General features: G+C 42.6%; 1 protein-coding gene across 6 annotated transcripts; it reads left to right on the plus strand.

Annotated features, from left to right (window-relative positions):
* The first annotated feature begins 9,432 nt into the window (after positions 1–9,432).
* pik3r1 (phosphoinositide-3-kinase, regulatory subunit 1 (alpha)) lies at positions 9,433–41,724 on the plus strand. Of its 6 annotated transcripts, XM_061262283.1 has the most exons (16): positions 9,433–9,721; positions 11,474–12,185; positions 25,982–26,077; positions 26,215–26,289; positions 26,580–26,711; positions 27,873–28,074; positions 28,296–28,378; positions 35,642–35,748; positions 36,486–36,580; positions 36,687–36,867; positions 36,991–37,116; positions 37,238–37,380; positions 37,497–37,673; positions 37,791–37,865; positions 37,968–38,138; positions 38,295–41,724. In XM_061262283.1, the coding sequence occupies exons 2-16, from the start codon at positions 11,855–11,857 to the stop codon at positions 38,479–38,481; spliced, it is 2,181 nt and encodes a 726-aa protein (XP_061118267.1). In that variant the 5' UTR covers positions 9,433–9,721; positions 11,474–11,854; the 3' UTR covers positions 38,482–41,724. The 6 variants fall into 6 exon arrangements, with proteins under 6 accessions (XP_061118267.1, XP_061118269.1, XP_061118272.1 ...); XM_061262285.1 differs by lacking the exons at positions 9,433–9,721; positions 11,474–12,185; positions 25,982–26,077; ... (2 more) ...; positions 27,873–28,074; positions 28,296–28,378 and adding an exon at positions 32,049–32,439; XM_061262288.1 differs by lacking the exons at positions 9,433–9,721; positions 11,474–12,185; positions 25,982–26,077; ... (2 more) ...; positions 27,873–28,074; positions 28,296–28,378 and adding an exon at positions 33,277–33,831.
* The last annotated feature ends 30,365 nt before the right edge of the window (positions 41,725–72,089 follow it).

Here is a 72,089-nt window from a genome sequence, read left to right on the forward strand (position 1 = left end):
ATTCATGCACTGCAGAAACTGAAAATGACTACTTTTGCACAGATAATACCATACAGCTAGGTTTCTAAACCCTCAAAATTACAAAAATCTGGTCTACGCTAAAGCAGAGCAATATTTCTGCCTGCAATATTCCATGTTAAACATAAGTATACAGCAAATTACAGTACAAGACCATTAAATGTGGAATGATCCGTGTCTCAGTGAGAGCCAAGAATAAGTCTTACGGACACTGCTCAACTACAAGATTCAGAGCAGAGGGTGTGTGGACCAGGTTGGACAGGTTACGGCTATAGCATGGTGTTGCCTCCTAATGCATGCGGAGAAGACATTCTCTCTAACCCATATTCTGAGATGTCAAGGGTAGATACCTGGTTGTCATAAGAAAAGAAGCAAAGCTACAAGCAAAACAATGGGATGACTAGTAATGAAAGGACAGAGAAGGAAATTAATGAATGATAAAATAATTAAATCAATGATGTATACTGTATATTGTGGCCTTCCATATTGTCCTTCCTTGGTGGACTCCCATGGGTGAATTCCCCGCTTGCCAGACTATGTCTTCATCTGGCAAGGGTATGAAAGATGAGACCACTAACAACAGCCACTAACCGGCTGTTTACTTCCCAATATGCTAAACTATGCCTACTACTGCATCCATGGTGTATAATCAGTGGAAAGTCCCAGCACTTGAGGAAGCTAAAATGCACACAGTCCCAATCTCACATTGGTATATAAAATGCAGCCAGTTATGGTCAGAACAAACAGTGGAACACAGTATAGCTACTACTGCCAGTATTAAATCACAAGCTTGGTGCTTTGAAAGCCTCACAATTGCAATGGCAATGTACATTAGGCTAGAATGTGGACATTTTCTCTTATTCACTTCTGGTTTAAGCCACATCTACTTATGATTTTCTATTGGAAAATACAGTACATACAGATTATTTTGTTGGTTGAACATGGTGGGAGGGCAGTAAAAAAAATGTTTGAGTGTGTGAGTAAAGAGAAAGGGAACAACATTATAGAGTGGAATGTCTGTGAGGGCCCCCTCCGCCTTTGTCTGAATGAAGCCTTGGAAAGAGTTACACGCTCATTACTATACAGGAATGTGTCAGTGTAAAATTCAGAGCCGAGACCTCCCTCCCTGTCCTTCACCATCAGGTTTCAGGTGATGTGTCATTTTCTATTGCTTACACAATTACAGTATTTTACATTTTATTCTAAAATGGCTTGTTTTTTAACATAATTTAGATAACAGCAGACAAAACATAGTTTGAAACCCACTTTGTGGGTGTGTTTATCATCAGCGGTTGCTGCCTGATAGGGTTAACTGCTTATGGTGAAGTGCTGTTGAGCGTTTCCTTCACCCAATAAGTTTGAGTGCAAGTGAACAAATCTCCTTATATAAAGTCCCTGGGGCCAAGCATTAAAATGAACCAGTGAGTGTATGTTGCTATAAAGAATAATGTTGAGGTCCAGTGGTAACAACAAAAGGTTTCTCAAATTTCAGTGCAAGGAGCTCACGGTGCTTTTACAGTGTAACAGTAAACTTAATAGGTAATGTATTTAATCTCAGAAGAAAAATTCTGTATCTAGAAGCTGCCATGGAGCATTATTCAGGAAAATAAAGAAGCTATGAGCTGGTCAAACAGAACAGAAACAGACAAAAAATGAAATGGCTGTGATGCAATAACATTTCACTTGAACTCAATCCGTTAAAAATCAAATGACAATGTATCATTGTCCTTGCTGTGCTGTACTGAAAGCTGTTCAATGGGCAGCAGCATGTATAGGAGGTTTGCAAAAAGGAGCTAAGTAAGCACAGGTTAAGTAATTTAGAAGTATGTTGGAATAAGAGGCTGCAATACTGATCCATGTTGTTTTTCTGTTGGGTACTCCTATCTGTGCGGAACTTGTGGCAGAGGCCTGTTCTCTGATAAGACAGTCACTTGGGTCCCCAGCTGTGGTTAGCACAGAGATTTCATTAACGCTAGCTCAGTAACACAATACTGTATTGTATATTCTAGGAGCTGACGCAGATTCTATATTGTTGTCGTCAAGTCGTCAAGTCCATTCGTGATTAAAGTTACTGATTGATGTTTATTTATAGTCTAATACCATGGGACTACCTGATATACAAGTGCAGCTGGAGGGACTGTTGTGTGGCTGGCTTCGACCGAAATATCTGGTTAGTGAGCCGGCAGGCACACAGAAATTTATAGCATGTGTATATATTCCATATTCCCTCACCATCAGCAGCAAGCTTTTAGTAGCACCAACTCTCTCTGCCTCCCCATGTCACGTGCACACACACAGACACGGGCACACGCACGGAATGCAGGCGGCTTTGATGTAAAAGAGTAGGAGAATATGTATGATTATCTATGGCTTTGTCATGCATTATTACTCAAGAACATCATTTGCCACACAGGGCAGAACATCTTTGGTTTTACAAATTTAATGAAAAAGGTCACTCTTGTCATCTTCATATTCATATATTATATTATATAATCTATCATGTTCTACAACATATTCTACAACAGGGCAAGAATACACTATAACAAGCAAGGGTTTACACGAAATGAGTAGCTTCTTCTCTCAAAAGTGTCTCAGAATCCTTATCACATATTAAATATATAAACTGTAGAATGGATTTATTGGGAGCAATAACTCTGAATGCAGTATTTCATTGTTCAACTTTATAGTAGCTTCATAGTAACTTCCAAGAGCTAGCCTATGGTATATCTATATCTAGATTGTATTTCTTAAAAAAGAGAATTTCAAGCTCTTGCTAACATAATTAGATAAGATACGTCTGACATTTTCCACATTAAAAGAGATAACTCTATCCAGACAGCCATTAAGGTACTGTTGTGACACACTTGCATGAAGGGGTTTCAAAAAAGGATTGACAAATCAACAAACAAACAAACAAAAAGACAACAGATAATTGTAAAACATTTTAAAAACATTGCCTGCTGTTTGAAAAAGAGTGGCCAAGGTGTATGAAAACACAAAATCTCCCCCAAAAAAAGGACCCTAAAACTTGTCCTTGCAGTACATAACATACAATATACCTTAAAAGCCTTGAGGTACTTTCGCATGTATCCAACCAGACAAGTCACCCATGTCCCAGCGTCCCAGATGTGGATGGAACTTGACGTGGGGCCAGCTAATGGGATTTTCAGTTGCAGGATCTGATTCCCTTATAAAATCCCTTCTGACATGCACGGGGAGCACAGTTTTCTCTGGGAGAATGGAATTAACTCAATTTCCTCTGAAGGTCCACACCGCTCAGACTTTCACACAGCCACTTTGTGATGTGCCATAGAAAAGCCTATAAGCTCAGATCAGCTGCCTGCCCCTGAATCTCTGCAGAGGTTTAGTCTCCATGAAAGGCGTTGTGTCATTTCACACTCAAAAATATACGCATGCTATATACAGGCCTGGATTTCTGACCCGTTTTCATTCCGTCCATTTCAGGAGTCGATATGTGGAGTCAGACAAGTTTATGTTTGCCTGTAGAAGCTCCCGCCATTTGGTTTCTGTTATTCTGATCGATATCCCTTTCTTTATTCAAATTCTGTTCTATGACAACACCCCCTCCATGTTTACCATGCTAAGAACATACTTTCCATCATTGTATACATGCTTTATGGTATTCAATAATATGTCACTCACGGAAACATATATTTCCTTATAAAGTAGACCATAGATTTGCATCATTACTATGCCCTGTTTGATATTTTATACTGCTGAGTAATCCTTTGTTTTTTATTCAATTAATTTAACGGAGAAAAACATTTACATTCCTGCATGAAGTGCTACTTTCTGCCATGTTGTATTTTGGATATCAGATAACACATGCCTCTTTTTAAAACTCAGAGGGCTGGATTTAGTTTTGTCATGGATTCCACATGCAATTTTAATCGTTAGGGCATGTTTTTATTTGACACAAAACAGTTTAGCATGTTCAGCAATCACTAAAACTAACCTGCTTTTTTCAAACCGTGCTTGGGAAAATAACAGCATTTCACTTGCATTGTAAATGTAAGTCAGTGTTTAAGATGAATGTCCAGACCGTAATTCCTCCCTAAATATTATGTATGCATGTCCATTTTCCTCATTGCTGGCCATGTAATATCACTGCTATGGTTGAAGTTAGGATCTCTCGTGAAAAATGTTGACAAAACATATGACGCCATAACCAAGTCTCTGTTCTAAAGCCCCAGGACATGCAAGCTCATTCCATAAAAAATAGTACATTTTTACATGCTGTCCCAGAGTAACAGTAAATTTAAAATAATTGGCTATTGCACAAATACATGCAGACCTTCTTTTTAGTACACAAGCTCGTCTCTGCTCACTCAGAAGATAAATTAAATAAATGTCCATAAATTGAAATCAGAGAAAGAATGCAGGCCATTTGTCAAATGGAAAACTTAGAAACTGGAGCATAGGTCATTGGCGTGGCTATCAGATTTCTCTTGGTACAGTGCTGGTAAGAGCAGAACGACTGAATGAGCAAAACTCTTAATGACATGTCAGCTTCCCTCCATCAGGAATGGCCACAGAAGCAAGCAGGCAAAGCTAAGAGCCAAGAGGTGCCTTTCGGACAAAAGGCTCTGACAGCTTCTTTCATTGTTCTAGTTTGACAGGAATTTTCTGAGATTATGTATCACTGAGTCCGTCATACACTCTACAGTGGTTACAGCAATGATGTTAACCACAAAAACCCATTATCAAAATAGGCTACATGTGCTTTGTTCTTGGATGTTTGTCTTAACATACTTCAATCAACTGAATAAAGCCAGTGGACTGGCTATTATAAAGCTCCACTTTTGATACACAAACACACACAAATTATAGTCATTGAGCACTTTATTAAGTACACCTGTACACCAGTTTGTTAATGCAAAGAATTAATAAGCCATTCATGGGGCCGCAACTAAATGCATAAAAGCATGCTGTCATTGTGAAGAGGTTCAGCTATTTTCAGACCAAATGGACTGATTGTTGGTGCCATTTTCTTGCACAACAGGCTCTAGAGTTTGCAGAGAATATGGCAAAAAACAAGAAGCATCTAGTGAGCAGCAGTTCTGCGGGCAAAAATGTCTCGTTAACAAGAGAGGTCAGTGGAGAAGGGCCAGACTGGTCGAAGGAAGGTGACAGTAATACAAATAACCACACATTACAACAGTGGTATGCAGAAGTGCATCTCTGAACACTTCAAACTTCTTAAGTGGATAGGCTACAGCAGCAGAAGACTAATAATTCTAATAAATACCTAATAAAGTGCTCACTAGACATGCACTAGAAATGCCCAATCTGCCCCATTTGCTGCTTGAATATGTGAAAGCAAAAAGACACATATGACACCCTGCAGCACATCTCTACTGTATATTAACAGAAATGTGTCTCCAATCGTTGAAAACTTATTCTGGCAGTCAATGTAGCTGTACCTGAGCTCACATTTACAAAGGTCTGATATACAAAGGCCAGTTGATAAGCCCTATTCAGAATACCCATTCACTGTTCACTCACATGTTTATGAAAGTGAATTTTAGACTTTGCACTAATCCACATTCATCCACATTCTGCACCCCTTTGACAAAGACAATCACTTAACTGTGCAACATTTTGTCCACAGACTTTTGCATGGTCTGGCAAATTTATCAGCCTTCTGCCACAGTAAAACCATTGCAACTGGTCTAACAATGCTTGAGCATAACTTAATGGTTTATTTAAAAAATGGCAGATGGGTCACCCCTGCCTGATTCACTATTTAATCGAGGGATGAATGTAGGGATTATATGGTCTAGTGGTTCAAACATTCGTTTTCATCACCAGGGATAGAACTCCAAATCCCATCTCTGCCTTTCAATTAGTTTTAAACCCAATTTTCTATCCCTCCCACTGTATTTTGAATTTCCATGAATCAAAGTTTGTCTGCTTGTATGCAACAAGAAATCAAACAATGAATGACCTGGCCATGCACTAAAAAACACTTAAAATCAAACACCATATACAGTATTCCTGAATATATATATTCATTAATTCATATATTCCATCGATAATGTATTCCATTGTAAACATTAATATATATATATATATATATATATATATATATATATATATATATATATATATATATATATTAACCATTACCATAGAAAAGTGTTGCAACAATAAATTAATGATGCTTCAGCTAATGACTTCATATATGTTTTTATTGACTATAGGAGTATATGTGTATTAAATAACTGGGTATTAAGCATGGTACATTGACCAAAATAGTGCTGTGAAACTAGCACCGCAGTAGCATCACTATAACATAGGCCTTCTCGGCTGCCACAGACTCTTCCCTTGCCGATGTTATCACCCTTTCCCATTCTGCTGCACGTCCGGCTTCTGAAAGGTATCGCTCTTTGATTTCTGAATGCTGCAGCGCTTGAAGTGCTAGGTTCTATGCACAGCTGCCCACAGCTCCTTTAAACTGTATTCTTTCCAGGGGATTTCTGCTGGGTAAGTACCCCCCCCCCCCCCCACGCCCTCCCCTGCCCACATAATTAGGCCACCCACAATCATAGTCATGTGCCTTGGATTCTGCATTCTACTGGAATCCCCTATACTCCATATTGAATACCACCATACAGAATGTTATTGAGATTAACCAGTGATTCCTTCTTTCAATGCCACAATTGAGTCAGTACCATTTAAATTGCACCTGGGAAATTCTATTGCTATAGTTACTGTTGAAATAGTAATTACATTTGAAAAGTGGAACATCATCAAGGGCTTTGGCAAACTTACACTGGTATAAGTATTTAAAAACATAAACAGTTATATGACTCTTTAAACTGGGAGTGAAGAGAATGTTTTTTTTTATTTGCTTTTTTGTGCAAAATCAAACCTTCGATGTATTGTACAGTTCACTGTACACTGTGCACCCAATGTGTAAATATCTAACAAAGAACTTCTATCCTGAAGTGGATAACAAAGGTAGATAATAAATGTATACATAAATTACATAATACATAAATGTATTATGTAACCGGAACAAAGTTTCATGAGATCTTGTTTTTATGTAGCATTTTAGAATGTTTTCTATTATACGGCTTTCATCCTTTTGCATTTCTTTTCTGAGATTTGTGTTAAATGTTGAGTTCTGCATAACTTTTTGAAAAATGTTTTTCTGAGGTGATGTAATGTTTTTCTTTTTCCAAAAGAATGTTTGCCATCAACATGTGGATGCAACGGATACATTAGCAGTTATTTTTATTGCGGTCATAAGTTCAGTGAAGGTGTGTCTTGCATAATGCCCAGAGTTCATTGACCCCCAACAGATATCTTGCGGCATTTACACACTCTCTCATCCAGATTGACTTTCCACACACAACAAATTTATGCAGCAGGGCATTTCGAAATGAAACAACAACAACAATAATGTATTAAACATACAGGGGCAGTATAATAATAATAACAACAATAACAACAACAACAACAACAACAATAATAATAATAATAAATAAATAAATAAAATAAAAATGTTTTATTATTATTGTTATTATGTTTCTTGTACTCAGTATGCTTTGTCATTCATTTTTAGCAGCACATTTCTTAAGAAATTCTAATTCCTATGCATCATTACAAATGTGATGAATGCAAAAACCCTAAATGAGAAAGGAAAAATAATAATTTCTGTGCAGTGCAACAATCAAGTTCTGTGCAGTGCTTTGTTTTGCAACATGATCGAATCTGGGTCTTTTCAGATCAACAGAGCAATCATTATTTAACAAATTATATTGTCCATGTCATTCTATTTCTCATCCTTAATTCTTTGAAAATCCAATAATAGAAGATTCATAAAATGTGACTCAATTAAAATGGTTTGATCTACATCGAAAGGAACACACTTTCATTCTTTTACACCCTTCAGGATGTGTACAGTGACATTATTGGAAGCTCCCTCTCTAGGTTCAGAAGCCTGGTGGAGGCTCAAATATAAACACTGGGTAGATAAAAGGTCTGCAGGTTTGGGTGAACCATGTAGTGTGGACAGTCATATAAGACTTTGAAGTAGTTCTGAGAGGGAGGATAGGTGAATCATTGCTTGTATGTCCTTGAGCATAGTGTGTGTGTGTGTGTGTGTGTGTGTGTGTGTGTGTGTGTGTGTGTGTGTGTGTATATATACAATATATAAGCTAAATGGTATACATTACACACACACAATCACACAAGAACCATACTCAAGGGCACAATAGCAATAATTCATCTTACCTTCCGAGGTCAGAACTCACACACACACACACACATACATAAACAAAATTATGGATCCTGTAATTTGCCTGAGACCCACTATTTGACATTTGACAAACAATCAAGTACTGAAGGTGTCTCCAGAAACAGTGCTTGCACTACTGTATAAATGACTAAATGTATATGATATGAGTTTAAAGTGATGTTTTCGGGTGACAGGGAAGCTCACCCTGATAAAGCACTATAGTGTGCTGGATTTGCCCATGGTCTGGTGATTAATCTTGACCATGCCAGTGCAAACTGTGGCTCCACTGAGAAGCTCATAATTGGCCATAGTGTGGCCCTGGGGGAGAAGGATTTCATTTGTCCTCCTCTGGTCAGCCTATCTATAATATCTCTGATGTGTCCTCTTCTCTGCATGAACCTGACTGGTGGACTTTCTGTAGGAGTAAAAATAAGCTGTGGCTGACAGCATGTGTTGATATAAACCAAACCTTAATAATGGAAGTTTGTTGCCTTTGAAGAAGAAAAGGTGTGTGTTTCCGAGTAACCTCCTTTGTACCTCACAAAAGAAATTCAAGACCCAACCGTGTCTGTTATGCATCTCTATATTTTGAGTTGTGACTGAGAAATTACCTACACAAGAATGCATTCAAATGTGGTAAGATGTGTATGCCCTGATCATGAAGGCTATATCAGGCTTCTACTACTGTTGGGTGATAGGCTTCTCTAATGGTCAGAGTATTAAGCAGAATTCATTGAACTTCTAAGTTTTCAAGAAAAATGGATTAATTATTTGATATTCATATGGCGAGCTCTGTATAGGCTGAACCACGATAATCTATGCTACAGCTTGCAAACAGAAATGCTATAGTTCTGTGTACCCTTTCATGAAATTTTCATACATTACTATGTGATGGAACACGACAGCATTCCGCACGCAGAATATAGCAGTCTACATGCAAGTGTTATATAACTCTTTCGAGCGTTCCACATGCTTGCGTGCAAGCGAACAGTCCAGTTAGTAGCTATGACCAGTCACGGTGAGTCGCCTGACAAGTCGACATGGGGAGGGCGGAGTTTTGTGATGAAGCCGTGGCGGACGTACCTTGAGGTGGGAGTTGACGCAATTTGATTGACGTGGCTCTGTACTAGTGCGTGTGCAGGGGGGAGTTGAGACTTGGGTTTCTCTGCAGACAGGCTCGCCCGAGCGGAGTGTCGCTGAAGATAGTGGCTATACGAGGAGTATCGAAGAGCGTTCGAAGCAGAAACTTACTTTTTTTTTCTTTAAGAAATGACCTAAATCCTCTCGGGTTAGAAGTTACCTTGAAGACTTGCCGATCGGCATTTGAATTGCCACCGTCGCATATTTGATTTGTCTGTTTTAAGTGTGGCTAGCTTACAACCGGGATCATTTTACGGGAAGGAAGGAACATTCCGTTCTCGGGCCCCTTTCGTACAAGTGAGTTGCAATGTGGTTTCTGTGTTTCTGCCGCAGCTGGACATACCTAGCTAGTTAATAAATGTAGCATATATATATAAAAAGTCTATTTTAATCTAACCTAACATGAGATAATTGATTAACCTTATGCTACTATTTCTTGTGCTAATATGCTGCAAGTTAACGTTAGCTGACGTTTGTTAACGGTAATGTTAAGTTAGACTTCGGTTGATCACTGATACTGTCCTAACGTTAGAACTAACGTTAATGTACTGTAAGTTAAATGGTAGCTCGCTATAATACTTAATAGCCAACTCGCTAGTCTTGCTTGTCTAGTGTTACTTTAAGGAATACCTTAGTCTAGCCAACTTGCATGTTAAATCATGCTTCACATCCATAAAGTTGTAGTTAAGTTTGCTAACTAGCTAGACTGGCGAGATTGAAAGCAAGCAGATAGCAGGATAACTGTTAGCCTAAGATATAACGTTTTATTCTAACGTTAGCTAGTAATTTCTTACTAGCTACATATAGGCTATTGACGTTAGTCAGCTTGATATATAGAGGGGCACAATAAGCACATTTTGTCTGTCAGATTCCATGCTAGCTAACTAGCCAGCCGCTGGAACTTAACGTTAATGCTTTTTTTACATGAATGTTGCTGCTAGCTAATGTTAACTCATGAAACGTGCCAGCTAGCTAATTTACGTGATGTAACTTGCTGTCTGATGCAAGCACTCATTCATACGACGACATCGTTAACTTGGCTAAGGCCACTCGTTAGCTAGCTAAAGCTTCCGTGCAGTTGGCAAGTTTTTGTTAGCTAGCTAACTGACTACCAGCCCTCAACGGGTTGCAGATTTAAGTTGGATTATTAGAAATCTATATATAGCTCGTATAGTCTAACATAAATCAATATTAACATGAAGTTGCAAGAATTGTGCTAGATTTTGCGTAACGTTAGATTTATTGTGGATTTGGCAGGTTAGCGAGTCTGGTGATAGCGCTATCAAAAGTTAGCATACTTTCCTGCTGTTGGATTGTTGATGCTGGTTAGCTGTATAGCTAGCTAGATTTAACTTTACTAACTTAACGTTAGGTTAACTTAGCTTAACGTTAAATGGATCAGTGTTAACTAGCTACATGACAACTTTTAGCGACTTATTGGTTAATGTTATTAACCAATAATTACTTTATAATTACCATACTGTTGTGTATCGCATCATAATTGCAAATTATTAATTTGAAGTATAGATTTTTCTGATTCATGCTAGGTATATAAATGACAGCAGCAGGCAGCTTATTTGTCTCAGTAAAAGTGATTTCAGAGATTCTCGGCAAATTTGAAAAAATGTGCGCTGCAAACTTCAGTGGTCAGCATTACGGACGGTAGCTAGCTATCAATTATGCTGCTGGTACAAAAATAATTTCTGGAGTTCCCCGAATTCTATTTATTTATTTTTGGATAAGACTCAATAAAGGTAGGGGAGGCATCCAATCGTACATTATGTTACTGATCCTTTGCATGCAATTTACTTCTCAGAAATGGGGCCTGTAGAAAAGGGACAATGGAGTGTTATTTGCTTACCAGAGTAACATGTATGCTTTTACATATGACCCATATGGCTGTATATTTACCAAGCGGGGTTATGCAAACATGTAACCGCATGGTCACACGCAGTAACCTACACCTGTACACCCTGAAGCAATACTGTCACCCCTGGTAAGCTGTCTCACGTATGCAATGTGTAGTAAATTGCTTCTGTTTTTTTCCAGGTCAGGGATGAGTTCTCCAGACTACCATAGCTGGCTCTAGACAGATGGGAAAAATTTATCAGCAGCACCATAAAGGTGCAACCCATTGCAGAACTTTTACTCCAACCTACATCAACTGATGAAGTGACCACAATCTGCCAAAAAAGTCTGCAGAGAGCGAGCAGGAGGACTTTCAGTTTTTCTATGAAAACATACAAAAAAAGATTTGCATGTGGAGGTATTTTTGTGTGTATGTGTGTGAACAAGAGTATTTGAAATCATATCTGTGTAACAGGGTTTGTTTGGGGGGGGGAGGGATTTGGCTCAGTAAATGATCAGTGCTGGACACGTTTATCATTGTGGTACTTCTGGAATATTTATCACTAACGCAAAGCCAACAAGATGAGTGCAGAGGGATACCAGTACAGAGCGCTTTATGACTACAAGAAGGAGAGGGAAGAGGACATTGATTTGCACATTGGCGACATACTGGTCGTGAGCAAGGGGGCACTACTGGCACTGGGGTACAGTGATGGGTTTGAGGAGAAGCCTGAGGACATAGGCTGGCTGCCTGGCTTCAATGAAACCACACAAGAGAAGGGTGACTTCCCTGGAACCTACGTTGAGTTCATTGGGAAGAAGAAAATATCGCCCCCAACACCAAAACCACGGCCGCCAAGACCCCTGCCTATTGCTCCTGGCGCCTCAAAAGCTGACTCGGACACAGAGCAAGGTGAGTCGATGGCGAGCGGCCTGTATCACTGTGAAGGCAACTTTCAGCTGCCTATATTTTTGTTATTTGTTGTTTAAATTAAACGGTCTGCCTGCATTTCAAACCTTTTAATAACCTTTCCATCCAGAGCATCAAGCAGCTACGTTATGATGGTTTCACTATTGTAATATCTTGCTCAAATGGACGTTATTCACTCTTGTGCTGCTGAAGAATCAACCACAAATCCTGTGGTTGTAGCTTCACAATTTGCATCAAATTATTCATAACCAGTTGGCCGACTTCTCTTGTTAATAGATTTTGCGCAACAAGCTCTTGTATTAACAACCATGATATTCGTGCTGTGGAGGGTGTACTGTATTTGAAACTTTATGATTGTGATGTTAAGGATCTGTTTCACCACTGCAGTGGCAGAATGTCTCATGTTCATATGACCAAGATTGGGGGTTACCCATAAATGAGAACTTTGTCGTAACCAAATGGCTTTTTCTTGGCAGCATTGCCAGTTTCAGATAATTTAATAACCAGAAAGGCGTGCTTTAAAACCAATATGTCCTTTGCTTTACTGCTGTTTACCTCTACCTAGAGTCACATAAATGGACCACAGCCAATTCTCATTTTAATATAATTAATTACATTTCAAAGAAACGTTTCATTTCACCCTCGTCCCCTCAAATTAATGTTTCTGGTGGATGCAGTAATACAATAGAGGTGTGAAATACTCTTTCACTTATTGATTCAGGTTTTGTGACCTTTAGACTGCAGGATTAAGTCGTTCCGTGGTATTCATTTTTATAATAGCAATTTAGTTATTCATTTGAATCCCATTTGAATTGGAATTTATAAAGCATATATAAAATATAATGTAAAAGTTCAAGTAAGTACAGATGCACAATATGCAATTCCTGTTAACTTAAGTATAAGTCTAAGCTTATGCTATGTCACAAACTTTATTTATGCAATGCCCATTTTAATAATTGTTTCTGCACTTTTGACCACTTTTTTAACCACTTTTGAATCAACCTATGGTGGAGTTACAGTTGGCATGAAGTGGCTCCACCATGGAAAAAAAATGGATAGTAGCTGCTTGATACTGTGAATGGTGGCACTTTGAAGATGTTTACAATAGTGCAGCTAGGTGAAATGTAGCATGGTCCATCCTTTATCGAGCTGGATTTGTGTAATAATTCTAGTCTAGATTTATTGAATTTCAGTATGCCAAATTCAGGAAAATGCTATATTCCCTGTATTCCCTATATTTTTTCAAAATTCCTAGAATTGTGTTTTATAAGGTGCCTAACAAAAAGTGGTCACAGTCACACATCATCTCTATGGGTTCTACAGCTTTACTGGTTTTGTTCCACCTGGTATTGTTTATTTTGGCAGATGCTGCTGTTCAAAAATGTCTTTCAATTGGTTCTACATCTTCAAAGACTATGGCCACAGAAATGTCTGTGCTGGTGGGTCGCTAACTAAATCATCAGTCAACTTCCTGTTCACTCTCACACCCACCCGGTTGCCATGAAACTAGGGAACTGGGGATCACATTTCAGTAATTTGGAATGCAATAAGGGAAGCGACAGTGGAGTTTTCTTTTCATGAACAGTTTTGCAGGCTTTTTTGTCTGTGGATGATAAAGTATGCTTTATATATTCGGTGAATCCTTGAAAAGCACTTTTATTCCACTTTCAATTTTATTATTACCCGAAAATGAGTTCTTGTGCAGTGTTCTAATCGGGGTATTCGTTCTTAATACACATCACAGATCATGTGACTCATCTGTTGGAGGGCAGCAACAGTTTTTTCCCCCCCAAAGTGTTTGAAACCAGCTACAGTAAATATAAATACCATGTAAAACTGTTTGGAAAAACTGATCAATGACTTCATTTAAAATGTTGACATGTTTGTTTGGACTAGAAAATTGAGTCCTAGATTTATAGAAATCTTAGCTAGCTAACGTTACAAGGACTGATCATTATTTTTTGCACGCTCATAGCTAGCCAATTGCAAAATGAAAAAATGCATGATTGTGCTTACCTTTACAGCAACTGTAGCAATATTGCTGTTTACATTTTTCACCGGTATGTGAAAGTGGTTGTAAGCTTGGAGACTTTTATAGCTCTTCAAATCATCTGCAGAATAAGGAGAAGAACTTGGAGTAGAAATCATCTTCTGCATAGTGAAATTAACTTCCAACAAGTTTCCATGACTGATATGTCAGCGTTTGTACTGAGAGACTAAAGTATTTATTTCTTAAGCTACATTATTCGTTGGCTACATGTTGTTTTTGAGGTGTGTAAAACAGCACCTACTGTATGTGCTGGTGTCCTCAAGAGTAAACGTGTCCTTTACCGTCGGCCTCTGGATGCTTCTTTGAAGACATTTGGCTATCTATCTTCCTATCTATTTCTCAAACCTCAGCTACGTTTATTGAGTGCAGATTATGCATAATAATTAGGCACTGGCCGGATGGGGACAGTGAGCTCTCGCGTTTCGATATACTGGGACATTCGTCAACATCTGACATCCATTGTCAACAAGATCTTTTTAATATTTTTCTTTGGCTTCACCCTCCAGTGTCTTCTTTTATCATTTCTAAATTGAAGGCATCTATTCCAGGAATAGCTTGATGCCAATATAAACAGGTTTCTGCTAGTTCCAACGGCCATTTGTCCTCCAATATGCAGAGAATTTTGTTGTCAAGGAAATTGTCATGTGATTAAGAAAGAAGAATAGGGAGAATTGTTCTAGTTGCATTGACATCACTGAACACAACTTAAGAGCCACACAGTGGTGTTTCCCACGTCTTCCATGAAAAGTAACAAAAAAGCAGTTTGTGTTGAGTTTTCACAATTTAGCGTTACCTGGCTGTGTTTTCTCTGGGCTCACGAAAGAGTAAAGAACCCATGCTCCATAACTGCAGCCTTTGCTAGTGGTAGCCTACTCCGGCCCATGCTGAATGCTAACCAGGCCCAGAGGACAATGCAGCTGGCCCGGTTCCAGGGCATGGTGCATTGTGGTCCGAGAGCACCCGGCACCAGCCTGACATTACACAAGGTCTACTGTTCCTCTTTGTCCCAGCCGCATAAAAAGCAGATAAAATTCCTCTTCTTCTCAGACACAAAGGATTTTGCATCCGTCATGATATTTTATGCCGACTAATCTACATGTGACGTAAAGGGGCTAAAACTGAACTGAGTAGGCCTCGGGACATTAATAGGGAGATTATTCTTGCCTTGCTGGGAATTCCCTACCCCCACTCTAATGCTTTCTTTATGCTGCCCTGTAGCATTTGATCTAGGTCTATGCACTTTAGTTAAATTCACTGTACTGTCAAGTATTGGAAATGTTATTTATCTGTATGTTAAACAGTTGTGGATGAGCTGAAGGGGCATGAATCCTGTCAGTGATTTGTATGTATTTCTTTTTTAGATATTGGAACTGCACATTCCCAACTGTAGTTGAAATGTAACGAGCAGTGTACTAATTTGTTGAGACAGTCGTTGGTTGTTGCTGGTTGTGCAGCTATGGGTTGCGCTCAACATGGGACCTGATGGTGGATGTTGGATATATAAATTAAAAATAATAAAACTACGAGCAGCTCTCATTCACGCTCTCAACGGGCAAAAAGTCCAAACCACCACCACTGTTTAGGCTTTGGGACATGCCAAGCTGTTAATGGTATGGTTTCCAAGAAAGCCACCCTTTGTTCTGGACCTGGAGATCATGTAAAGCCAATGTATTGGGAGCAAAAAACAAAAACACGCACCACGTCCGACAAATGGCAATTGATTTTAAATTGTCTGGACGGGTATTGTAGAACCCATCAACAGGTTTTCAGGGGTGAGGTGCAGAAAAGTTCTGGGAAACGTCTCCTGGCTGAACAGCTCGGATCACTTGATTTCCCTGCCGGCTCTTTGGCGGTGTAATTGTTAAATTCCCAGAATCGGGATGGGGCTTTGGCAGGGGCGAGCAGGAGCAGGCGCAGGCGCAGAGGCGGTGAGAGGCTCTGCCGGGAGAAGAAAAGGGCCTGTGTTCCCTCTGGAGAGAGGCTGCAGGCCCGCTGGCGGGGGTGGAGGGGGGTGGAGCTGGGAGCTGGGAGCCTTGTTGCTTCAGAGCCTTGGCCTGTGTGATTTATTGCAGCAGCCAATGAAGGATCTGGCAGATCTCTCCCTCCCTCTTTTGCTCTTTCCCCCTCTAGCCCTCTCTCCCTTACTCTCTCATGCTCTGCCTTGCACTGTCTTTCTTTCTCTGACTCTCTCTCTCTCTCTCTCTCCCCCTCCCCCCCTTCTGAAGTATTTTTTAATATTTTAATAATGTTCCTGGGACTGCCTCTGGGTGGAGGAGAGAAGGGGGAGGTTTGGGTGGGGGGGTTTGGGAGGGGGGGTATGAGAGCAGAAGGGGGGGGTATGGGAGGTTTGGGGGGGGGTTATGGGAGGTTTGGGGGGGGTTATGGGAGGTTTGGGAGGGGGGGTATGGGAGGTTTGGGAGGGGGGGTATGGGAGGTTTGGGAGGGGGGGTATGGGAGGTTTGGGAGGGGGGGGGTATTGGACATTTGGGAGGGGGGGTATGGGAGGTTTGGGAGGGGGGTATGAGAGCAGAAGGGGGGGGGGGGTATGGGAGGTTTGGGGGGGGGGGGGCACGGGGGCCCTCTGAGCCACAGGGGTTTGACTTCAGAGCAGCAGATGTGGAGAGAGCCGGGAGGAATTCCTGCTCGTTTTTCAGCTCCCAGGCTTTTAAACGGCGCTCCGTTCAGCGCCGGGGCCTCTCGCCCTGGCCCACCTGCACCCCGCCTGGGCGCCGCGCCCTCCACATCGCCACGTGTCCGCACCAAGGCCGTCCGCACTGGAGAGCGACTGCGAAACTCAGACCTCCGACAGCAATGAGAGCCGCCGCTTTAAACGGCTGTGCATCACTACAGTAGAGCCATTGTCCATTTTTTGTTTAAAGGCAAACTATGTGGCAAACGCTAACGTGCCAAGGGACACGGAGAGCCTGCCGTCAGTTGGGCGCTGAAGGCCTCGAAGCACGGGCAGGGTGGAGGAGACGCACGCTCGGGTGCAGTCCTCCGTTAGCGCTGGCCGTGCGAGCCCACGGGCCGCGGGAGAGGCCTCTGTACGCAGCGCAGCCGGGGCTTTGTTGACACTGGCGCGCATTGTAATCTGCTGTTGAATGGAAACACGGGAGCGTAAGCCATTAGCTTTGCTAACGGTACACTTTCAGTGTGCACTTTGAGCTCTGCGCGGGTTATGAAACCTCCTGCGCTCCAGCGGATTTGCACAAACACACGGCCGCTCTCGCCTCCTGCTTCACGCTAAGCTCGCTTTAAGCTGCCGCGTGTTTACTTTATCTTCTATTGTAAATGAACTGCAGGTAACGAAATACCCTCAGTAATACTTTCTGTCCAGTGCAAGAAGTGTTTTCAGATGTAATGCGGTCTGTGCTATATGCACACACACTATGTATGTGTATATGTCAGTGTGCTAATACACACGGCATGATCTACGTTATGACCTCAATCCTTTAATCATTAACCATTCAGTTGGTTGATTGTGTTCAAGGCACACAACCCCAAATGCTACTTTCTGAGCCAATGTTCTTCAACGTGATGGGTGGTTTAAAAATAAGTGTCAGACATTAATCATAGTCACATTTTTATTTTCTACAACTGCTTAAGTTTCTTAGAAGGACTAGTCTACATGCTGTGGCTTGTGCAAGGAGATTTAATCTTCTTCCATCAAAGTTATTTTTAATTCCTCCTTTGTGTGCTGGCACGCATTACAGGAACATTATTATCATTTTTTTGATCGCCACCCTGCTGATGCTTGTACATGTACAGCAAGTTCCTCTTTCGACCTGTTCTTTCTCCAGTTTTGGTCAATGTGGAAGGTTGAAGCCTGGCAGTTTAGTTTTGCATTTCCTTCTTATGGCATGCTTGACTAAAAGATGCCTCCTCATTCTCTGGCAATAAATCCCCAAACTAGGGACAAAGGTTACAACAGGGCTTGAAATTGCAACCGTGTCGATTTTAACACCAGTTGACTTTCAGGTTTTATAAAATTTCTATTCAACCTTCTAAATAGCCTACTTTTCAAGTCGAGCTGTAGTGTTATTTTTATCTTCGCTGGCAAAACTGGAACACTTAATATGACACTGAATATGACACTGAATAAACGACATGAAGTGAGAGCGAGAGAGAACATGTTGCATAGCTAGAGTTTGAGAATGTCCTCTCTTCCTGGGCCTCTTCAGCTCAGGCTAACATCTGCTGCATTGAGCAGTTTTCTGAAGCGGACTGGTTGCCTGGCTTCCCAAAGAATGCCTGCTTCAGGCAGCTGGGGGCTTCATGTTCGGATCTGGTTTTAGCAGTATGCTGGAAGAAGAGTGCCCTCAGTAACAGGAAAGGAAGTGTAATAAAAGAAAAAATAAATGTGTTGAGCCTGTAGAAAGTAGGAGCTTGTCTGAAAGCAGCGGTTTTGGTTGGTGTGGGCTGCAGTTTTAGTGGCAGTGGTTTTAGGTGCTTGGCACAGACTGTTGTGGATGGGTGGGGTGGTTGTGCTAAGTGGACTGATTCAGCATTGTGATGAATCGGTACAATCGTTGTACTTAGTGCTGATGGCGTTAACTTGGGGGCACAATGCGGCTGAACAATAAATAGCCTTTCTGAGTGCCACATGAATGGTGGCTTTATGCCGTCCTCCGCCGCGGCTCCCAAGCCCATGCGGAAAATGAGGTCAGCAGAGCCGGGCCCCTGCCGGATCGCAGAGGGCCCCCCCCCCCCCCCCCCCCACGTTAGGGGCCCCATCGCCTTCAACTTCATTCTGTCTGGAAAGGAGGCACAGTCCACCGCAGCCGCGCACATTTCAAAGCCATTTTGGAATGTGCGATTGGCGAAAATGAATGTCAGATTGCTGGAAGCGGGAGTGTGAAGGAGGCAGCCGCAGGAGTCGCTCTTCACACGAGGCCCTGGCCGTCTCCCACCCCTGCGTTGGGTCAAGATGGAAGGGGGGAGGGCGGAGCGCGCAGTACAAGAAGGCAGGGCACTTTCTGGCAAAGAGATCACAGACCGCAAATTAGATCCGATTCATGATTTGACACAGTCCAGTTCTGTGAGATTTTCCTTTCATACGGGAAATGACTGTGCAGTGTGCCTGCAAGGCCCTTTTCAAGTTCTCTTCTTGCTTATTTCCTATGTTGTATTTTTGAGCAGAGGAAATGGCATTGAAAGGAAATGCAACCATTGCAGTGTTGCAGTTTTAATGCACCTTTTGAGGACAATGCTCTCAACGGCAGTACAGAAAACACTTGTTCCAGTGCAGTGTTTGTCATTTTAGCAGTATGTCAACAATAGCCAAATGTGAATAGCATGCCTCTGCAAATCTAATTTAATTTGGAATACCAGGCCTGTGGTTCCTCATCAGAGGTCTCTCTTTCTTCATATTAGGCTAGGCTGCAGTTCAGAAACTGCAACCAGAACTGCTGTACTTTGCTGACGAGGCTTGCAGTTCATTCAGGGTTCATTGTGGGGGTTTGCACCCCTGTTTACTTGTGGAGGAACTACACACTGGGTTCAGTGTACTATTTACAATTTATTTATTTAGCAGATGCCTTTAACACAAGCGACTGACAAAAGTGTATTGCTGTGTGTTGGATTCGTTACTTTTGAAATGATAAAAATGGTAATAATGAGTAGAAAACCTTGCTGCTTATGGAGTGTTTCGCTGATTAATGTGTTTAATTAGCGCAGCAGTGAATGCATTGCCTTGTTTATTTGCTTAAGAGACTGCCGGATCCAAGACTACATCCATCACCCATTTACACTGCCAGATTACTCGAGCAGCCCCAGCCTATCGCCCCCCCCCCCCCCCCCCAGGGGCACAGCCACAGCATCTTTTCCGGGATTCAAACCCGCAAACCCCCTCGCAGGAGCGCAGCTGACAGTCACCCTGGACCCACCGGCGGACCGGCCCCGCCCTGCGGTGGCCTCGGCGCGTCCCCTCCTGTGATTAACTCCTGCGTCACATACGGGGAAAGGCTTTGAACGGAGGTGGTTTGGAGACTTAAAGACGTGCGCTCCCCATTCATTTATAATGAGCAAGAGGGCAAGTCCGGGTTACTCATTACCACTCCCGTATGACATGTGGACCCCTCTAATTAGGAAGCAGCCAGTGTAAAAGCACACACGCACACTACATCACTGTGTGTGTATAAGACCGGTTTCTCTCTACAAGCCTGAGTACACTACATCACTGTGTGTGTATAAGACCGGTTTCTCTCTACAAGCCTGAGTACACTGCATCACACTGTGTGTGTGTGTGTGTGTGTGTGTGTGTACAAGACCGGTTTCTCTCTAAAAGCCTGAGTACACTGCATCACTGTGTGTGTACAAGACCGGTTTCTCTCTACAAGCCTGAGTACACTGCATCACAGTGTGTGTATAAGACCGGTTTCTCTCTACAAGCCTGAGTACACTGCATCACTGTGTGTGTATAAGACCGGTTTCTCTCTACAAGCCTGAGTACACTGCATCACTGTGTGTGTATAAGAACGGTTTCTCTCTGCACTTAAATCCATAAGGAGCTGACAGCTGTGCATGTTTACACTAGCTGCTATTTGAAGTGTGATAGACCCCTTTTTCTTATTGGAGGCAACAAAAGAAATATAAGGAAATATTTACACGTTGTATGGAGTCTCTTCTTAAGCTCCCCTGAAAAGAGAAAAAGTAAGAAAATATAGCAGCTCCGTCTATTCCAGTAATTGGCGTTTTTTTTATTAGCTTGCGTGCGTGAGAGCGCACACATGTGCGTTTCATTACTGATCGCCTCAAGAGACTAAAGTTTAAATTGGCAAATCTTCTTACTGGAGGCAAAGCATGTCTGCCCAGTGGATTAGCAACATGTTGCAGGAAAAGACATTTCAGATATGCGCTGGAAAACCGAGAGCTGCAGAGGGAAAATGAAGAAAAAGGAAAAAGGGATTTTATGCGGGCCATAAGCCGGCATATTGAAGGTGAAGCTCGCTTGCGTAATCGCAGATGGGCCTGCGCAGTTCCTCTTTCGATCCGGTGGTCCGGAAGGTTCTGGCAGTCTCTCTTGCGCTCCTTTTTTTTTCTTCTTTTTTTTTCTTCCCTCATTCTTTTTTCCTTCTTTTTCTCTTCATTCCGTTCTTTGTCTTGCTCGAGAACGCTGGATCGATCCGGGCCCATGTGACCGGGCGGAGGGACTTGGCCGACTTCAGGCGCCGCTGAAGGGCCTCCCGCCCTAATTATCTAAATAGAGTCATTTGTTGTCCAGAGCGGAACGGCGAATGGATCGGGAATCGATTTCCCCGCGGGGCGGATAACCGCTCGGACCCGCGCGCGAGCTGGACATTACGCGCCGCGTGCGAGGCTCTCCGCTCTACGGGCACAGCGGACACAGTAATTAACCACAGCGAAACGGATCTGCAGCACAGAGCCTGTGAGTGCACAACGCTGTGCAGGAGGCATCATGGAGCACCCAGCAGTTGCACAACGCCGATACACACCCATTAACGCACACATTTCCCCCCCCACAGCCCCCGGTGGCCATTAGCCGTAATCACGAGATTACCGTCGCCTAATCACAGGACGGTGGTAATGTAGCGGAGCAGGGGTTGTTTCTTAGCCTCTCTCTACAGTACATGTTTTTAAGCGCTCCTCTGGGCCCACACTCATTAAAAATTGAGGACATCTCTGAAGCAGGCACTGTTCAGACGTCCAGGGGCTTGTTTGTGCAGTAAGCAGAAAAGGAGGAGGGGGGAAAACCCCAGTGTGGCTCATGCTAATGTGGCTCATGCTAATACTCATCTGTATGGATGGAAATGACTACTGACCCTCCACTGAACTGCACGCGGTACACCATCTCAAACACACACACACACACACACGCCAGCACCATCACACACACACACACACACACACACACAAACGCCAGCACCATCTCACACACACACACACACACGCCAGCACTAACACACACACACACGCGCCAGCACCATGACACACACACACACGCCAGCACCATCACACACACTAACACACACACACACGCGCCAGCACCATGACACACACACACACACACACACGCCTGCACCATTACACACACACACACACACACGCGCCAGCACCATGACACACACACACACACGCCTACACACACACACACACACACACGGGCAGCACACTATAATTTCACACCCGGATTTCTATACCGCTTCCTTCTCTTGGGTGTGACCAGCATATAAAGGCAGATTTGCTGCTTTCACATTCCACATTTCACATTTCCACATTCATCTTTTTGCCTCCCTCATATAGAAGGTGAACTAACATTTTGCTGTTAAAGGGGGGGGGGGAAGGGCCTCGCTTAAGGACCTAACAGTTTTCCAGATCTTATCATGGCTACACTGGGGCTTGAACCACCAACCTTCCAGGTCCCAGTCATGTATCTTAGCCACAGGCTGCAAATAAGGCTGTTCTTTACAGAAACCCAATATTATGAAATGGCTACTATCTATGTGAGGACATCATGTATGACAATAGGTTATGTAAGGTTATGATATTTGTCCATCTTGTTCAGGGTGCACTGTGGAGGATACTCTGTTTCATACTTCCACCCCACACCACCACAATAAATATGACACCATGGCAACTGTGCTGAAATATCGTGGGGAGTTCACCGTGTTGGAAGGCATTGATGCTATGCACCATTCGGCCAACAGAGGGCGACAGTCTCTCTTCACCACTGCAAAAGCAGCTCAAACTCCATTTTAACATGGCAAACTTCTGCCTTTGACAAGACACTCGAACCAGACTGCCTTTCTGGGGAACGCTGGCACTGTCTAATGCCTGGCCCGGCAGTCTGCTTATCGGCAGCACTTTGACGGGCTACAGCCAGCAGTCGATGTGTGACTTTTATTTGACTAAAGGTTTAACAGCCCTCATGCCCTACAGCGGGAGCTCTGAGGCTAGCGTGCGCGATTCTGTTTTGTTTCTGCTTCGTTTGCTCTTGCAGGATCTTGTTCTGAAAGAAGGAGGGAGGGTGTCGAGCGTTCTGGGTTATCGAGCACACAGAAAACACTTTCTCAAACCCCTCCCCCCCCCCCCCCCCCCCCTCAGAACAAGCTCTTAGACATGTAGCGGTCTTGGTAAATGAAGGTTAGGAGAGGTGGCTCCTATTTTTACTTGGCTGGCCCTATCTTTAGCGTGGCCCGTGCCCCGGCCACAGTCTGAAGTTCAGCCGGTTCAGGCGGAGGGTCTGACCAGCGCGGGCGTGGAGGCCCCACTCTTAGCGGCACGGCACGGAGAGCGCCGGCCAACTTCAAGGGGCAGGGGCCGGCATGCTCAGACGTGCCCTGTGGGGGCCCCCCCTCTGTTCTCCAGTGCATTCTTACTGGGAGGGGGCGGGAGTGGAGCCACACGACGGCACAGCCACAGCTGAAGCGGCTCTGATCCCGTTCTGCTCCACTTAGTGGTTTGCTCGTTTCTTATGGAGATGAGAGAGGGGTGATATTTCTTCCCTGAAAACGCACCCTGACTTGAAAACAATGTACTTGTCCGAATTTAAACTTGTTGGCCAGACACGTATTTTTGGAGTGGCTCACCCAAAGTCTGCACCATATTGCAGTTCATTGGAAGCACATCTGACGGGAGGTGGAGACTGAAGGAATACTTACCCAATTAACACCTGATAAAATGAACACTTCTGATAGGCTACTGTTTACAGAACACCTTTACTACAGTAAAATAATTGATGTGATTTTGAGCTCTGCGTGAACAGGATAGGACGTGCAGGCATATGAGTCTTGAGAACCCAGACGTAAGTGAACGGCCGTGCTCACTGTGGTTTCTGACTGCAGCAAGCTTCACTGTAACTGGGCCAGACTCAGCAGATATTCCTGTCAGAGCGGTGGCTACAGGAGGGCGGGGGGGGGGGCGGAGACGGTCCCGGGCACAGTGACCGGGAGGCGCCCGTGAGCCTCTGGGGTTAACGATGCCCGGGCCGTGACAGGAATCCTCCCTTTGTCCACCCGATCCGACCAGTGGCACGACGTTTCAAGGAAACGGTTACCCGATCGGCCAAAACATTTCTGCCATTTTTTATTTTTTTTTCTTCTGAGCGTCATTCAATCCAGGCCCGCCGGTGCCAGAACTATCGGGTCTCCTGAGCTACTGGGAAGCAACTGAACCCCACTCCACTGTGTGTCAGTCAGGCAAGCGCTGGCCCACGTAAATAAACGCCCGGCTCCTGGAACCCGGCTCTTTTTAAAGGTACTGCGATATATCGAGTGCACCAGATATGCAGAGCACGACGGCTCCTCCCAGCTCACAGCAGACTACAAAGACCCGGTTCCTCCAGCTGTGTGTGCAACGTGAGATTTTTAACAGCCCTATGGGCTGTTGCTTCGCAGGGGAGGGGAGTTGGGTTGCCGTGTGTTACTAGGGAAGAATGCAAAAGCGGTTGGAGGAGATCTGAACCTGATTAGGTGGCGGCCTGTTCCGTGGCACTTAAATTGAAGGTATCCGCAAAGCCGGGAGGCCGTGCTCGTTCCTACAGCAGGCTTTTCTGCCAGCGACTGTATTCTCCCTTTGTTTTTAACAGCAGCTCCCTGCTGTCTTTTGGTCCCTCTGAGCTGCGTAAAGGTGAATGTACTTGATGAGTTCCAAGTTGCGACTGGTGTTTCTCAGAACTAGGGGACAGGCTGTGGCAGTCAGACAGCAGTGTAGGATGTCTCTGTGCTAAAGGGTAAACTTCCACCGGTATGGCATCCCCTCCACCCACCCCGGGGTCCGCTTTCAGCCCCAATCTTGGACACCCTTCCAATTTCACTCCCAATACTTTCCAGCAAACGATTTTCCCCTTTGAAACATTGGCTTCGGCTGTCATGGGTGACCGAGAAGGAACGTCTGCGACTGTGGAAAACCTGAGATATGTACCCCCCCCCCCCACCCTTTCAGACGTCCTCAGCATGCTGCCCAACCTGTTCACCATGTTCACAAATAGACATGCATCGTCGAAAATGTATGGACATTACACTAATGAAGAAGAGCGTAGGACGCTGTGAGAAGGACTAGGCAGCGTCTCAGCCAACGTTCTGTGCTCTCGCTAACTAATCAGATTAATGTGCAAGATGGCTCTCCCCAAAAGGAATTATTCAGGGGCTGAAAAATGTGGAAAGGCCAGCCCCCTCACACCCCCCCCCCTTTACTAATAATACAGCGGTAATTATAAATGCAGCCATTATATTTTGTTCGCTGGTCTTGGCTGGGTGCAGTATCAGGAAGGCAGTACTTATGCTTTTAAACAGGGCTTCCATTCATAATTCTGTTCCCCCTTTCCAAATGGCAGGCTTCACAGTTCGCCCTTTGAGGAGGTTATAAAAAAATAAAGCCCAGCAAAATAACCCTTTCGAAAATCCAAATAAAGTATGCGCCAGAGCCCGAGCTCTTTCATGTCCACACCTGCAGCTGCGGGATCAGAGGAACGGGCCGTTACCAGGGCCCTCAGATGCCATGCCACCGGCAGCCGCCCCGCCACTGCCCGGAAACCTCGGAATGTTCCCGCCGTGCCGCTCTGATCCTCCCTTCCCCCCGGAGCGCACGCGAGGCCCCGGCCCGGCCAGGTTACCGCTCACAGGGCCCGGCTGAGCGAGGGCCAGGGCGCGCCTCGAGCCCGGGGTACAGAGCGGGCTCGTCTGAACGCCAGGTCGTCCCGAATAGACTGACCGTTCTTACACAGGCCCAGGTCCAGGAGTCTGACCCGTCTCCCCTCCCTCTCTCACAGCCGCCACCACGCTGCTGGACCTGACGGAGCAGTTCGCACCCCCAGAGGCGGCCCCACCCATGCTCGTCAAGCTGCTGGAGGCCATCGAGAGGAAAGGTAGGAGCTGGGGCCCGTGGGGGGATGAGGGGACGGGATGCCGTGTTTGAATCTTAGAGAGTTCAATTCTGCTGTACAAAGCTGTGTGACCTGGTCCTGGTCAGGGAGGTAAAATGTCCCTTCCTCCCCGTTTGTAGGTTTGGAGTGCCCAACGCTGTACAGGACATTCACAGCCGGAGGAGGCCTGGAAGTCAGACAGTGCTTTGATAGTGGTAAGTGTTGGTGTGTGCGTGTGTGCGTGTGTGCGTGTGTGTGAATGTTCTTGTATCTGGGCCTGATGCTAGCCTGAACTACCTGAGCTGGAAAAGCCTGAGGTTTAGTGTCTTCTTAGCTTCCATCCTTGGCTCAAGTAAAGCAGTTACTGGGGGGGGGGGGGGGGGGAGTTCTGTTAACGCAAGCGCAGCAGGTATATTTACGACGGCATGAGCAGAACGTGCTCCGCCATACGCCGTTATGGTAAAGGCGCTATATTAAGCTCCGGGACGTGTGGCTGTGGTTTCAGACTCCCCGTCTGTGGACCTGGAGCAGGTGGAGCTGCAGGCTCTGTGTGATGGGCTGAGGCGGTACCTGCAGGACCTGCCCCACCCGCTCATCCCCACCTCCATCTACAGCGAGATGGTGAACGCAGCCCAAGGTAAGGCCAACACGTCAGCACCCTGCACACCTTCACCAGGTGGGCTACACGTGCCTAATGCACCCTATAAGGGGCTAGGTGTAGTGTTTTTTCAGGAGGGGAGAAAGTTCCAGGTGAAGAAACCCCGTTTTAAAAATATACATGTATAATGTTATTAAAAAGTCACCTGGTAAAGCGATTTTATGCAGGCTTTGAAGTCCCACCACGTCCAAAGTCGCCAGTGTTGACACAGCTACTGTGGTGTTACTCTGATGACTGGACCCTTTGATCTGCCATTAGGGCTCCTGGTTCTTTATGGTGAAAGCATTCATCAGCCCCCACAAGGGGGCGCTGTTGCCAAGAGCGTAAAGGGCAGGCGGTCACAGCTTGGAGATGAAAGTGAAAGAAGCATGCTGTGTGCAAACGCCGTTCTTTGCACAAACCTTTTTTCTGCTCTTTGAAGTGCTGCACAGAGATAGATCTTGTTCCCTTTCCTGCAGTCTGCCAGCCCTCTCTTAAAATGTGTTTTGTAGCGTGCATTTTATTTCAGTCCACAGTAGAATCAAGAAGGACTTCAGTTTGTGTTACAGCTTGCATGTATAAACGGTCAGGCAGGACATTTTCATATGTTTTGAATATCAGTTAATCTGTTCTGGTTCTGCTTCTGCCAGAATAGGGTCAGTGAGCAAGTGTGCAGTGATATCACAGGTTAATGATTACTCCAGCGCAGAAACATTAACCTGATCTGCCCTGCGCTTGCCAGCGAACGTTGTGTCCTAACCGTGTGGAACCAGAAGTCTCAAAGGGCTGTCGTTTTTAACGTCCAAACATCTGCTGTTCGTGCTCAGGCTTTCGCGAAGTCAAAGAAACCTTTCTTTCTTTTCCCTCTCAAGCCCAAACGCTCGCTTCTCAGTCAGTCACGTGGCCCGAAACAGGATATCTGTGGTTAATAGGAACTAAAAAGAGCTTGGAAACTTATCTCCTGCATCTGTACCCGACCAATCACCTGCCAGTATACCTTTCACTCAGACATATTGTCACTTTGCGGGCAGTGTGCAGAAGCGGAGCTGGACTGATTTGAGTCAGTGCAGGCGTAACTGAAGGGGTTTTATCAGTGAAGGGGGAGGAGGGGTACAGAGAGATCCCCGCCAAAAACGCTCTGCTCTTTTGTGGGTCCCGCAGAGGTGCAGAACCCCGAGGAGTGCGCCCAGCTGCTGCGGGGGATCGGAGGCTCGGCCAGCGTCCCGCCCCAGTACTGGCTCACCCTCCACTGCCTCGTCAAGCACTTCAGCAGGGTGTGCCAGAGCACGGGCAAAAACCTGCTGAGCGCCCGCACCCTGGGCGAGATCTTCAGCCCGCTGCTCTTCAGACAGCAGGCCTCCGGGTACGTCTCGCTCCCTCCGTCACGTTCCGCTCGCACTCACCCACGCTCCGAACAGCCCAGGGGGACTGCGCACACTCATCTGTCTTATCATTACATTACATTACATTACATCACATGGCATTTAGCAGACGCTCTTATCCAGAGCGACGTACAACGAAGTGCAGATCAAACACAAGTACAAGTGTGAAGAGGACCTTATCCCCCCTTTCTTTTCCCTGCAGCTGCGAGCCCAGCCCGGACTCCCACGTCAAGATCATAGACGTCCTGATCAGCAGCGAGTGGGGGGAGAGCCAGGCAGCTCCAGGTAATGCCATAAACCTCCTGGATAGGAGAGTGCGTAGGAGTGTAATCAACACTTATCTCATCAGTGTTAAAAAAAAGCAAAGTAATGGTGTGGCTGCGCTTGAAGTCGAAATTGAAATGGTTTTGTTGCTGCATGCTGTGCTGTAGCTTTGAGAGCTTTGTCGCGAGCCCTAGCTGTCCAGTCAGTGAGGCGAAGGGAGACGAAAGCACAAAGGGCGCTGGCGCTAGCTGAGAGCTACGCTACCACTGAGGCAGCCATTTCTTTTGGGCTGCCCCACCAAGGTGTGAGGAGCAAGGGTGAAAATGCTGTGAACCCCAGCTGTGTGCACCAAGAGTACTCGGTGATGTGGATTTTCCTTTGCTGATGTCATTGAATTCCGAAATAAGTTTTAAGTTTGTGTCTTAGTTTATGCATGCTCAATTGGGTTAAGGTTTGGTGATTGACTTGGCCAGTCAGAAACCTTCCACCTTTTCTCCCTAATGAAGTCCTTTATTGTGTTGGCAGTGTGTTTTTGGTCATTGTCTTGCTGTAAGATGAGGTTCCTCCCAACTAGTTTGGATGCATTGTTCTGTAAGTTGGCAGACAGAATGTTTTTGTAGACTTCTGAATTCATCCTGCTGTTGCCATCATGAGTTATATCATCAATAACCATTAGGGAGCCCACTCCAAAAGCAGCCGTGCAAGCCCGAAGCCATGACACTTCCTCCACCGTGCTTCACAGATCAGTTTGTATGTTTTAGATAATGAGCAGATCCCTTCTTTCTCCTCACTTTGGCCTTTCCATCACTTTGGTAGAGATTAATCTTGGTCTGATCATTCCATAAAACTTTGTTCCAGAACTTGTGTGGCTCATCTCTGTACTGTACAAATTGTTACCTCGCCTTCTGATTCTTACTACTGATGAGTGGTTTGCAGCTTGTGGTATAGCCTCTATATTTCTGTTCTCTAAGTCTTCTTCGAACAGTTGGTTCACCCCTGCCTTGTTGAGATTGTTTGTGATGTCACTTACTGATGATTTGGGGTTCTTCACAGCTCTCACAATGTTTCTGTCATCAACTGCTGTTGTTTTCCTCGTCTGCTGCTCAGTACGCCAGCAGTTTATTTTTAATTTTTTTCAGGATGTTCCAAGTTGTTGTCCAAGCTATCCCCAAGCTTCAAAATGGCTTGCTTTTCTCCTAAAGACAGTTCTCTGTTCCTCGTGTTGGTTTATCTTTTCTAACACAAATCCAGTTTTTCCAGGCAAAACCCAATGTTAAAACCAAGAGTAGACATTCAGAACTATTTATTGTTTAACCAATCAGTCTAACAGGACACATCTGGAAAACAAGAAGCACCTGTCAGTCACATGTTCCTGTACTTTTGCTCACCTAAATCTAGAACATATCTAGGAAATAAAAGCTCATGTACATCTTTTGACCTCAAACGCAATTGTCTTCAGTGTATAGCAAACACAAAGGAGTTGACTTTGCCATTCCAATACTTTTGGTGGGGACTGTTTCAGAAGTGAACTTTCTTGTAACTCTGCGTAGGCAGTGCTGATTAGCCAGGATATGCCTGTGCACTGGTTGCCATTAGCAACCACATATTTTATGCCATTTCAGAGGTATGCATCTCGAGCTCTGATAGCACATCTAAGCCTTCTGATCTACACAATGCTCTTCTGTTTCCGCAAGCAGGTACTGAGATTTTAACTTCGTCAACAAAGTTCCTTGTGCGATGAGGACCAGATAATCTCGGAGGGGGAGAGAAATGCAAATAAGAACACTATGCATCTGATTTGTAATGATGGTTAAAGTGTAATTAAATTATATGAGCTGGTAAGATCCTTACAGCATCTGTCTGTAAAAGAGAAATTCACATGATACCATTTGCTCCTGTGAACTTGGCACCGCCTACGTTTGAGTTCAAGCATGAGATATGCCAAAAGAACATTGTGTGTACCGTTTTCTTGCCAATGGGTGAAAGGTTGTATTTGATGTTAATCATGATGGATAGCTTATTTTAATTGTCTGTGAAATCTGTACTTGTATAAAGCTAACAAAAACTTGGTTGTCTGGAGTGTGAGACTCAGTAATCGCCCTCTGACTGATTGTATAGTATGATGTATAGGTATAACTGCATAAAGCTGTAGATTAAGAAGAGTTTGGCATCAGACAGAGTTAGCTGTTCTCTATGACTTTGATAGCACTACTGTTGAAAGTCACTGCTCACATAAATCGGCCTAGCGCTGTAGATTTCATTACATGGCAGGTGCTTACAAGCTGCGAATAACCACTCTTGCGTCATATAAACTTGCAAAATGAGACATTTTCACCAGCCTCACGGTGTCTGATCAGGTGCAAAGCCGGCAGCGCTGCTACAGCTTGTTTCAGCAGCCATTTCCCTGAAAGTGAGCTCACATAGTCACAGCAGCAAAGCAGCAGTCTATAGGGCAGAGAGATGGGCGCCATGGCAACACAATAGCTGTTCCTGTCGAATACGTGCCAGATCTTTGCTTTTTGGTTCGTTTGGAGTTTTAGCCCAATGTCAACCGTTTACACATGGCTGTTCCTTATGCTGAATGTGAACTTCAGAGTGAAATCATTGGGCCTCATTAACAAATCGTTGTCACTAATTTAAAATCAAATAAAAAACCTTTGTGACTAAAATCTCAACCTGGAGAATAGCATTTAATTTCAGAATATATAAATGAGAAGATATGCCATCTCACCCCTGTGTGAGGGGAACTTTCTTCTGTGGCGACACGGTATGAAGCAGCTCAGAGTCATGCGTCAAGGCTTCGGGTGGTGAGCGCTGTTTCCGCCCTAAGCCGGCCTCGTTTGGGCCTGACCTACATTTCATGCGGCCGGGTATGCATGGAGATGCATTCAGACTTGACAAAAACCGGGTTTTGGTTTGTCTTTGTGTCATAGTAAAAGCACTGTCTCACAGCACCTATGAACACACAAAAATATCAGACTAGGCTTTCAGATACTTAGACAGCCCAAAAAAAAAAAAAACGAAAAAAGAAAATGTGTGTGCAGGCGTGGCCGGGTTGTGCTTTTACAGTTGGAGTTAAAGAGCCTCCTTTGGGCTGCTTGGGGGGCCCGCGCTCGACCTGTGGCGGTTTAAACGTTTTATTACCTGTTAGGACCTATTTATAGTGTCCTCCCCCCGGCATGGGCCGAGCTCAGCTGTCAGTAATTCGCACCTGCAGGCTGAGGTGAGCCTAGTCACAAGGCAGGCTTTGATTCTGTGTTCTGCTGAACCAGCCAACTTCCTTCCTGCGCTCCAGGTCGGAGCTGATCGCTCTGACTTTGAGTTACTTCAAAAAATGCGACGTCTGAGGACTCGCACACACACGGCCTCCATGTATGTGCGTGTGTGTATGTGTCTGTGTACGTGTGAGCGCGTGTGTGTGTCTGCTCCCAGTTACAGGGGGGCTATTTAAAGAACGTTTCAAAGAGCCCCTCTTGGATTTGGTTGGCTGGAAATCTAAACGTCTGCTTCACAGTGAGCACTTGTTAGCCGACGACAGCTCTCACTTCAGAGCGCTTCAGCCCGCCCCCCCCCCCCCCCCCCCTCCCTCAGACACTGCCACGGCCGCGCCCACCTCTCCAAACCCAAAGTGCCCAGCTCAGCAAATATTTGAACCTGTGCGAGTTAATCATAAGACCAGGCTGCCTCAGGAACAGCCGAGACACACAGACCTGCAGCAGCGGCAGGCCAGACGCAAGGGTCAGTCCCGTGATCATTAACCAGCCAGGGCACCTTTATATCCTTCACCCAACAAGCTGGGCTTCCAGTGCACTGTATACAGCACCTGCTGCTCCCGCGGATTACCGGCCTTTAATAAGAAGGACCGCAGTCACCTTTCAAGAACCGAGGGGGGGAAAAGGGAGAGACCGTAAACTTGAAATGGGACTACTTTTGAGGACAAGGATATCAAGAACATCTCTGGGATTGATTTTCGTGCCTCTCTGAAGGAACGTTTACACGTTTTTGCCGGATTAGATTTGGCGTTTTTTTGGTTTTGTGTCGTTTTTGCTGTGAAGAGCGGCGGAGGATGCACAACGTGCAGTGTAAGTACGCGCACGGAGGCTGTGCCGGTGTGAATGGCAGGTCCGAGCGGGCCGGATCAGCGTCCCCTTTTTCTGTAGCCGGAGTTTGAGCCGGTGGAGGTGCAGGGCAGATGGAAAATAACTGTCTGAAAATAACTGTCGGCGGCGCGGCTATCGTGCGGGGGAGCGAGACGGAATGGTTTTCCGTGACTGATCTGGCCACGGGAGCTGTCGGGGAACAGGTTTGCCCGAGCTCGGCTGGGGAATTTCAGATTCCTGACCTACCTTGTTACTCAGGGGGATAGGGGAGGAGGAGGGGGTGCTGACAGAGGCCTGTATTTCACCCTGCCTCTACAGATTCACTCTCTCCTCTTTGTGTGCGTGTGTGTGCTAATGTGGCCACAGAACTGTCTTTACATGCTGGAAACGTGGGGAGGGCCAGGGTCTGTGGTGATTTTTTCTGAGTGTGCTACAGAAACATAGTATTTATGTTAAGCACTTTATTGGTGGACTTTCAGAGGATTTTTAAAGGCTTGAGTAAGGCTTTTTTTTTGATTGAGAAGCATTTTGGCATCCTTAAAATCATTATACCAGGACATGAAGATGACATGCTTTTTATTTTTTTAATGTAGAGAACAATTTGAGGGCTATTGTGAGCTAGTGGTATACTGGCAGTGTTCCTGTGCGTTCCTGGGTGTTTTATTTCAGATTTATCCATTTTATCAGCAAGTTCTAAAGTCCTAAAATTTTATTGTCCTATTGGATATATAAGTTAAAAAAAATGGAGTGTAAAGTGTAAAAGGAGTGTCCTGAGCAGGATGATAAAGGCGTCCCCATTGCCCGTTTCAAATCCGCTGGGAACCGTGGCTATTTGCGTAGTGTAACACTGGGGGATTACAGTAGCATTTCAGGGCTTTAGCACTAACCCTGTGCGCGGTACACGTAGCAGCCTACGTGCCCCACAAGCTCAGACGCTGTTGTCCCAGTGCCAGCTGTGGGACGGACAGAACAGGCGCAACCTGCAGGACCGGAGCGCTCGCATGAGGGGAGAGAGAGGGAGAGAGAGGGAGAGAGGTGGCTGAACCTTCTCTGAGCCAAAGGAGATTTTTATCCCTCCCCCCTCCTTTCTGATTTATTTCCCCCTCGATGCTGAACAGTCGATGTGCATAAGTTATATTTACCAGCCTGCCGGGCTAACGCTGGTCTATGAGCGCGGATAGACGAGGCGGAGAGGGAGAGAGAGGGAGAGAGCCATAGAGGGGGAGAGAGAGAGAGAGAGAGCGCGCAGCAGGAGGAGGGAAAATGCCAGTGAGCTTTCAAAATGACATCATTGCTCAGAGGAAATGAAAGATGCAGGAGCACTCGCTGAGGCAGGAGTGGTCTGGTGACAATCCCGCCGCGTGATTGGCCGAGGTAAGTGATGTAACGCATTACCGAGCTCTCCTCTCAAGCTTTTAAAATGAATTCCAAGACGGCCATACAAAGAAACGGGGCTTCTGGTCTGCTCAAGGCGCCTTATTGAACGGATACGGAGTTCTGACCCCCTCACACCAATGTATAACACGGTGCTAAAGATGGAGGACCTGGACACGGAGTGTATTAGATCTGAGCTGGGATTTGGCACAGAGCTGCTCTTTTACATAGAGATGGACCCTCCAGGTAGGACTGCAGTTCTGTTGTATCTGAGTGCTGGTCTTGTAGTTTTACATACAGTAGAGATGGACCCTGCATTTAGGACTGCATTGCTGCTCTTGGTGGCTGCTGACAGCTGGGTCAGTGGCTCTGGGGTGTATCGATGGAGTTTGGTCTGTCCAGGGAGCTGTGTGTAATGAAGCAGGGCTCTGTTCTGTGCAGGTTGGGTGGCTGTGGTTTGCATGCAAGGACTGAGGTATATGTGACTTTGGACTTAGGTTCAGGTATTGCAAAGTTGGTGTGTATGTGTGTGTATGTGTGTGTATGTGTGTGTATGTGTGTGTGTGTGTGTGTGTGTGTGTGTAGTTATGCACGCACAGGTTATGTGAGATTATTTTGAAGCAGATGAAAAGCACAGCTTGGCTGTGTGCGCGTGTGTGCGCGTGTGTGTGTGCGCGCGTGCGTGTACGCGTGCGTGTACGTGCATCTGTGTGCGTCAGCCTCTCCGATAACGCTGTGACTTACAGCAGACAAAGGCGGGTGCTTTTTTTCTCTTGGTTAAAAATAGCCGTGCGTTTGAGCAGAGCTAGCGGGCCCTGCAGGTAGCAGCCGCGGGGCTGACAGGCTCAGTGATAATGCTGTATGCCTGAGCGCTGGCTGAGCGCTAGTGATAATGCTGTATGCCTGAGCGCTGGCTGAGCGCTAGCTGTCCTGTGCTGTGCCAGAGAAGGTAGGCTTCATGATGACACCCACACAGAGTGCTGCTTTTGGGTACGCTTTTAAAAAATGTTTTAACATAAACTGTCTTGCTTCAGCTTTTAGATTTTGGGGACTTGGGCCGGCTGGAAACGGCGTTCAGTCTTTGTCCACTCATGCCAGGGTTGTTGATGATAATAATAGTAAAAAAGGAAAGAAAAAAAAAAATCCTATTATTATTATTATTATTATTATTATTTATTTAATGACACTGCACAATTGTGCTGCAGAGTGTCAGCGGTAAAGCTCTAACCCGACGGCAGATGGGGCTTATTCCTCATTGTGATTTACAGCGGCATCGCGCCCGGGATTGTGAAAGAATGGTCTTTTTTTCTTTTCTTTTTTTTTTTTACTGAATGAAAACGCTTTCCCTCTGACTCAGTCTTTCACAGCCTGCTCAGTCAGGGGGGAGGAGGTGGGAGAGGAGCAGGAGGAGTACTGAGAAAGAGGGAGGGCTCCTCCAGAACTGCTGCTCATGTTTGATTTTAAGATGAGATAAGGACTCTCTCTGCTGTTTGAGACGGGCATCCTCCAGTGAACAGTCGGAAACTGCTTTCCGTTGGCGGGTTCTTAGAAGCAGTGTTTCTAAAGGAGGTTTCCTCTAGAATCACCGAGAAAGTGATTTCCGCCCTTGCTTTAGCCTGCACCTTTACGTTGAGACGCAGGTGCATTGGACAGTGCGCTGAATGTCAGATCTGTGGCCAGTTTCAGTCGTCAGTTGTTGATTTATGTAATGTGCTTATATTTAAACTGCATATAATTGTGCGAATGAGTCATGCTGAAGCAGCAGTGCGCTTGGATTGACCGGGTTGCATCTCTCTCTTCCCCGCTACAGCACTGCCTCCTAAACCACCCAAACCCGTCCCCGTCACCAACAACGGTATGAACAACAACATGGCTCTGCAGGACGCCGAGTGGTACTGGGGAGACATCTCCAGGCAAGTACAGCCCACCACTCTCACTCTCTCTTTGTCTCTTTCTGTGTCTGTGTCTCTCTCTCGCTCTCTCTCTCTGCCTCTTTCTGTGTCTCTCTCTCTCGCTCGCTCGCTCTCTCTGCATCTGTCGCAGCATCTCAGCTGGCTGTGGGGTTGGGGGTGGGGTGGGTTGGGGTGGACAGTCGTGTGGCAGAACCGGTCATCGGGAGGGGGGTTGGGGGGTGCTGGTCGTTTGAACCCCTCAGCCATGAGTAATGTGCCACCAGAATGCAGGGGGACAGGGGGAGGTGTGGGGGCGTTTGCGTTGTTAGGGCGTTCCTGTTGGAACCGCGTCAGACCACACTGAAGCTCTTAAATGAAGACAAATGTGTCTCAGGGGGGAAGTGGTTAGCAGGGCTCGCATTACAGTTTGTTTCCTGCGTATTAATGAGGAAGACACACATTTTAATACAGGCTATGATCAGAGCGAGGATGTGGGCCAAACAAAAATAGCACACAGTAAGACTCAGTTTTGTGCAATAATATGCTCATTCAGCTGGTCGTGTTCATCTTGGTTAATAAATGCACGTGGATAGTTTTGGTTTCACATGAGGTTAAATATTGCTAAAGTGTGGTATACGTGCAGAAAAGGCCTTGTCTGACTGGGAAGTGGACTTTATCTTTGCATGGGCTCAGGGTCGTATTTGAAGGCCTTGCGTCAGGTGTGCGCCACAAACTGAACGTCTGAATTCATCCTGCAGGGAGGAGGTGAATGAGAAGCTGAGAGACACAGCTGATGGTACGTTCCTGGTCCGCGACGCCTCCACAAAAATGCACGGAGACTACACGCTCACTTTGAGGTACGATTGAATCATTTTCTCCCCTCAGTAATACTTTCCTTAGTTGGACAATCACTTTCCACTTATTTCCAGGTTTACTAAAGTCGGTTCTTCTCAATCTTTACAGGAAAGGAGGCAACAACAAGCTCATTAAAATTTTTCATCGGGACGGGAAGTATGGTTTCTCAGACCCACTGACCTTCAACTCGGTGGTGGAGCTCATTAACCACTACAGACACGAGTCCCTGGCCCAGTACAACCCCAAGCTGGACGTAAAGCTCCAGTACCCCGTATCCAAACACCAGCAGGTACACGCGCACCTCCTCTTCAAACACCCCACTCACATTCTGCAGCAGGGTTGATGTGCGCAAGTGGACCGGTAGTGGATTTGAAGCTTCAACGTGCCCTTTACCCCCCCCCCCTGCCCTCAGGATCAGGTGGTGAAAGAAGACAACATCGAGGCAGTGGGGAAGAAGCTGCAGGAGTACCACCTGCAGTACCAGGAGAAGAATAAAGAGTACGACAGGCTGTACGAGGAGTACACCAGAACCTCACAGGTGTGTCCCGGGTCCGAGCTGGACCCACGGCTGGAGCGGGCCCGTTTAAGTGGGCGCTTGCGTTGAAGCCTGGGTACGATGTTTAATTGGGTCTCTTAACTTCTGCTCTCGGCTCCCGTAGGAAATCCAAATGAAGAGGACGGCCATCGAAGCTTTCAATGAGACTATCAAAATATTCGAGGAGCAGTGCCAAACACAAGAGCGGTACAGCAAGGAGTACATCGAGAAGTTCAGGAGGGAGGGAAACGAGAAGGAGATCCAGAGGTAACTTGCCCCCCCCCTTCGCGCTGCTGAAAAATGACTATATTCATCCCACGCTCCTGCGGAGAACAAATTAAATCCGAAATGATAACGAAATGTCCTGTCTTTCCCCCTCCCAGGATCATGGTGAACTACGAGAAGCTCAAGTCGCGCATCAGCGAGATCGTGGACAGCAAGCGCCGGCTGGAGGAGGACCTGAAGAAGCAGGCGGCCGACTACAGGGAGATCGACAAGAGGATGAACAGCATCAAGCCTGACCTCATCCAGCTCCGCAAGACCAGAGACCAATATCTCATGTGAGTGTCTCTCCCCCATGTCTTGCTGCTCCCTACCCAGGGTTCCAAGGTGACGACCCCCCCCTCCCTCCCTACATTGTCTAAGACCCCCCTCTCTCTCTTTCTCCTATGTGACAGGTGGCTGACCCAGAAAGGAGTCCGGCAGAAGAAACTCAACGAGTGGCTGGGAATCAAGAACGAGAACACGGAAGAGTAAGTGTCTCTCCTACCGCCGCTCCCCCCCCCCCCCCCATCATCCCCTGTGACCCCAGACCCCCGTCTCACCCTCTCCGTCTCTCTCTGCCCCCCTTGCAGTCAGTACTCCATGGTGGAAGACGACGAGGACCTCCCGCACCATGACGAGCGGGCCTGGAAGCTGGGCAACATCAACCGGACCCAGGCGGAGTCCCTGCTCCGGGGGAAGAGGGACGGGACATTCCTGGTGCGGGACAGCAGCAAGGCGGGCTGCTACGCCTGCAGCGTAGTGTACGTATATTCCCCACGGCTCGCATACCCATTTCACCCACGTCACCCACGCTACAGTGCCAAACGGCTCAAGCGTACTCTCAGGGCGGGACAGATCCACATGGGTCTTTTTCTGCCGTGTGTTCTCCTGACCTTCCTTTCTCCTCTCCCCTGCAGTGTGGACGGCGAGGTGAAGCACTGCGTCATCAACAAGACGCCGACGGGGTACGGATTCGCCGAGCCCTACAACCTGTACAGCTCGCTGAAAGAATTGGTCCTGCACTACCAGCACACATCACTTGTACAGCACAACGACTCTTTGAATGTCACGCTAGCTTACCCAGTCTACGCGCAGAGGCGGTGAGACCTGCGATGGTGTAGAGAGACACAAAGAAAGGACCCTGGGACTCAGGAGACTGAGAGGGGCCTCTCTGCAAACGGAAACGCCTCGTTTCGCGCTGGAGGAAACCACGGCAGGCTCCATTTTGTATTTTCACAGACTCACCTGGAGAACATTTCAGCAGCGGACTCTGGACAACGTGGAGCAGTGAATGTAGTTTTCTTTCTCGTGTGCTTTTACTGGACGAAGCACACAAATCAATGGGAAACTGCTGAACTATCTCCCAAAGCGGAGGACATAAGAGGCCTTTTCTTCTTGGTGCTTGTTCTTTTCAAAGCTTTACCAGCTGGAATGTCAAACGCTGATCAAACGCAGTTTTTTTTTTTTGTACAGTTTTGTTTCTTCCCTCCTCCCATCGTTGTTTTTGTTTCTCTCGTCCCTCCAAGCGTGTGTGCGTCAGTGTACGGATGTGTATGAGTGCATGTGCGACCAAAACGGGGTAGGGCGGGGATGGTCGATACAGTTCTGTTAATCGTCCATTAACAAAACTTGGATTAATGTAGCAAGATGGCACTTTTTTCTTTTTACAGACAGAATAAGATTCTCTGGAAAAGACTTTCTTTGGAAAGAAAACACTCATGGCAAGATACCTTCCCCACCCCCGAAAGCATTATAATGCAGACTCAGACTTGAACTTGTTCTGAACTGTGGACAAGCAAATCTAACAGTGGCAGGATTAGAAATGCACACGGTACACACACATAATCCATATAACGTCATTACTTATAGTTCAAAACCAAAAATATTCAGTTTATTTTCAGATTTAATGCCAGTTCTGCTATGCAAATCTATATCTCCCTTACTTTCTCAAAGCATTTTTTCCACATGTAGCTACACATAATATAAGCTTGTTTTATTGCTTGAAACATTTTCGTTTCATCAGTGTCCAAGAGGCTATTTTGTGTCAAATGCCAGGAAATTAACCGGCATCACAGTTTTAAAAAGTATACTTGTTTTTTTTTTTTCAGCAACTGGTCTGAACTCCACTGTAAAAAATATATATATAATAAAGTTTTATTAGTTTTAAAGTTTTTACTTCAAACTCATTTCTCTTAGGCAGAGCCTATTGAGAATTTAAAAGCTGCTTCAATCAATAAATGGAAACATATTTCAAAAGAGCCACCCCTACTGTTTTTATCAAAGATCAATTCCTGAAACTAGAGCACTCTACAGAGGGTTATTGGAGAATTCTTAGATGTAGATTATAGATGGCTATAGTAATCAGTTGGGGGCATGTCTAACCTATGAAGTACCCTGGTGTTCACATGCATTTAGACCTATGTCCACAGGAAAGACCGTATAATTTTTTATTTTGTAATAAGTATTTTTTTCACGCGAGTAAAGAAACTTGGTGTGTTGGAATGCCGCAAAATGTAATTGAAATGATCAGTTATGAGATGAAAAATGTTACCTTTCTCATTCCTAGTTCACATAGTATTTTTTCTGTATCAGAAAATTCCTTATGAGTGTTTACATGAATAAAACAATTCATGTCTCTTAGTCCTCAATTTTGATGCTAAAATAAATATCCATGCTATGCCAATAAATAGTAGCTCTGTTACTCTGAGAAGAATAAAGTACCAAATTCAATTTAGCTGCCAAACGAATACTTGTTTCTAGTAGTACATCTTTTCACCACTGCTGTATTTTCATTTCCATAATTGTCATTTCTTGTATCATTTCTTTCCATTTTGACAAAATCTCAATTTATTGCGTACAGTACAGCTGTGGCTCATAGAATGGATTGAGGTTAATACTGCACCACAGCTCAGTGATTGGAAGAGGAATATTGCTGAGACTTGATGCAAATATGAAATCATTATGACGCCCTGTGAATTTTCCAAGCAGTCTTGCTTTGTACTTGGTGCTCTTGACATTTCAGCCCTGTGCTCTGTAAAAATGTGGCAAGCACGAATGAAAACAAGCATTTTATGCTATAGATTGATGTTGACTCCCAAGGTAATTGTTATCCTCCAAAATGATTATATTCTCATTTTTTGTTGAAAGGTGTGTTTGCCTTAAAATAATTTAGATACGTTTTAAATTACATCCCTGGTCAGCTGTTTTGAACCTAACCATTTATGTTGTACCTCTATTAGAGATTTTTTTTAAGTACTAGTATATTTTCAATTCCCTTTCCTTTTGGAAAATGTAACATTTTGTCACGTCCATATTTAGTTCTAATCTTTAAACGCCTAGCTGCGTCCTGTATGCAGAGTAATCTTTGTGCAGCCAAGCCCTTTTGACATCCTGATAGGAATGGGTCCAAGGACTAAAGAGGTGCTATGCATAAATGTCATATAACCGTCAGAAAGGTGGTACCAAAATTATAACCTGAAAGGAAAAAAAAAAGAAAAGAAAAAAAAGGTAGGCATTTGCAAGTGGTGCAACATGAATGTGAATAACGATGTCCCTGGTGTAAACTCTGTTTACAGTCATTTTTTTCTTTGTAAGTGTATGACCTCTGAGCTTATGTTGCCCCAAATGGGCTGTGGAATTGTCCTACGGCTAAACTATATAAGCGCACATGTCACTTACAGCAGTGCAATGGAAAGATTAAGGGTTATATACATGCTGTGGTATGACACCGATGACAGACCAGTTCTTTTTTTGTCAACTCAAGGCTTTTGCTACACAAAATCAGGCCTGTGCATCAAAACCAGTGCAACCGTGCCAAATGCTCACAATGTACGCTTCACTTTGGCGGAGATGACCTTTTCATTACAGCTAAAGTGATGCCAGCACCAGGTGCACTGGGCATTTCTAAATGGAATACAACTAAACCGATTTCTTTCTGGAGCTCATGAACTCAGACCATGGATATGACCCCAGGTAAATGTCCGCATGTGCCCCTTAGGGAGGTACTGGTCTGTGCAAGCTCCTAGAGTTTCTGGCCCATGGTCTTGTTTGTTTCACTTGATTTTTCCAATGTGTTGTCTTTGGTTCCTCAATCACTGTCCCTGTGAAAACCAGCACTATTTTGAGGCTTTGATTTTTTCAAAATAATGACTAAACGATAAAAAAAAAGCTGAAGATAGATGAACAAAAGATCAGGACTAGGTGGCCTGATCAGACAGGTAACCGTGAGATGATGGAAGTTGCAGATGTGTTGATCAAGATTTAATCAGTGTTCCCCTGTTTTAAAACTGCTTCACACCTGTATTGGGCTTTGTTAAAAGAAAATAAAAAGTTGTTTTTTTGCAACAAGTGGCTTGATTGTTATTGTTTCTCTTCTCCCAAAGTAGCAATGTTCTGTGGTGTCTGAACAGCCGTGACGTGAAAGCACATTTACTTCAGTAGAAAGTTCAGCTGTGGTCAGTGGCCATTGAAAGGGTCCTTTGCTTGTTTCAGTTTTGTTTACAGCGTCTCTTGAGGTTATGTAAATTCAGTGGTGTGGCCTGCTGGCTTGCCACTGATGTCATCAGAGGAGGGAACACAACGAGACTGCACTCAGTTTGGGCACACAAAGTTCTGTTCCATTTCCTGAGTTTAAATGCATAACAATTTGTGTTCTTTTTATCATTATATTTTTAACGCTACATGCTTCTTGGTCTTCTTTCGCATGTGCTCCTATGTATGGAGTGGCGTGTTGAACACACCGCAGTTAGAGATCTCTGGTACTCTGCTACAGTACTTTTGCACAATACTTAATTGAACACTCTTCCACAGGTTTTTGAACATTTAAAATTGGCTGTGTGCCAATATCTGGTCATGGGTGAATGGAAACCCAACAAAGAGAGCTAGGCCAAGTATGCACTGTTAAAACTCCTCTGGCATCGGGTGGTGTAGACTGTCCATTCCTCCCTGTGCATCGGATATCTAAACAACGCTATCTGTGTGACGCAGGGAGAAGAAAGACGACGGGGTTGGACCAAACAAAGAACTTCCCCTGAGGCACGTCGGCCATAACTGAATGTGAAGAATGAGGCCTCGTCCTGACTTGCATAACACTCGGCCAGTTCTTGGGAGAGGGTTCACGAGAGGTCCCTCTCCCAACAGCTTCCGTACTATGGGACTTGATTAATCAACTGAAGAAAGACAGATTATTTGGACAATGCGTGAGGTGTATACACTGAATTCCTAATCTGGTGCTTCTGAGGATACATTTCTCCTGTCAGTGCCAAAATACTGCAGGTGAGGACACCCATGTTAAGTGCATAACACATCTTATTACGGTCCTAAGTACATAGTGCATCTAGAAACCCTGAAATGAGTTTTTGAAGTCTGCTCTCTTGAGTTCTTTTTTTTTTTTTTTTTAACCCACAGCATTTCAGCAAAAAAAAAAAAAAAAAAAAAAAAAATGCTTTCATTGTATTCAGCTTGATTGCTCATGCAGCCCTTTTGATGCCTCTGATTAAGTGTCAGAGGTAAATGGAAAATGGAAACTGTGACACATTCGGCCGGCCCCCTCACTGAACTGCTCAAACTGGCTGAAACTTGATCAGAGTGGTCTCCATCTCTTCCTATTTCTGAATTCAATGAGAAAATGTGGTTAGTATTCGGGGTTGGTACATGTATATGAACTGAAGTACATTTTTTCACTCTCTAGTGCAAAAAATTATACATCAACATATAATGTGCTAATTATTACTGAATAATACATTATATTTCATGTCTTTAAGTCAAGTAGCACTGGGTAGAGAAGGGAGAGATGAACAGATAAAACCGCTTACATATTTAATTTGCTCAAGTTGTACATTTCCAATGGACAGGACAATATATTCAAAAGGAGCCTGATGATATGAGTATCTTCAAGATATGTCATGATAGTTTTGTGCATATCCTTGATGAATTCTGAGAAGGTAGAAATTAGAGAAATTATCATTTGTATGGAATAAATTGAAGAGACCAAAAGAAGCAATGAGGGGGAAGGGAAGGGTTCAGACAAAAAGAAACCGTGCCCAAAATAGACCCTTAGGGTACCATTTGTTCAGGGTAATGCAGAAAATATTTTGTGATCCATACAGCTTGAAAGTAATGCTTGAGGAGCCCTAGGATGCTTTGATCAAGAGGAGTAAGAAGAATTGAGAAATCCACAGTACATCCAAGTAGTTTTCTCAAAGCAAATACAGGAGTTTCATGCTAAACATCATGACAGTCCGTTTAGGGTTGCATGATCAATGGAATCATGTGAGAGTGGTTCACCAACAATGTGGTAAAGCTTGCCTTTGTCAGCTAACATAGTGACACCACATCCCAAAGTTTATCACTCTCAGTCCCAAGAGTGCCATATGGCACTCAAGCGTGACTACCATAAAATCACATACCTTTTCAACCGATCAAAATGACTGCTATACTATTGTAAAAACTATTAAAAACTTTACCAAATTCTCTCAACTTTCTCAACCAAAGCCAAAACCCCTTTGGATGGACCCACTTCATATTGGGCTTGGGACTGAAAGGGTTAACTGACCAGAGACCGTCATGAGGAATGTTACATGTTGCCAACATGTCCTTTATCAGAAATGAGAAATGGCTACTGTGCTCTGAGTGAGGAAATACCCCACTGTTTTTGATTGCTCAGCCATTTGCACATACATTATCTCCGTTTAGAGATTTGTTGTCAGAGCTGAGAGCTGAAAGCTGAAGGCCTCTCCCACAGTGGGTAATCATGCAGGTCAGTGAACCAGCCAATTGGGATGAAGCATCTACCATCCATCTCACTCTGCCTCAGCCCAGACCTGCATTCCAACTTCAGCTGAAGACACCTTGTATGGGTAACCAGAATAAAAGTTCCATTAAGAACCGTTTAGTGCACTGATGATCAACAGAAGTTGGTCCACCGAAGCACACCAGTGTTCTGGGGCAAAGTGCCAATTGTTTTAATCGGATCTTGCTTGGCTTGCATATCAAAACATCAAAGTGTAAGCCAGTTGTGAAGTAGATGGTGTGCTTTGTATGGATGGCTAGATAGTAAATGGCAGGCATTTATATAGCGCCTTTATCCAAAGTGCTGTACAATTGATTCTCCATTCACCCATTCATACACACACTCACACACTGACGGCGATTGGCTGCCATGCAAGGCCCTGACCGGCTCGTCAGGAGCATTTGGAGGTTAGGTGTCTTGCTCAGGGACACTTCGACACAGCCCGGGCGGGGGAATAAAACGGCAACCCTCCAACTGCTAGACGACTGCTCTTACTGCCTGAGCCATGTCGCCCCCCCAGATAGTACTCTGGGTAACATACTTTTATTTTATTTTTGGGTTCTGACTATTCCAAGTTATATTTTGTTATTTCCTTTGTTTTACTTGGTTTACCCTGATGTGAAATCCAGCTATGCCAGCTTGACCAGCTCGAGAATTGAACTGGTCAAGCTGGTCATAAGCAGGTCAAGCTCAGCATGAGCTGGTCAACCAGCATGACCAAGCTGGTCTTAAAGCTGGTGTATCTGAGTATGAGCTGGTCAATGAGCTAGTGCTGGTACCTTATCTGAGCTGGTAGCAGGTCAATCTAACAGCCGATATGAAACAAAACACATACTGTACATATAGGACATGTAGGTGTACATGAGTGGAATCATAACTGCAAAAGTAATGAACTCAAACACAGGTCCACTGATTCCAAGCATTGCTCTCAGATATCACTATATCTCATGCCCCCATTTGCTTCCATGCAGTTGCTGTCATTGTTTGAAATATCCTGTCATTACATTAGTCTCAGTGTATAGACCATTGCATGCAAGTGACATAGATATGTGGTAGGAACTGTAAGCCCTATCCGTGTGTACGTGTGAGCAGGCGTGTGCATTTGTGCGTGCATTTGTGCGTGCGTACATGAGTTTGCATGTGTGCATAAGTCTATGTGCACTGCAGAGGCACGGTTTGACACGACTAGAACATGAGGCCGTCTCAGTGAGTGCTATAAACAGACAGGGATCAAGCCGCAGTAAACCAGGCCAGCTCCTGGCCCTCACTCAACTTGACCTTGACCTTGGACAAGCAGAAATCCTGACTAAAGTCAGAACAAGCAGGGAGCTACTTCTGTACACACGTCTGTTCCCACCCAGGAGCCATTGCACCTCTATTAGATTACAAAATGTACACAGCGTACATTCATAAAGCCCCAGCATACATTTAAAAAAACGGAACGTCTTGCACAGACAATGGCTTTTAAAACCTACGAATAAGCCTGCAAAAACAATTAGGCAGCCGAGCGATTCAAAAATTAATTTTTCATAATCTTTCCACAGTAATGGCAGGCAAGGGTTACCATACTCAAGGCACACCTGGTAATAAGTAGATAAGAATAAGCAGTGCATTGTCTTGTACAAGTAGTTCAGCGATCGACAGTGAAGACACTATCACAATCTTCTGCCTCTTTCCCGAGTAATAATAGCTGGTTTTAGATGGATTCCCATAGTGTTAGATCACCACTGATGACATTAATGGTTTTAAGTCTCTTGCAATTCTGATTGATGGCTATAATCTGCAGAAACTATTTCAGGATAGAGATTTATTATTGTTAAGCTTATAAATGAGGTCAAGGGTTGCAGGCAGCTGATGATTTGTGTTATGATGCAACCATTACAGGCAAGACAATGGGCCCAGATGAAATCTTTTAATAAACTTAGCCTGCATGAGTGACTGTTGAATCTCTCTCTCCTTTTGTCTCTCTCCTTCTCTCAATCTAACCCCCTTCTTATACAATATCTTTACCTTTGTCTCTCTCCCTTTCCTTTTTACATTTTCCCTCCATTTTCACTCTCATCCTCCCTCTCTTATTTATTTCTCCTGGGTTTTTCTTTTTTCTCCTTTCAGCTGCCCCTCTTCCTTTCTGCCTCTCTCCCTGTTTTATTTTTTCCTCTCTCTCTCATTCATTGTCACTCTCTCTGCTGAAGGGGCTTTGTTACAAACGGGTGAAGAGGAGCTCTGCCTCCTCTTATTACAGCGCATACTTCATGTGCAGCTTGGCTCTCAGGATGCTGCCCGCGAACATTACGCCCTTATGAAACGTGCTGCCCGAAGATGGAGCGCCTCAGGCACTGAAAGCCCCAGAGTGGAGACCAAGAGAAGAACAGATGAAAGTGACAGAGTAAAGCCCTCACAAATCTGAGCTCACTCCACTGCAGGATTTAATCAGCCAGGTGCTGAAGTGTTTGCCTGACGTGGAGTCTTTCATATGTGACAGCGCGTGTCATCGGACCGAGGCCCTGCGTCTGAAGGCTGGTGACAGAGCTGAACGCACAAGGGATGTCACTGCGAATGGCCAATGATGCTTTATTTTATTCAAGTATTTGACGAAAGTCTCACAATTTTATTAAATGATAAAATGTCATGACTGAACTATACGGGAACTATATCTCCTGAATGATAGGTACACACACTAATTACATGAAAAAATAAACAAATAAACAAATAGATCACATAAGATGAGGTGAAAGGCAAGTTTCTTGACTACCCCATGTCCATGCAGATATGTTATGGGTAAATGCTCAGCCCTTTTGGGTCCCTTGCACTCTTAGTTTTAGGCTTTTAGCATCAACACAGTATAAATGTGACATATTCCATTATTTTGTATTGTATTCAACGTGTCAGATACAAATATGAAAAGAGGAATCTGTAAAAGAGAATTTAGCATCATGAGAAACCTTCAACACATTTGATGAGGCCAATTTATCTGCATTAATCCCTGTGTGGTGATGATGGCACAGCGGTGCTTATGCTCATCTGAATTCCGGCTACGTACCATACACCTGGTTTAAGCTCAATTAATCATCAGAAATCCATTAATGCATGAAAACATTCATCAATATGCTAATGCCCATCTTCCATTTGAGGACTAATTTCATATGGAATAATCCCACGCCACGCTTTAAGACTGAAGATTTAATGCTGGTACTGTACACACGATATACAAGGCCAGCTGCCCAAACCTCTTCAACTACATTATGATTAGATCTGACAGATTATTTCAAATATTAATATTTACTGCATTAATTAACTTTTCCAAATTATAGATTACTTTTGAATCATCTACATTCAGAACGGGTCTTTCAGGGAGCACGAGTCATCATGCATGAATGAGTTATGGTCTAACCATACAAGGTACTTTCAAAAGAAACAAAAACTGACATGTTTGGAGGATATGATGAGCACATATCACATGGGCTGTGGTATTCAAAATGTTATTAGTTTGAAGGTTTATACATAGAAAATGCATACTTTTAAACCTATGACACCTTATTATGACTTTCAACACCTATGAGTATAAGTCATAATAATTTGTTCTTTTAAAGCTCTATGGAGGTTGGCCACCATACTGAAGGATGGCAAAGTTAGTGTAGCTATTGCATTTGCATATGACTTCCAGATCCAAGTAACTTGACAATTTTCAGATTATCAGATGGCTAATCAGATGGATATCAATATACTTGCCATGAAATCTGCCCTTTAATCCGAACTGTCACATGCACACTAGTGGTAATGGGAGTGTAATACCGAAACAGAGAACGGTCAGCTCTGCTATGAGTATCACTCTGTCGTGAACTGATGTGAGCAAACTTTCACATTCAATTCTTGTCAGCCAGCTAACTTAGGTGCATTGCATAGTTCAAGATGTTCAATGCTCAATACAGCACATCTGCCTGTTAGTTAGGGGCAGGACAATAGGTTAGTTTTAGGTGGGAGGTTTAAAGAGTTATGAATTATGTGGTTTAAGACTAGAAATGCAGTGTCATTATCCTGCTTATAAATATACAAAAAGGATAATCATTACCAAAATAAGGATAATTCTAATACAAACATTTGTTTCAAATGTCACTGGGTTAACATTACTTAAGTAATCTTACAGTATGTTAAGTATTCCAGTAAATATCCCAAAGCCTATAACACTCAGAAATTAATGTTTTTTTCTATTCCGGGTTAGATGATAGTTTTCAAGTTACCTGAATCCTAGCCAATATCATGTTTGTTATCATGGATAGCTATCTAGCCAACCACTGAATTATATTCAAAACACGGGCTAAACTATAAACCTAGCTAATCATTCTCACAGATAAACTACAGAACCAACCATGCCTGTGTGAATGAAATAGGCTAGGCTACAAAAGACTATTTGGAGTGCGCTTTAACACTCTTCTTGCACTGTCTCTCATTTCTACAGTGAACTTGCGTAATGTAGCCTAAATTTCACACAGCTCACATGCCAAGTCCATAAAGTATCCCCTACTCTCTGGCTTGCAAAGATATTGTTTGAATAGCAACCAGGTTGATGATGAGTAGCTGCTTTTCTTGTGTAGGCCAGTCACCTTGCTCCATATTATTCTTCTGGTGCTTTTTCATGGGGTACTTTAAATTTTTATTCTAAGTTTTCAAATGCAATGTTAGAAGAAAAGAAAAGTTTTGGATGGGGGCAAATCATTAGGATTGTATTGCTTATGCAACAAGGAAGAATGAATTTGATTTTAAGGTTGCTATGACGACTTAAGTGTGGCAGAATTGTGAAGTTTTTGACCTCTTTAGATTTCTTACATTAATTCCATATTTATGCAAACTCCCTTCTGCCATTTTACAGTAATTAATGTTACATAGCAAACAAAGAATTTTACCATTATGCAACTTGAGCATATTTGAGGATTAAGGTTTGTTGCACAGTTGGCCATGTTGTTACACAATCTCTGAAATGTGCTCAAAAGTAGGACAGCTCCAAAAATAAACAAACATTACACTTGAGTTTATAATGATACAAAGAACAACGGAATATGCTTGTTTATGAACATGGTCCTAGAAATTGATTATGGAAAGGGATGGGAAATTTTTCTCTCTTGTTGCAGTTGAATCTGTACCTTTTATTAAAATTGAAGCTCTCCTACAGAAATATTACCAAATTCAGTAATTCCACAATCTGAATACACATACCTGTGCTTGGAGTGAGCTGTTCTTTTAGTATAAGAGCATTAGCATAAGGATGCCTAGATAAAAATTGTAAATTGATTGAAACATTGGTGAGAACAGTCCCCAAACATGGGTTGAGAGTGTTAGAGAATCCTACAATATACTCTCTTCAGGTATCACCACAAGAGGTAGGGCTTACAGAGCAATCCAACCATTGTGTATCATTCAGCAAGCTCACGGCAGGGAAACAGAGGGCCATAAAGACTGTCCAGATACCTAGCTTACATGGTTCCACTGGATCCAGGCATGAATAAATGGCGGCTGGATTGAGAAACATCGGTCTAGGGTTCAAAGTACAGTCCAGACATAGCGAGTGGAGGGAGAGTGAGAGAGAAGGAAAGCAGGTTTTGAATTACTCAATGAGAAGTTAATGTTTGGCAGATGCGTCTACGGGGAGACGGTCACGGATGCAGCTTCTCACCCACTCTGCCCTAGAGTGGCAGTGCTGCTCAGATGCCAAGTGACACACATTTCATGATTAGTCCCCCATTGGTCCGATTGAAGTGGGGGGTTGGGGGGGGTTGGGAGGTTGAGAGAGGAGAGGAGCTTTTGTTGTGCAGCGCTGCAGATTTTCTTCGATCTGTTCTGCCTCTGCAGGTCTTTAGTTATCATATAGGGGCTATAATCCCACACTGAGCAATATCAAATACATCATTTCGCTGCTCACAGATCTGAACCCCATTATTTCATGATGGATGCGGGCCACGCATGCTATGTACAGCCATTATAATCCATTGCATTCTAATGTTGTGGATGGAGTAAGCCCCGCAATTGGCACTTCTAGGAAGAGGGATTTAGCTGCCCTATCTCTTCCAGGTGAGGAGCAGGCTAATCAGTGTCCCACATTGTGAAATAGCTGCTCTACTTAATGTAACTGAAGTCCTGCAGCACACACAGACAGCTCAGCCACCGTTGCAGATAAAAATGGATTGTTACCAGGCACGACATCCACGGCAACGGGAGAGAGAGAGGGGAGGAGGGAGCGGGGGAGTAAATTAGAGGCCTCTGGAAATGACAGGTATCTAACAAAGGCATGTATGATTCACAGAGCAGGGGCAATCTATATCACCTCAGGCAAATCTTCTTTTGTCCACAGGTTTTAAACCAAGTCACAGCCACTCCTGATAAGAGGAGACCTGCAGATACTGCCGGATATTGTATGATAGTTTGGGACAGTGTGAGAGTATGGAATCAATGTCTTTTTTCAGTGCATTTTCCTCTTATAATGATACATTGAAGCATTTGTACTTTGGCAAAGATCTGAATAAGTTCCATGTTTATCCCTGATACAGTATGTTGAATTTATAGTACACTAGTTAGAAACATTCACACTTATTTCATAAATTGCTATGACCCTAGGCCTGCAAAACTCAAGCAGTATGATGCTTAATGTTTAATGTACATCCGCAATTTAATAAACTGGATCTAATTTAAATTACAAATAACATCCAACTAAGTAGTCTACAGTGAACTTGGCCTTTGTTTTATAGTATAGCTGCTTTATTGCTCTATTACATATTTCGGGAGCTAGGAATGTGAGAGCATTGGAGAAAGACGGTATTGAATCAATTAGTATTCACTATCCAATGGGTCTGCTAGCCTTCAATCATTAACAATGCTGAGGTTGGCTTTCACAATTCCTGACTTCTGCCTATCATTCAATATATCCAGACCACTGAGAAGATATACCTGAAAATGTCAAGTTTTGTAATATTATATTTGTTATATTTTCTTGCCAACTGTTTTTCTGCAATGCCCCGAAAAAAAACGGTGAATTTGCCCCCTTCCTGATTTCCTCTATTATTACATATTTGTCACACTAAATGATTTATTCAGTTTGACAAATATGTTGGAGGCCTCAAAATTACTGCAGATAATTCACAGAACATTAACAGTCCATACAGTATTTTAAATATTCATCTTTGAGTTACCTTTAAAAAAGTATTGTTGTCAAATACATACATTTCTTAAAACAGTAATTCTATTTAAAAAAATGTTTTTGCCCTGCAGGGCTAGCCAAGAAACGGCTTTGTCACTTACTGACTAACCTTGCTGGAATGTGCCTGTGCGAAAAGGCTTACGCAATAAGCATGATGCAGGTTCTGCCCCAGCAGGGCGATCTGTCAGCAAACAGCTCTGCCCGGTCACAGCTGGCTCACCCTTCAAGAAGCAAGCAATTCTTACAGCAATGGAGGCTGCAGTAAACATAGTGGTCTTTTAATTTCAACACCGCAAGTACTAAACAATACTTCTGTTCATGAGAAGCTGGCAGTTTGAACAGATTTGGAAATATTTGCTAGCTATTATTTCAGTTTGCTGTTGCTAATATTTTCTAGCTAATTTCATATAATGTTAGCCGATTATTATCTTCTATAGCTTTCCAGTTTGGATTCCATGTTACCTAGGTATAACTTTTTCAGTTAAACAGGGTAGCATAATAGGCGAAGGTTACTGCTTACTGTAGGTTAGGCAGTAGGCACATACCTACCAAGCTAGAACTGCTGCTGAAACTGCTGCTGGAAATTCTAGACAGCTCGGTTGTTCTTTGAAAAGAAAACACGAGACCGATTTATTAAATCAATACAGGGCCTTAGTCCAACGTTGGTCCAATTCTGGTGTCCTAGGCGCCCCCAATATTGTGAGTGGTTCAACCTTTGACTTGAGCAAATGTAATTCAAAAGTGACCAGACATGTTGAAAAATAGTTTGGAGACAGAATCAGCAATGCCTTACCTTCCTTTACTGGCATTGGAAAAACATGCGAATGTGGAACAATGAAAACAGCAAAGATGCACCCTTATCAGGAGTACAGAAAACACGCTCTTCAAGCACAAGCCACTTGCTGTTAATTGCCATTGATTTCATGATTGTAATTCAATTCTCATATCGACTTGCCAGCCCCGGTTTTTAAGAACAAAAGCCCAAACAAACAGCATTTATAAGATTTAATATGCGACACCACAAAACCAGGCTACTCCGATAAGCATATACACTCATGTACTCCACTTTATTAGGTACACCAGTCGACCAGCTTGATAATGCAAATAACTAATTAGCCAATCATGTGGCAGCAACTCAATGCATAAAAGCAGGCAGACATAGTAAACAGTTTCTGTAGTTTAGACCAAACATCAGAATTGGGAAGAAATGTGTTCTAAACGGGGGGGCTTGAGTATCGCAAGAACTGCTGATCACCTAGTATTTTCACATATAACATTCTCTAGAGTTCACAGAGAAAAAGAAAAACATGTAGCGATGTATTTCTATCTTCTCTTTATCAGTGCATGTGATCATTATCCTGAACCTGTTTTATGGCCTATGGTCCCTTTAAAATCAAAAGGTGTCAATTTAACCTGATATGTTTACTGTAATCAAATTAAATGAAATCTAAAAGCACATGTGAGAATAATGCTACAACCAATTTAAACAAAGTAAAACAAAAAGAAAGCAAAATAAGAGCCTTCAGATGAGTGATCCTTACGTAAATGGTTTTGTTCATTGTGACAATACAGGTTTGGGATAATAATCAGCTAAAGGTCTAAGTGTGATTTCTGCTCCTGCGGTTCTGCTGCTTGGGATTGAGCAGCAGAGGCACTCCAGGTTTTGATTGATATCAATGCTTAATTATTTGGCAGCGCTCCAGAAAGCTCTGCGCAGAGAGGATGATGGAAGGTGAAGTTCAGCACCCAAGGTTGTGGATTATGTTTAATGACCTCCGGCTGAAATATTTTTGTAGTTCTCAGACTCGCTGGGTAGTGGGAGCAGGGCTGCACGCTCTCACACTGAGACATCTGAGAAGGTCATGCTTTTTATGGAAGTACATTTTTATGTATGTTTTATCTACATGTATTATCCAAGTATTATCCGAGAATGATATACAAACTCTATCTAAACTGAAGAAACCTGAATTGATGTGGAACTGAAAATAGCATTAATGGACTTTCTTTTTTGTTAATGAGGACGTACCCTTTACGCAATATAATACTGGCAGGAATAATTAAATTCATATCTAATGTAATCTATTGGGGAAATGAAAATGTATAAGAGATAGAGCTAACTAAACTAAACTTAGTTAGTCCCAACTGAAAACGTATAAATAAAAAATACACCCAAAACGTAGGCATGCACTGGCACATTGTAATTCAACAAATCATATATCTGTCACAGCATAACACTCACACTGCATATACAGGCAGGCTTATTATGCAAAGTACAGAGCAAAGCATTAGCATTATATTACAGCTCTTTTCTTGGCATTAGCTTTTATAGTTTGCATAATCATTCATGTTGAAACCTCTCGCCACGATAATGTCACTAAAACAGGTTAGTTGAGAATTATACCAAACCTATATATTTTATAATAAAAGTAATTCAGGCCATGGGAGCTCTGTTAAAACAGACTTTGCAAAATAAATCCAGATTCAGTGCCACAAACAAATGAAAATGAGGTAGAAAGCAAACAAATAAGGTCCCACCACAAAACAAAATGCATTGTCTGTGCTCCAAAATGTAACTCAAATCTAAAACTAAACTAACCTTGCCCTCAGAGTCATAACTACTTCACCCTGCAGGGTGAAGCACTCCAAGGGGGTTTGGGTCATTTATAGCATTTATTCTTGTCTGATCTAAGTATTGACAAAATGACTATTAGTAAAACTGACAATTAGTAATATTGAAAGGTGAGCTAAGGCCTATAATAGCATCATCAAAAGATGTTATATTATTTTTGGCCATGCACACCAGTGTCGATTTTGGCAATGGAAGATGGATGCCTACAAGGATACCATTTGTTTTCCTATGTTATGGCTTGTTTTGCATATTTATGGCCTTTGTTAAGGTCAATGGAATCTTGAACTCCAGCAAGTACCAAACAATTTAAAAGCCACTTCCCAAGAAAGGCAGAATGATCCCAAGCGTACCACAAAAAAAGGTTACCTGACCACTAAACGACTGATTTACAACAGCCATTTCAACGCATTGGCAATAATTTGCACTGCTATCTTTTTCAAAATAAATGTATTGCTTAATAAAACTTCTCTGAACAGTCCTATTAGCATGAAAAATCTGTTTCATGGTTGGTCATCTTTATTGTGTATGTGTGTGTATGCGTGTGCGTGTGTGCGTGCGTGCGTGTGTGTGCCTGCCTTACGAAGTGACGGCTTCATGAATTCCGATTATGTTCTCCTGCGTCTCATCCATGTCCAATTTTTCCCCAATCACCAGTGAATGCTCTCAGTTGCTTATAATAATCTGACCCACTTTCCATAAAAGGACAACAGCTTTCCCAGTCCATTTGACCCTCTTAACTTCAGCCCATTTGCCCCCATCAAAATCTCCTCTCCCCCATCTTTGACAGAGGGCTGAAAGAGCCATCAGTGGAGAGTGCAGAGGGAATCACTTATATCCCATTCCCCCAGAGGGTCAACACAATGAAGCAGTTTGGGGAAACATAGGACCTTGGTGTTTATACTGCAAATTAATGTCCTACCTTAATTAGTGATAAAGGTATGGGATTATCCCGGATAACATGCTTTCCAAAGGATAAAAAATGGAAATCCTGCATAATTCTGTACGATTAATATGATGAGCTTTTAGTTTAGTGTTAATTCATTCCGGCAGTCGAATGATTTCATGCACTGATTTGTAATATATAAATGCAAATAAATGGCATAGGGCCTATTTCAAAGATCACTCCAGACACACAGTAATTAAGAGGAGACAGCTGAAATGAGTGCCAATGACAGCATCAGCACTGATTAAGAAGAGAACAAATCACATGAGGCCCATGTAAAGACCCGGAAGAACTGTGAATAATGATTCTTCTTTAATGGGCTAATGCCCGTATCTTATAGCAGCACATCCCAAGAAACCGGGGTCATAGCACTATATTTTTCGCATTTTATACTGAAGAAGACTTCTAGCGAGAATAAAAAAAGGGTTTTATTTACTATAATCACTCAAATGGTGCCAGTTATCCTCACAGGAACTGGGTAACTGAGTAGGGCTTTTTGCTTCCCATTGTCATTCTAGAACAGAACATTATAACAACACTAACCAAAATAATGATAATTTCTATGATTAGCCTTCCAAGCCAGCAAGCAGAAGCCTGGTGTGAGTGTTGCACCATGGATGGCCGCATCATCGCCTGCTGCAGTTTGAACCACAAGCACCCGGGAGCTTCCGCCCAACAGCTGTTTTCAGCAAATCTAGAACAATCCCAGTTTAATCTCTTAAACCTTGCGGTAAATTTCAAATCATATTAGTTTGGTTTAAACTTCAATTTTATCTGATTGGAGGCCACTGCGGTACCAATCCCTTCCAAAGTTCCACAGCTGTCACCGGCACAGCTCGATAACGTGCCGGGATCAGCTGACTGAGCGTCACTAGAGAATCTCCGAAGCCTGGAATCACAGCAGTCACTCAAACGTTCCATAAAACATTGAAAATGACTGATCATGCAGGTTTCAAATGTGCAGCTGCAGTTTGGTAAGAGAAATGGAACGAAAGCTTAACTTACTTCATGGATAAGCTGCTACAACGGTTTCAGTTTACTAAACATACGCATAAGCACAATAAAAGAGAAGGATTTGGAATTGGTTACAGATTAAGGTGATATCACAATCTCATCAGGTACAAGTTAACCATTTTCAATCCAAGTGAAGATAATAATTAGAAAATATGTAACAGCACAGACCAACACACTGGCTAGATAAAGACTGGTGTAAGCGGAGAGACCCATAACTCCCATAGCTTCCCCTAAAGTCCTACCAGGTGATTCAGAGATATAGACTATAAGGCCTGTAACAAAGGATCTAATTTAAACATTGTTATATGAGATAGATTATTATCCTTATATATTAATCTAGTCACTTGAGTCTGTAGAATATCTAGGACAATTGTTGATAGAGCTGATATATGATAGAGCTGTATATATGCTGTCAGTAGCATAGCATGCCAAAACAAAACAGGCAAATAATGCATATACGGGATTATTCAACATACAGCACAGCCTCCTAGAACCCATATATCACAACATAGCATAGGTATATGAACTCATACAATGTTTCCCGTCTCTACACTACCCCTACCCACCCCCACGCCCGTGCAACCTGACGCAGGGGCGTATTCTCTGGGGCCCTGTGGCCATCCGCTGCACACATCAAGAACAAAATGGTGCATAATGGGTCTGGAAGTTTTCATTTGAAATAGCAATGAGGTGTCAAATGCAAGACGTTGATTGAAATGAACCCTCTAGTGGCTCTGGGTGTAAAAACACAGGTTAACCTTATTCCACATGGCACCAAAACTTATTGCTTCATTTAATTGCGACAGACCTCTGTTCTGAACGCATGTGACCTTTAAGTGTTTATAGGAGAACTTAATGAGTTTGCCATAAAAGCATAAAGAATAAAGTCCGCCAGACAGTAGTCCGGTTACCAGCAGTCCCATTAGTGGGTGCAGTCCGACACACCATTCGCAAGCAAAGCTGAGTGAGGTGGGACCGTAAGAACAAGAACAAAGAGACATGTAATCATAACAGTGTATTCAAAAACCAACCAATACCCTTTTTGTCAATATGATGTCAGTTCAAATAGGCAGACCTTTTTATTTTATTCAGATGGATGTGATGAAACACAATGTTTTAGGAACATGGCTTGGCTTTGGTTTGTAACCTCAGGGAACACCTGCCTGGCAAGACTTAGAAGCAGTACATTGTATTTAAAGCAGAACAGCACAGAACAGAACACAACAGAACACACAATTCCACCAGCCTTGAGGCTTCCCAACAAGAGCAATACTAATACTCCAATAAAATGTATGCAATGTGTAATGTATAATGTGTACATTTTATATGTGTGTATGTCTTCCAACATACTTTTTAATTATATAATATTGGGTTGCAATACTCAATTTAAGCAGCAATTTAAAAAAACTCCTTAATCACCAAATGTAATACAACATCCGCACATATAATGCTATATTTTACTTTTTTTTTTTGGTTCATTGACTTAAAATAATGAGTATGCAAAAATGAATGAACCTGGGATGCCATGTTACAAAGTCCAAAAGACAAAGTACCAAAAGCAATCCAGAAAGCAAAACATTTTGGAAATAGATTAAAATGGGGAGGCCTCACCCTAACATTGTCTTCAGCAAAGGAGTTCCAGTGATTTGAGGGAGTGTAGAGTAATCCAGATATCCAGATAGCTAAGCTGTTTTTTTTATTACTTCCAAATAATTGAACTGGAATTTGAGAACCAAAAACAACTCATCCTCACAAACCAAACTGTCCACCATTTTGAAAATTCAAAAGTCTCTGACCTCACATCCTGGTCCCACCCACAAAAGTGCCTGAAATTACCTGAATGAGTGAGCTACAGAAATCCACAGTGGTTTGTGGAAAACCTGGGAGCAAGTGTGATAGTTTACATAAAAAAACATCACAGAAATTGAATTTGGGTATACATTCTTTTCTAAATTTTGAGGACTGTCATTTTAGTAACCAAAATAGGAAGGTGGAATGAAAGCAGAGCATTACAAAGTTGGCACAGGATATAGGCCTATGTTCATTTTAATTATAGAACACGTGTGACATCCCATCTAATTGGGATCTGCTGCACATTTCTGGTAACATTTTATCAATATTGTGATACATTGTGACGTGTATTTCCCACATGTCCATGAAATTCAAATATTTGGAACATTTGATGATATTGTGTGACATCTGTCATCTTAACCATGAAGGATATTTTACTACTTAATAACCCAGAAAATATAATTGTGAAAAATTTTCAACTAAAAGTGGGGAAAGGAACGGCAATAGCAATACCCTTACGTCGAAAATTTACATGAACCCTGGTAAATGTTTGTTCTTTATTCCATGGAAATGGTCATCTTGGGCCAATTCATTCTTAGGACAATCCGATCTGTACTCGCTGTTATGTGAAATGAGAGGATCAGGATCTACCAGGATCTTTGGACAAGCTGCCAGGATGCATTTCTGGCTGTGGTTGCAGGCGGTTTGGCCAAGTGTTATTTTAACGCTTGCACCTCAGGGTTCTTACACAGATCTGCCTGGAAGCCTATATGGTCAAATGTACTTTAACCAGGCTAGCTAATCGGGGCCCACCATTTCAGCATCAGGTTGTAGTTTCTTGTTTGAAATTGAATTATATTTGACAAGATCTTTATTTCATCTTTGTAATAGATCAAAATGCAGGCATGCAAAGGCAAACATCACCAGCCACGCATACAAATGCAAATAATCTGTTTCATTCTGAAATTTAGAAAATCAAATCAGAATTATATACAGTATATATCAAATTATAAGGAAAATATTTTTATTAAAACTGTAATTGCATAATTTGATCACTCAGACCGTGACTTTAACGTTAGTCGCATCTGTGGGATTGTGAATTTTAGAGTTATGTTGTCTTTTTATTTTCTTTATTAAGAGCCAACAGATTAAAATATTTAAAGCAAAATAATATAAAGAAATGAGAGATACAACTTATATTTTATGAGCCTTTTAGACATGATCTTGGGGGTCAATAATATACATACGTGCATTACATATACACTATAGATCACTCATTTTTTTCAGAGTGCTAGCCTGGATATAAAAATCATTGCGAAAAAGGAGAAATAATTCATCTGTACTGACCCAATAACCCTTGCGTCATTAACCCCGCTTTCAGAGTGGCTGTGGGATTTATGGGGTAAAAGCACCCCGTTATTCAGAGCTAGGTGCATCCTCTAGTGCTTAGATTACAAGTGCAAATGGGTCAACCTCACTGTGACACAACAGGCTACAGTGGATGGAGTGTTGCACTATTCTGAGCGTATACCTTATATGTATATCGATACCAAGTTTCTCTCCAAGTCTTATAGTGAAATCTCTGACATGTTCATACATGCCCTCACAACACACAGATAACATGACAGATCCCCCAACCTGCCAAGATGTGTGAAACCTCAACAGTACTGCAATCCAATAGCAGTCAACCATACTTGTGGATGACAATCAAAGGAAGTGCTGGAACAGTGCTTGACTTATTATTAAGAAATGGTCAACAACTGGTGTGGGTCAAACTTTAAAGATGTAATAACCTAATAATAACATTCTGTTCTGCTTCCTGTGATTCAGTGACAATCACTGAAACAATACCACTGACCATCCTTGACATGCAAATAGCTAATTAACCAGCTAATCACGATATGTGTGTGTTTGTTCATTCCTACCAGCTCCAAAGAATGACAAGAACACAGAGTACATACAGTAGCAAGAACACTGAACAGAGAAGGGCACCTAGAGTACACACCTCATTCTCCACAGGCGGTGCATGAAATTGTCACGGCATGGCCAAATACAACAATTACACAATGTCCTGTTCAATCAAACAGTGATTTAATATTGTTCTGTTTACTCTCCTGTGTTTGGAAGGATATGGATATATAATACACTGGATTAAATAGGTCATTGTAGTGTCAGTGTCTTCAGACCAGAGCAGGTAGGATGCATTCACTAACATGTACTCGAGTATGCTAGTATGGAAATAAGAGTGAGGAATTTTTCTGCCAATATAAACCTGCAATGATATGCAAAAGACAAAACGTTAGTTGCAGAATTGAGGACACAGGGCAATGAATGGCTGTAGTTTGTTGTTAAATCTTATTCGATGGGAGTTGGAAATGCACAGCATTTATGTTCCTGGTCGTAACTTAATAAAAACCCATTGGCTGAGTAATGACTCCTTATATGACACTATTTATGCATTAACCTGCTTTAGCTGCAATTGAACTTTACTAACCAAGAAGAAGAGCCCTTGCCTTTCTGGAAGATGAAGTACCCTATATGGAAGCTCTTTGCATTAGTTTAATAAAACACGTATATTCCAGGCGCTATAAAGCTGCTGCATTTACTCATTCAGGGGGGAATATAAATCAAAGGAGTAATTGTAACGGTACCACAAAACCTAATTACCAAATGCAAAAGATGTCAATACCAGCACATATGAAATGTGAAAAAAAAACAGCAATCTGGAATCATTTTATATCGGGTTCTTTGCATCCCACCTTTCAATGAAAATGGAATCTATTTAAATTGCCAAACAACATTTATAGCATGGTCATTGAGTATTTTCCATGGAGAGAATTGATTTATTCTTTTTTTTTTGGTTTGAAAAGCTATATTTTCTCAATCTTTATTACAGTTATTTATGGTGGTACATAATTCCAATGCCTTTGTGGGCTTTTGAATCCATTTGAATCCATCACAATAATGTGCATTTAGCAACCCTCAGATTCAGAAATCTGTATTTCCATGTATACAGTCCATCTCCATGTTGTCAACTCCAAGAATTCTCCCTCCCTCCATTCCTTCTCATCAAGATCTGTTTACCCATCGGGCAGGGAGGGATAATAGGCTCAGAGCACATTAATTGAAAAGCAAACAAAGAGACTACAATCTGGAGATTTCCATTAACGCAGGCACCCTGCGTGTTTTCCTAGTTTTGTGTTTTTTTAAATACAAAACAAAGAGACTGTCACTGCGTTTTAATTGCCTTTTGATGCAACTCTTGTAATATCAGCAACCACATTTGTACAGCACTGTTGCCCGTGGAAAAGCATAGTTACGTTGAATGAAACAGTGATAGGTGGACATTTAATTATCTTCTCTTTGTATAGTCGTCAATTGAGATATCCCCACAGTGGTAGCCCAGGCTTAAATTGTGTATGAATATAGAACATTAAGCATGCATACATATTGGCACCTCAGATTTATGTTCTAAGAATATGGGGCTTGAAGCCTGTAAAAGAAAAGAATAAAGCATTACATAACCATTACAGGACTTGGGCAGAGATGCTTTCATCCTGCATTATAATTTACTGTGTATCACACATCATAAGGTGACAGAGATCGAATTCAGACAATCTGCAGTGGTGGAAGTCCAAGGTCACGGGCAGTGTTTGGTGTGGTTCCTCCCCGTCTCCTCCATTATCAGCCATTACTGTGGGTGCAGAGGTGATGTTTACGAGCACACAATATATTACTGCTCATGTGCATGGTCAGAAATATTTCAGCTCAAGCCTTTTCCGCTAGCTGGTGCAAAGTGTCCTTGATACTATAACTGTAGCACACATTACTAAAAAATGAGAAAATGAGACTGGACTGTGGGTAGCCTATGCATACATTTTGTTATCTTATTCTTTATGATTAAACATATATACTGTATACAGCAAAATATCTCCAAAACATCAATGACTGTCAAATATGGAAATGAGGTGCTTTTCCTTGTATAAATTCCACCTTTGCAACATGTTGGCCAAAACGTTCAATTTTGGTCTCATCTGACCATAGCACATCCGTGATGATAATATGCTACTGCATCCTCTTCATGGCAATTTTGAAACCATACCATATGTTTTACACCTGTTTATTAGAGGATATGTTAATGAATACTCTCCACAGAAGACTTTACAAACATGCAAACCACTGGTACAGTAAGTTGCAAAAACAGGATGCTCAGTTTACAGCTTGCTAAGAAGTGCCTAAAAGAGCCTGCAGAGTTAAAAAAGGTATTGTGGACAGATGAAACCAAGATTGACTTGTGCAACATGGTGGTTGGGACATATAGTTTGGGCATGTATGGCTGCCAAAGGTGCTGATTCACTTGCCTTCATTGATAATGTAATTGCTGATCGCAGCAGCAGAATGAATTCTACAGAAGCATCTTATCTGCTCAAGTTCAATCAAATGCCTCCAATGTCATTGGATGGTGTTTGGTTTGGCCTATGTCGCTGACATTTTTTTATTTATTATTCCTCAGCCTCATAATGGCTTCCTTGACTGTCATTGGCACAACTCGTGTAATAACAGATTCCAAAGGCAATCAAAAGACTAGATACTGAATCTTTTTTTATACCTGCTCTAAGGAAGCAACTGTTCAAACAAATAATTAAATATAGAATTTCACAACAAAAGTGAAACCAAATAAAATGTTAAACATAACCATTGAATTAATAACTCAGATATCTACTTGAGAAATCTTCATGTAGATTTCAGTGTCTGCTGACTGTAATAATAGAGATTTAAAACTATTTTTTACTTCCTATAAGAGTGTGGTTTGTCTATGTGGTATGCAGAAATAACAGAGATGTGGAAATATCATATACGTAAAGTGTGCCAGGCCCTGGAGGGCCAGAACTTGCTCTCAGAGCGCCAGTGGGGCTCTTTGTGATGTTAATCCTGTTTTATCTGCTGGCTCTCTAAAATAAAGCCCAGCTCTGAATGAGCTTTAATCCTAGGGATGAGACTGATGCTCCAAGGCCTGTTATGTCATAGGGGCTAAAAATGCATTTGTGTGTGCATGCGGAGAGAGAGAGAGAGTGAGAGAGAGAGAGAGAGAGAGAGAGAGAGAGTGTGTGTGCATGTGGAGAGAGTGTGTGTGAGAGAGCGAGAGAGAGTGTGTGTGTGTGAGAGAGTGTGTGTGCATGTGTTGAAAGAGTGTGTGTGTGCGAGAGAGGCTTAGAGAGCAAGAGTGTGCGTGAGAGAGTGTGTATGTGCATGTGGAGAGAGTGTGTGTGAGTGAGAGAAAGAGAGATAGTGTGTATGTGAGAGAGTTAGAGAGTGTGTGTGTGTGTGTCAGAGAGAGAGAGAGCGAGAGAGAGACTGTGTGCATGTGGCGAGAGACTGTGTGTGAGAGTGAGAGAAAGAGAGATAGTGAGTGTGTGAGAGAGAGGGTTAGAGAGCAAGAGTGTGTGTGTGAGAGTGTGTATGTGCATGTGGAGAGAGAGTGTGAGAGAGTGAGAGAAAGAGAGATAGTGTGTGCATGAGAGAGCGAGTTGGAGAACGAGAGTGTGTGTGTGTGTGTGTGTGTGTGTGTGAGAGAGAGAGAGAGAGAGAGAGACAGACCTCCTATAACTGAAGTAATTTCAATGCCACTGTAAATCACACTCGGAACACATTCATAACGCCCATTGCTGGGACACAAACCCGTTAGTGTGTGCATTACCCGATTACAGTTAAGAGGTTCCAAGCAGGCCTGTATTATGTGAGCACAATTACTGTATCTGGTGAGAGGGGCAACACATGTACAGTGGTTTTGTTCTACTAGATTCTGCTTCAGTAACCTTGTCGGTTTGAAGCCAGGCCCAGAGGCATTCAAAATGGCACTCAGAATCTGGATTAAATCACCCTGCAGCATGTTGTCTGTACAAAATAATAGTTCATTTTTGTATTATATATTCTTTATATGTTACATGTATACAACCTATAGCAGACGTGTAGTTCACATGGTAACTCAGATGTCTGAATTCCACTATGCATAGCTGGTCAGAAGGAACAGAAATCCATCCTGATGGCAGTCCTACTCTCATAGCTCAGCCAGAGCAAATGACTCTAAGTCAAACAGGCATCTGCAATCTGCTTTTGCCAACTTCTCCACTTACCCCCAGTTGCAGTGACTACATAGCAAAGTTGATGGATTGCAGAGTAACAAAAATCAAGGGCTGGCCACATATATTTTTGGAGAAGTGTTGGATATGGGTGGACATTCAATTTCAGGTGACCATATAATGCATTCTGGGTAATGTTTTGGTCCAAAAGTTTCATCAATGAATGCAGGGCTGTTTTCGCCATTTTGCACAGGGTGTCATGAGACTTAATTATGGACTTGGGTAATGCAATGGCCCGGCAACCCATCAAAATGGGCAAAGGGCGAACACCATGGGCTGAATTTTTCCCCGAGCATCAATTAAACTGTGATTCTGCGTGCCATTAGAGCTGAAAGCCAGCGCTCTCGGAGTATAAATACTATTGGTGCCCTCTAAAGGGGGGACTCACACAAAGTTGAATATTAAACCCACAGAGGATCTTGGCATCCTGCCTTATACCATTAAACCTAGTAATTCAGCTCTGCCTGGCCTTTTTAGAATACTGTTACAGGTAAATCATCGTCTTGTGGACATGCAACCAGAACAGGTCCGGGGCCTGTGGGGGTGGGGGTGGGGGGTTGTGGGAAGTAAACCACAATATTTCCAACCTGACACATAATAAGGATTCTAATCATTATTCATAACCTTGTCAGTTGGAGCCGGCAGATTATTTATCAATATGAGAAAAAAGGCAACAGCTGCCCCATCTTCCCTGCAGTGCAATTTGGAGAGCCAAATGTACATGGACAGCATGGAATTAGATGTATGATATAACATATTTCATGTCTAATGAGGAATTAATATGGGTCCCTTGGGCTCAGGTGAACGCAGAAACACACTGTAGGAGATGCTTTGCTTTCCCAACATTATTTAAATGTGAGGGAGCACTCCTCTAACTTTCCTTAGAGATGTTTCTGTGTCAGTGAAACTTCCTGACTTGTATGCAGACTGCTTCAGTGTCCACCATACTGGTTAACCCAGGCTCCTATAGTCTTGACCCCTCTGCTCCCTCCCAGTTGTTTTTGTGGGTGTTGTACACAGGTCCCATCGATACAGTGGGCTCCAGAATTATTGGCACCCCTAAGTGACAATGAACAAAAAATACTTGTGAAAGTTTGAAAAATACTGCTTCATTAATGTTTCAATGGAACTAACCAAAATCAAATATTAATTTAATAAAACATTTATTTCACCAAAATAAAGGTTACATAATTATTGGCACCCCTCGTTTAGTGCTAGGTGTATCCACCTCTGGCAAAGATAACATGGATTCTTTTGACATGCTTTGGGTCCTTTTCTTGCTGGAAAGTCCACCTACAGCCAAATCTCAGTCTTGTGGTAGAGGCAACCAGATTTTAAGGCAAAATTGCCCAATACTTGGTGGAATCCATTGATTTTAACCAGTGCTCCCAGACCTCTGGAATTAAAACAGCCCCAAAGCCGTGGGTATGATGAGGATCTACTTTTATGCATCTATGTTTCAACGCCATATATACTCACCAAAAAATGGTCTCATCTGACCACAGCACCCTTATTTTGTGCATTACCAGTCAGGGGTGTCAATAATTCTGGAGCCCACTGTATAAGCAATCAATTGCAAATTTGATTCTAGAACATCTGTTGTGATCTAGATGCATGGACATAGACCACATAGGCTTAAGATGGCATCAAGAAGAAAACACAGGCTACATACTGCACTCTTTTTTGGGGTATGTATGCCAATGTAGAATAATAAGGCAAAAAATACAGCATCAGCAATTTTGAAGCCTTCACAGAGTTTAACATCTTTAAATCCAATTTTCCTCTTGAAAATATACCCAATAAGGCTCATTACATTCATGGCATTTGGCACATGCTCTTATCCAGAGTGACGTACAGTTGATTAGACTAAGCAGGAGACAATCCTCCCCTGGAGGAATGCAGGGTTGAGGGCCTTGCTCAAGGGCCCGACGGCTGTGCGGATCTTAATGTGGCTACACTGGGATTCGAACCACCAACCTTGCGGGTCCCACTCATGTGCCTTAACCACTACGCTACAGGCCACCCCAGGCTCACCTTTATTTATTTTTTCAATCAATGTGTAAAACTTAATTTTGATAAAGAACCCGTTTTTTTTCACGTATTCTAACCTTGTCAGATTAGAGTAACACACACCCAAATCCAAAATGATTCATAATGAATCAACTTTGATATGTGCAATGGGGTTTTATTTTATCTTTGATAGGTCAGTGGTATTGTCCTTAAAGTAATTATCATAACATAATGGGAACCCTACTTGACAAACAGAAAATCCAAAAGTGTACATTAACTGCTCCTCAAAACCAAATTATCTTGCATAATGCAAATCTTCTATTTAAAAAACGGTTTGGAAATAAGATAATTAAAATGAAATGATATGCAAGACATGGTATTTTAATTTGTAATTTAATGTTTTCTTTCTCAAGAGTGGATTGTTGATCCAAAAGTAGATCGCCATAGGGTGGTTATTAAGTATATTATTTTATGAGGGATATATACAATTAAAATGAAGGAAATTCATGAAGGGAATAATTGAGCTATAGGGCAAATACGATGCACTGTAAACATGTCATACAAGTGCAAAAAAGAAATTGTTAAGTTATTGACATTGTTAATTGTCTCAAATTAATCAAGTAGCCTATTTGTTCGGTCAACATTTAGAACTCATATTGAATTACATTTATTATCTCCTCTGTGCAATGCGTTTAGACATGTCACCTGGCTTTGCACAAGTAATTCCAGATCTGGCTGTTTCTGGCATCCATTTTTATAACACAGGAAAATGATAACATGTTGTAGATCTAAAAAGACAAATCACAGACAAACTGTCCTGATATCAGTTTAAACCCATTTTGAATGTATTATTTGGAATAATTGACATTAAAGTTAAATTTAAAATAACCGTAAAGAGTGAAAACTAAAATAAAAATGCTTTAAACTTCTGTGTGTATTCAGTATTGTTTTTCATTTTAACTACATTGAACCATTTTGCAAATCTCCCCAAACACACACCACCATAACGCAATAAAATAATGTTTTTTTCGAAACATAATTACATGCGCATTATAAATAGAAATTCATAAACACTTTCATCGCAGGACTGTGATGACATATATCATTGCCACATTGTATTGAAATGGTGAAATATGCATTCCATGTAAACTGATTACAAGCAATACAGAAGGTTAACAGAAGTTATTTTTGAACCGAATGCCCTGCCATACTCAAAAAAAAAAAAAAAAATGAAAACGAGCCAGGTGTTTCTCAACAGTGACCCATGTTAGATGAAATTGCACAGGTTTTCTTTCCAGCAGGGAAAGACTAACAGCGTTATCTCTCACCTTCCTGCTCTGCCCGCATTAACCTTAAACCGCATAACCTGCCCGCAGGCATACGACCCTGCAACTAGATGTGTGAAAACCTCTTCACAGATTGAATATCACACTGAACCTGACTGGCACAAGCTGGGTCCTTGACCTCCCCACCTACATTTAAAAGTCAAAGGTTCACGAATCACATGGCTAGATTGGTGACGGCAATACTCTGCAAATGGCTGACCCTGGAAATGAACGGGATGAAATCTAGTGTAATCGGGCAATAGTGCTGTTATTACAGTATCTAGAAGGGCTCTGACCCTGACGGCTGACATGAACCATTTTATCCTATGATAGCATCTCATGGCCAAGGTAGAGTGTCCAACAAAGGCTAAGGGATATTCTGCATAAAAATGAAACAGAATTCTAACGTTAAAGAGAACTAGAATTTTAAATGTAAGTGTACGGAAATGTATTCTTTCAGTCTCTACCACGTACAAAAATCTATGAAAAACATACAAAGGTCTCAGTTACAATAAGTAAGCGGCTAGCATTGGGTTACAGCTGAAGAGATTCATTGCAAAACGCTATATATATCCATTTTCAGCCCATAAATGGGGCTAAAATGCTACATTTCATAAATGTACAATAAATTATTGAACAATTTCCAATAATATTCCAGTTTCAAATTCACATTGAAATTATTTTTTGGGTAAAATGCTATAAATCCACACATGCAATAAAAATAAATGACAACTGACCTTTTCAAACACCTTTATTCATCAGAATCCTATTATAAGGAGATAAGGGAGCTCTAATAGGGGGTTTTAAGCCAGACATTCTTTTTTTATCTCTGGATAAAAAGTCCATCTCCCCAAGAACCTTGATAAAGGTTGTTTTGCATATTTTCACCTTCCTGGCGTGATCTTCTGTCAATAGTGAATACTTCACGTGAAATTTTCCATTTGTCCTTGCTGCTTCATCTGTGACAGGAATACGATTTCATTTGGGTGGATTCACCTCAAGCTGACTCAAAATAAACAGATCCTGAACAACCTTTTCATGGGTTTTCATAGAACTTGTTATGACTAATAGCCAAATCAGTGGCAGTCTGTAGGTGAACGTGGGGTGACTGGCCATTGTCCCACAGCCAATAGCTGGCATCGTGCCTCTCCCCAATTACCACAATTTCTTCCGTTTTTATTCATGGTACTTACTGACCTTACTTGCTTTTTGGGAGTAGCCACCATATCCTCCAAACTGTCAAAATTGGTAATGTTTTGCGATATTGTATATATATACTGTGCAGATATAACACAATATGCAATAACATGCAAGTGGCTTTATCACTGTTTTGTAATAAAAGACTGTTTTCATGTACCTGCGACATTATATGGTCACCTGTGGGATATCCTTGTTATACATATGCTATATATTCCATAAATCGTATATGTTTTTCAACGGATTTAACTTTTATCACATTTTGCGATGAAACTCTTCATCTACTGGTTGGTGTCTGCTTGTCATGGCTTATATACGCTATACCTTATCAATATACAGGGTGTCAGGTGCAACATTTTCAAAGAATTGTGTCTGTAGCCACTTTAGCCAGTTTCCACAGGCTGTGAATGACTGCCCACAGTCAAGTGAATATTATCACCAAGCAACATGCCAACAGCAAATAGGTTTAGTTTAGAAACCTTTAACCCAAAATGTATTTTATTCATCCACAGACACATACCTTACAAACAGCAAAACAAGCTATGTTGACTCAGGAAAAGCAGTAGTATGGAATTGCCTATTTCATAGCCGCATTGTGACTCAGGATCCAAAATGGACTCTGCATTGTAAAATCTGCATTACATCAGCCTCTTTTTTTAGAACATTACATCATTCCACCCTGACACATTACAGGGTGGAATCAGCACAAGCGAATGTGTGAGTTTGCCGCAGTGTCCTCTGTACAATCCCACCCGATTATGGAATACATTCTGGGCAGAAGCATTAAAATATCATATGTGTTGAACTGCAGACTTTGTAGACAGCCAACAAATTTGAGGACCCTGTGGTACCAATATAGTCTGGGCTTCTGTTCTGACAGGCGGTCACGGTTTTGAAAAATCGTTTTAGTTTTCACACAATAGGCAGCTTTTTAAGCAATGCTTTAAAAGCTTTCAATCTATGTTGGAATTGGTCAATGTTATGAAGAATTCTGTGAAAAACACTGGATGCATTTGATATTGTTTACCTGACAAAAGAATGAAAATGCATCCATTTTTATCTTTTTTTGCAGGATGTTGGTCACTCCTTTGGATGCATGAAACTAGGTTGAGGCTAGTTGAGGCTAGAACCAATGTTTCTGTCAACAGGAAGTTCTCGTACATGGCGTGCATTTTCTGTTTATTATGAAAGGACTGCAGCTGCATCCAATAGAGACCAATAACAAACCCAGCAGATGGGAGAGAATTTAGTTCAGTATTTAAGATTTTGACCCTGGACCTGGTACAGTGTGGACGATTCCACAGTGGGATATTGCTTTGACTCACTCATGAAAGGTGTTTCACCACCGAATAAATTAAAACTGAATCAAACTTTCCTGTGTTTAGAAAGTGTTGGTGGATGACACAATCAGCTGGTAAGCCACAGCCCTCCAGATCAAGATTTCATCTAACAAGCAAAAAGGGATAAAAGGGCGTTAACCCAAAAGCCATCCAATTCTACCATGGATCACAGTACATTGGCCTATTTGCATCAATGGCGTGATATAATACTGCCGTGATATAATACTTTATCCACTCTTTAAAAATGAATACAAATGGCTCTATCAAGATTACATGCTCAGCAGTCATGTCTGACATGCACGGCAGGGTATGATTTAATAATGTAATCAAGTTATTTATATACTGTTCTATTCTTCTTTTTTTTCCTTTTCCATGTCCCTTAATCAAATTTCTAACATCTGGCCCCCTGCAACTGCAAGATCTGTACAGCTTTTTCCAAAGGAAAAAATAGCAATAAAACCAATAAATTTGATAAAAATCTTGAGCAATTAACTAAATGAGCTGTGTTATTTTTCTTTCCTGACAACGGGAAATGCATTAAGGGAGTTAATGCTCCCAGCCAATGAGTAATGACTTCACCGCATAGTGCATGCACGTAATAGATTGTTGACATGTTAACCACTGTAATCAGTGGCGATAATTCTTCGATTTTTATGTGTAATTAACACCACCCATTTGTGATTGAAATCCATTGTTCAGGTGCCCGGTTTCCTGATGGATGTGCTGCTCTCCATTTGCTGCATTTTTATTATCAGGCAAAAAATCACAGCAGGCTCTTAGATTGCTTTGGTCGTGTTTCATGCATTCTAATCAGCCAAAAGGTTGTTGGGATACACTTATTTATCCAGATGATTAAAAATACATCGTTTTCTTGCTCCCACTGAGACTAAAGCACATCTTTACCAGAACACGCATCCATTTGAGCAGCGCTCCCAAAGGTGCAGGCTTTGAGCTTTTGTGTTTGGTGGTAATAACATCGATAATATTTCTCCTCTTCTTTGACCCCAGAGCCTTGGTGGCCTTTTCCTTTTGTTTTCCTAAAATCAATTTCATCCTCACATATGAAGTATACTTCATATATATATATATATATATATATATATATATATTCAAAAGCTGCCTTTTTTGTGAATAACAGTCCTAAGTTGTGGATGCCAGTGGACGATATGGTTTTGAAAAGCATTCCATACCTAAGATTGAAATGAAGGCCAGGCCTCATATGCTGTGATGCATTGCTGTGAATAAAATGAAGCGATTTGCTCTTGAACTTGCAGTACATGACAACGACAATCTATTGCACGTTATCTGAATAATCAGGGCAGAGTATTGATGTTGACCTTGAACGCGGCATCTTGACCTGGAATGACAACTTACCATCGATAACCATCATGAAGCTCTTTTCTGATTCTCGTGTGCGATACATTTTAATGATTAGGAAAGTAGCCTTGGTCATCTGTGCTGTTCCCTCTCATTGCTAAATCCTGGAGACTGGATTATTATATAAATAAATCATGTGTGCTCTCTGTGCACAGCATTATGTACAAATGTGATCAACAATCCCAAAATTAAAAGATGATTTTATCTGCACTGAGAGGGATTCGCAGCCTTGCATTTAGGTTCAGAGTCTTTCTGTTTGACTTTGCGACTAATTACCTGAACATACAGTACTGTGCAGAAGTCTTAGGCACCCTAGACTTTATTATATATATATTATTATATATTATTTATGTTTCTTTTTTGTGTGTCTTAGTATAAAAGAACACATTTGAGATTTCCAAATATTATTTTTCCAAAAGAGACATTTTTGTATTTAATTTAAAACAGTAACATATTACTGTAAGCAATTGACTACTTTTTACATAAAAATTGGATCAAGGCTGTCTGAGATCAGAAGCAAGGAGCCAACCAAAGTCTGTGGCAAGTTCTCCAACATGCTTGGAACAACCTCCCTTCTTATAGAACTGCAGGACAGCCTTGGCTATCTCAGAGAAGTGATGCAGTTTTAACGCCGAAGGGTGGTCACAAAAAATATTGATTTGATTCAGTTTTTAACTATTCTGCCAAATTACTCAAATGTAATGTCATATGTATAGTATGTCTATTTAGGATATACTTATACAGGTGCCTAAGACTTTTGCACAGTACTGTATATCTATGATTTCTGCAATAAGTCTGTGTCTGAAGGAACAGTTACAGATAGAGAGCAGTTGTAGGATCCAAAGTGATCATGCTCTGCTTGCAGGAACGGCATATGCTGCCACTGCAACTGATTGTGATGAAGATGATGATAATGATGATGCAATGTGCATTTATTTTTGACATCGCTCTATGTTGTAATGTGTCAGCA

The sequence above is a fragment of the Conger conger genome, chromosome 12 (assembly GCF_963514075.1).
Source record: "Conger conger chromosome 12, fConCon1.1, whole genome shotgun sequence".
Lineage (NCBI taxonomy): Eukaryota > Metazoa > Chordata > Actinopteri > Anguilliformes > Congridae > Conger > Conger conger.

What these genes read in the sequence shown, in the direction of transcription:
- pik3r1 (XM_061262283.1), top strand. Translation starts at nt 11,855, where the DNA reads ATGAGTGCAGAGGGATACCAGTACAGAGCGCTTTATGACTACAAGAAG. An exon ending in AACGAGAAGGAGATCCAGAG is followed by an intron (nt 37,381 to 37,496) that starts GTAACTTGCCCC and finishes TCCCCCTCCCAG; the next exon opens with GATCATGGTGAACTACGAGA. An exon ending in ACCAGAGACCAATATCTCAT is followed by an intron (nt 37,674 to 37,790) that starts GTGAGTGTCTCT and finishes CCTATGTGACAG; the next exon opens with GTGGCTGACCCAGAAAGGAG.